General features: G+C 42.2%; 2 protein-coding genes across 3 annotated transcripts; one reads left to right on the top strand and one right to left on the bottom strand.

Annotated features, from left to right (window-relative positions):
* Positions 1-4,268: 4,268 nt before the first annotated feature.
* Positions 4,269-16,564, top strand: LOC121539432 (COMM domain-containing protein 8-like). Its single transcript, XM_041847927.1, has 5 exons — positions 4,269-4,344; positions 8,457-8,612; positions 13,335-13,487; positions 13,810-13,962; positions 15,806-16,564. Exons 1-5 carry the CDS (start codon positions 4,300-4,302, stop codon positions 15,824-15,826), a joined length of 528 nt encoding a protein of 175 aa, XP_041703861.1. The 5' UTR covers positions 4,269-4,299; the 3' UTR covers positions 15,827-16,564.
* A 2,766-nt stretch (positions 16,565-19,330) lies between these two features.
* LOC121539431 (gamma-aminobutyric acid receptor subunit beta-1-like) lies at positions 19,331-62,882 on the bottom strand. Of its 2 annotated transcripts, XM_041847926.2 has the most exons (10): positions 62,209-62,882; positions 61,933-62,018; positions 61,744-61,835; positions 61,536-61,603; positions 41,098-41,318; positions 31,353-31,435; positions 29,425-29,559; positions 29,030-29,182; positions 23,204-23,457; positions 19,331-22,733 (listed from the first exon to the last, which is right to left on the bottom strand). In XM_041847926.2, the coding sequence occupies exons 2-10, from the start codon at positions 62,010-62,012 to the stop codon at positions 22,359-22,361; spliced, it is 1,461 nt and encodes a 486-aa protein (XP_041703860.1). In that variant the 5' UTR covers positions 62,013-62,018; positions 62,209-62,882; the 3' UTR covers positions 19,331-22,358. The 2 variants fall into 2 exon arrangements, with proteins under 2 accessions (XP_041703860.1, XP_041703859.1); XM_041847925.2 differs by having other exon boundaries at positions 61,933-62,882.
* Between the last annotated feature and the right edge of the window lie 4,160 nt (positions 62,883-67,042).

Genomic DNA, 67,042 nt, shown 5'->3' with positions numbered 1-67,042 from the left:
TTCCACCTCCATGTTTGACGGTGGGGATGGTGTTCTTGGGGTCATAGGCAGCATTCCTCCTCCTCCAAATACGGCGAGTTGAGTTGATGCCAAAGAGCTCGATTTTGGTCTCATCTGACCACAACACTTTCCCGCAGTTCTCCTCTGAATCATTCAGATGTTCATTGGCAAACTTCAGACGGGCCTGTATATGTGCTTTCTTGAGCAGGGGGACCTTGCGGGCGCTGCAGGATTTCAGTCCTTCACGGCGTAGTGTGTTACCAATTGTTTTCTTGGTGACTATGGTCCCAGCTGCCTTGAGATCATTGACAAGATCCTCCTGTGTTGTTCTGGGCTGATTCCTCACCGTTCTCATGATCATTGCAACTCCACGAGGTGAGATCTTGCATGGAGCCCCAGGCCGAGGGAGATTGACAGTTATTTTGTGTTTCTTCCATTTGCGAATAATCACACCAACTGTTGTCACCTTAGTATACTGTGGTCCTCTGTAGCTCAGCTGGTAGAGCACGGCGGTTGTAACGCCAAGGTAGTGGGTTCAATCCCCGGGACCACCCATACACAAAAATGTATGCACGCATGACTGTAAGTCGCTTTGGATAAAAGCGTCTGCTAAATGGCATATTATTATTATTATAAGATGCTTGGCGATGGTCTTGTAGCCCATTCCAGCCTTGTGTAGGTCTACAATCTTGTCCCTGACATCCTTGGATAGCTCTTTGGTCTTGGCCATGGTGGAGAGTTTGGAATCTGATTGATTGATTGCTTCTGTGGACAGGTGTCTTTTATACAGGTAACAAACTGAGATTAGGAGCACTCCCTTTAAGAGTGTGCTCCTAATCTCAGCTCGATACCTGTATAAAAGACACCTGGGAGCCAGAAATCTTTCTGATTGACAGGGGGTCAAATACTTATTTCCCTCATTAAAATGCAAATCAATTTATAAAAATGTTTACGTGCGTTTTTGTTGTTGTTATTCTGTCTCTCACTGTTCAAATAAACCTACCATTAAAATTATAGACTGATCATTTCTTTGTCAGTGGGCAAACGTACAAAATCAGCAGGGGATCAAATACTTTTTTCCCTCACTGTATATATATAATATTTGGTCCCAACTGACATTACCCCATTGAGAAATTTAAAATGGATAATGTTAGGGTTAGGGAGGTTAGGGTAAGGGTAGGGGTTAAGAGGTCATGGCTAGAAGGAATCCAGCTTTTGTCGAATTAACGTCAGATTTGACTTTTCGTAGCAGGTTAGGAGAACTTACGCAGCAGGTTAGGATAATTAACGTAGCAGGTTAGGAACATTTGGTTAAGGTTAGGAAAATGGGTTAGCTAAAATGCAAAAAAACTAACGACTTTTGACGTTAATTTGACATCACAAGATAATTAGTGTTGTTCCTGGGTGTAAAAAAGACGAGTTGGAATGCCACTGCCCACCAGAGATGGGTCGTTCATTCAGTTACATTTCATTAAAAAATGTTCAGGCCTGCCTAACGATGTTACTGTAAATAGACATTACTGTGTGAATCACTTTCATTTACAGTAGTTAAGACTTTTATTTTGAAGATTACATTCTTGGAGGAGTGTGGGGCAATGGTGAGGAGTAGGAACAGGGCATTTAGAGTACTGAAAAGGATGCACAACTTCCAACATCTGATTCAGTATAAGCAGGCCCAGGCCATGGTGAGGAAAACTATCCGTCAGGCAAAGTGGTCATGATGGTATCAGTTCTGTGACACCATTGGAACGGCGACACCTGTGGGAGAAGTGTGGGGGATGATTAAGAGGATGAGTGGGTTCAGAAGAGAGTGGCATTATCCAGTGTTGACGAGTGGGGAGGATGTGGCAATAACAGATGAGGAGAAAGCAGAGATGATGGCCAAAGCATTTGTCCAAGTGCATAGCTCCGCAAATCTGTCAGAGGAGGGGCAGAGGGGGAGAGAGAACACGAGAGAGGAGCATCCTGGAGTGCTGGATAGGAGGGAGGATGTAAATGATGCGTTGAATGCACCATTTACTAGGGCAGAGGTGAAAAGAGCAATAGGTAAGGCTGGGTTAACTTCACCTGGAAAAGATGAGGTGTGCTATGTTATGTTGGCCCATCTTAGTGATGAGGCACTGGATAAGGTATTGGTGTTGTACAACAGAGTGTGGGAGGAGGGGAAACTACCAGGCAGTTGGAAGGAGGTAGTAGTGGTACCAATCCGGAGAGGCTAACTTACTTCCTGGAGAGCAGAGGGCTAGTATCGCCACATCAGAGTGGGTTCAGGAAGGGTAGTGGAACTATGGATCCAGTGTTCTGCTTATAAGCAGAGGTCAGGAAGGCTCAGGTGAACAAGGAGACTGTTGTAGCTGTCTTTTTTTTATGTGGAGAAGGCGTATGATATGATGTGGAAGGAGGGGTTGTTAATCAAGCTTGATATTATGGGGGTAGGAGGAGGAACGTACAACTGGATAAAGGATTTCCTGTTTGGAAGGTCTATCCAGGTGAGGGTGGAGAAGTCTTTATCAGGCAGCTACTTGGTGGAGAACGGTACACCACAGGGGAGCGTGATAATTCTCTGTTGTTCTCAATCATGATCAATGATGTTTATTCTCAGGTACAGCCGGATATAGGGAGGTCGTTATTTGCAGATGATGGGGCCTTATGGAAGAGGGGAAGAAATATGCCATACATAGTCAGGAAGGTACAGGAAGCAATTGATGAGGTAGAGCGGCGGGCATTAATGTGGGGAAGCAGGTTCTCTGTAGAGAAAACTCAAACAGTGTTCTTTACAGGAGGAAAGTGGGAGATGTGGTATGCTTGAGGTTATATGGTAGAAACTTGTAGAGGGTGGGGGCCTTCAGGTTCCTTGGGGTATACTTTGACACTAGACTGACCTGGGCAGAACACATTGAGAGAGTGGTGGGAAAGTCTTAGAAGGTGCTAAATGTGATGCGCTGTCTGACGGGGAAGGAGTGGGGGGCTGGGCGTTTCTCATTGAAGACCATGTATGTTGCATTGATCCGATCTGTAATAGACTATGGCAGTATAGCATGTGGTTCGGCAGCCCGGACCTCACTGGAAAGGCTAGATGTCATACAGGGGCAAGGACTCAGAATGTGTTGTGGAGCGTTCCGGACGTCCCCAGTGGCTGCATTACAGGTGGAGACAGATAAACAGATGGGTACTCGGATAAGATTTACTTGGGTCCCATCTCATGTGGGGGTGGAGGGGAACGAGGCAGTAGATGCACAGGCTAAACAAGCACTTAGTAGTGGGGATGTTGATGTTGAAGTTTCAATGAGCAAGACAGAGGTAAAAATACTGATATATACAGTGATGGTGCAGAGATGGCAGGAGCAGTGGAATAGAGATAATAAAGGAAGGCATTTATTTCAAGTACAGAGGAAAGTCGGGGACGGGAGGACGGCAGGAAGGGACAGAAGAGAGGAGGCTATTTTTTACAAGATTAAGGGTGGGACACAGCCAGTTGAATAAGACATTACATGTGATAGGAAAGCATCCAACAGGAAAGTGTGATTATTGTCAGGAAACAGAGACCGTGTAGCATGTATTGCTACAGTGTGGGCGGTATCAGAGGGAAAGAGAGAGGATGAGATCTAGTATGAGGGAGAAGGGGATACAGGAAATTAGTTTAAAGAGTATATTGAGTAGAACGTAATTAGATATAGTATCAGATATTTTGTTATCTTTTTTAAGAGAAACGGGGTTGGCAGGTAGGATTTAGTTCCTCCCCGTCTCTGGCCCACACTCCAGTACAGTAGGTGGCAGTAATGCACCATAACGTTGGATGCCAACCGCCGATAAACCCCACCGAAGAAGAAGAAGACAAAGTAGAAGATTACGTTGTTCCTGGACCAGAAGGTTATATTCAAAATCCCAGTGTTGCGCAAACAACGCTGTCCTGTGCATTACTGCTGGATATGTCATCTAGTTTCATCATAGCACTTCTGTTTTCACTTTAATAATCCTCCAAGAAAGAAGCCGATTTTATAAACACATAATGCAAAGGAAATTACATTTTGTCAGCTGAATATTATTACATGCACTGTGGCTCGTGGGATAATATTATAGAATTTTGCCACACTAAAAAAGTATGTTTAGGAGATTGTTTCAATACGAGCTCAGCGCACTTTTTTATAAAATGTTTTCCATATAGGCCGATTGCTCAAAAATAAATGTACCGGTTTAAACCTCACTGCAAGAGGACAATTGTGAATACGCCCCACACGATTACCACATGATACCACTATCAGCTGATTCGTGACGTTTTACGGAACTCGACAGAAAAACATGGTACATTTACTTGGCAAATTACCTTCTGAAGAATGTCCAAAAGTAAGTATAATTGAACAATGCATTCATTACTGTAATTTCCTTGAATGTTTGATTCATAAATGTGCCGCATTTTGTCACCACAGTCCTGGAGCTAGTCAATGCAATATCAGGAGAACCCGTGCATGCATTCACTTTTTACATAGCAAATACACATTGGAACGGTGATGTGTGAATGCTTCCATAGTACAGCTGTTACACTTTAGCTACTGTAAAGTGTAGCAAGGACTTTTTTCACTAACCTCTTCTTTACGATACACGTTTCCCGAATCAAGAACGAAGAAAGTATCTTATAAATGCCAACAGTGTCCAGTTGCAGGTGGTTCTACAAAAAACATAAATTCAGAAAGGCATTAAATCCATGTTTTGTATGGAGTGAGAAATGCCACTTGCATGTGTGTAGATCAGTGGCGGTCGGTGCCGTTTAAGATGAGGGAGGACGATATATCTATTTTTATGAGCAACGCCTTATTTCTATTACAGCATATTGGATGACTGTCATTCATATTCCATTCACCCAGCTCAATGTAACATCGACAGGTTTAGGCTACATACTACATGAAAATAAAATTTTCCCTATACCCATCATGAGGTTCCTACAACCTAGCCTATGAATGAACGTTTACAACATAGGTGTACAGTTTGAGAGAAGTTTGAGTAATTAAGTTGACAGACATTGACACATTCAATACCACCTTGCACACACTTGCCTGCATCTAGCAGATGTAGTCAGCAAGCAGTTTAGCAGTTACACTGGCCGGCCCTGGTGGCAATACATTAATACAACCAAAAGCTTAGTTTGACTTGGAAGAGTTCCAGTGTTGGAGAGCCAGCTAGCTAACACAACATCCCTCTCTCTTTGAGCCTGGTGTTTGAGTAGGCTAAACTAACTTGCTGCAATCCCTAGCTAAGTAAGTGAAAGTGAAAAAAATATGAAATATAGCTATCTCTCTCTCTTGCTTCTCCTTAATTTTTGAAAAAAGTAATGGCTACACCATGGTTCTACCCTACAGAGTGCTGTTGAGTCTACTGTAGACCTTCATTGCAAAACAGTTTGTTTTAATCAATTATTTGGTGACATGTTAATATATTTCGTATACACTACCAGTCAAAAGTTTTAGAACACCTACTCATTCAAGGGTTTTTCTTTATTTTTACTATTTTCAACATTGTAGAATAATAGTGAAGACATCAAAACTATGAAATAACACATATGGAATCATGTAGTAACCAAAAAAGTGTTAAACAAATCAAAATATATTTTATATTTGAGATTCTTCAAATAGCCACCCTTTGCCTTGATGACAGCTTTGCACACTCTTGGCATTCTCTCAACCAGCCTCACCTGGAATGATTTTCCAACAGCCTTGAAGGAGTTCCCACATATGCTGAGCACTTGTTGGCTGCTTTTCCTTCACTCTGCTGTCCGACTCATCCCGAACCATCTCAATTGGGTTGAGGTCGGGGGATTGTGGAGGCTGGTCATCTGATGCAGCACTCCATCACTCTCCTTCTTGGTAAAATAGCCCTTACACAGCCTGGAGGTGTGTTGGGTCATTGTCCTGTTGAAAAACAAATGATAGTCCCACTAAGACCAAACCAGATGGGATGGCGTATCGCTGCAGCATGCTGTGGGAGCCATGCTGGTTAAGTGTGCCTTGAATTCTAAATAAATCACAGACAGTGTCACCAGCAAAGCACCCCCACACCATAACACCTCCTCCTCCATGCTTTACGGTGGGAAATACACATGCAGAGATAATCCGTTCACCCACACCACGTCTCACAAAGACACGGCGGTTGGAACCAAAAATCTCAAATTTGGACTCCAGACCAAAGGACACGTTTCATCGGTCTAATGTCCATTGCTCGTGTTTCTTGGCCCAAGCAAGTCTCTTCTTCTTATTGGTGTCCTTTAGTAGTGATTTCTTTCCTCTGAACAGTTGATGTTGAGATGTCTGTTACTTGAACTCTGTAAAGCATTTATTTGTGCTGCAATTATCCTCTACAGCAGAGGTATCTCTGGGTCTTCCATTCCTGTGGCGGTCCTCATCAGAGCCAGTTTCATCATAGCGCTTGATGGTTTTTGCGACTGCACTTGAAGAAACTTTATTGACATTTTCCATATTGACTGACCTTCATGTCTTAAAGTAACGATGGACTGTCGTTTCTCTTTGCTTATTTGAGCTGTTCTTGCCATAATACTTTACTTAATAGGGCTATCTTCTGTATACCCTCCCTACCTTGTCACAAAATAAATTCCACAAGTTAACTTTTAAGAAGGCACACCTATTAATTGAAATACATTCCAGGTGACTACCTCATGAAGCTGGTTGAGAGAATGCCAAGAGTGTGCAAAGCTGTCATCAAGGCAAAGGGTGGCTATTTGAAGAATCTCAAATATAAAATATATTTTGATTTGTTTAACACTTTTTTGTTTACTACATGATTCCATATGTGTTATTTCAAAAACCCTTGAATCAGTAGGTGTTCTAAAACTTTTGACCAGTAGTGTAGTTTTATCTAAAAAGGATATAGCTTTTTTAAATGTTTCACTATTTTTATTTGTATGACATTCACTTAGGAGGATGGTCCTCCCCTTCCTCCTCTGAGGAGCCTCCACTGGTGTAGATCTTTGTTTTGGTTGCACTGTGTGACATGCTGTCATATACTTCTACACGTGACCGCGTAGCATAGAAACGACTAGTTCCTGCAAAGATGCTGGGAAATAATCATAATAATAATAATAATGTATTCTACTTATATAGCGCTTTTCAAAGAACCTCAAAGCACTTCAAAGCACAAAAAAGACAACTAATAAAAATATGAGATGGACAGTCATTAGCAGTTGTGTAAAAATACTTAAAAGTATGTAAGTTGTTTTTGGGGGGATCTGTAGGCCTACTTTACTTTACTATTTGTATTTCTTACAACATTTACTGTTACTCCACTACATTTCTAAAGAAAATCATATACTTTTTACTCCATCAATTTTTCCTGACACCCAAAAGTACTTGTTACATTTTCAATGCTTAGCAGGACAGGAAAATTGTCAAATTCATGCACTTATCAATAGAACATCCCTGGTAATCCCTACTGCCTCTGATCTGGCAGACTCAATAAACACAAATGTTTGAGTGTTGGAGTGTGCCCCTGGCTATCCCACATTTTTTAAAAACAAGACAATTGTGCTGTCAGGTTTGCTTAATATAAGGAATTTGAAATTATTTATACTTTTAATTTTGATACCTAAGTATATTTTACCAATTACATTTACTTTTGATACTTAAGTATATTTAAAACAAAATACTTTTACACTTTTACTCAAGTATTATTTTACTGGGTGACTTTCACTTTTACTTGTCATTTTCTATTAAGGTATTTTTACTTATACTCAAATATGACAATTGTGTACTTTTTCCACCACTGGTCATTAGAAAGTTCATGGCTTGAGTGATCATCTGAGGGAGGTAAATGCTAGATGTGTGGCAGCTAACATGGCGAGGAAACTCCTCGCGTGGTACAAAACATGGATTTAATGTCTCTCTGAATGTTCTCTGGTTTTTGTAGAACCACCTGTAACTGGACACAGACAATTATAGGATACACTTTTTTCCCAAATTGAGAATGAGCAAAGTATCACCAAGAACAGGTTAATTGAAACATTTCATGCTACACTTTACAGTAGCTAAGGTGTAACGGCTGTATGGAAGCATTCACATATCACCTTTACAATGTGTAGCTACATAGCAACAGGCCATTGTAGGAGGAAAATGTATTAATTAAATTAATTTTCCGTAGGAGGAAAATTTATTAATTAAATTAACTTTTCCATTAGCTAGCACGCATAAGTGTCGATTTGGCAAAGTGTGTTATTGTTATAAGCCCTTGATGAACCAACAATTGACCAGCAGAGGGAGCATGATGCTTGATTGTAAATCCAAATAATGCAGATATGTCAGTTACTCAAAAACACTATGACTGCCACACAAACATGGGCATGGCATTGTTTACTGACTTGTTTTGGGTGGATAGATTAAATCCCAGCATAGGCTACAAAAGGACCGCAATACATTTCTTTAACATGATGATGATACACACTTTCTCTCCTCCAGCTATTACACAGGGTGGTAGACGGTGTGTGTGGGCGGGAGCCCCCTCGGATGGCAGACTACGGTGATACGTGGACCCTTGTAGAATGGATGGAGCTCCTCGTCTCCTTCTCCTCTCTGTTCCGGCTCACCGTGGGTAAGAAGACCCCAGACGAAGAGGTGAGACCATAGTCAGTGAGTTTGGAGCAGTCTTTTGAGTTTTATCATGCATGTTTGACTTTGAGTCATGTTCCATGTATGACTGACCCTTGACTCAGATGTGAGGGGAGTTGGGTTTCTAAGATGTGCAATGCAGTGGCTCACTGGTTTGTGAGGGTTCTTCTGGCAGTTACATTGTGTTGGGCTCTTCACTGTGTATTAGGTTTGTGTAGGGCCTCTTGACGGCTGCAATGTATTGTGTATGCCGGCAGTGTACTGGGTTTGTAAGGAGTGTAAAGGGTATTGGGTTTGGTCAATATTTCTCAATCCATTCCTGAGGGATGCTCAGGGGGTGTACATTTTGATTGAACCATGTGTTTTATTGCTGGGCTAGAACAAAAGTGGGCAATGGGCACCCCCTGTGTGAGGGCTGCAGTATGTGGTATGTTGTGTTTTGTTATGGCTGCAGAGTAGACAGTGGATTTGGTGTGTCAGGTGTATACAGTATGTTGGTCTCAGGTTTCAGTTTGTTTGCCACTCTGGTGGAAGGCAGGTGTCAGGTTTCAGACTCTCCTGGGATATCTACTAGTGATCTGTTTTCTGTCTCTTGACAGGAGGGGCCATTGAAAGTTCAACCAGGCATCAGACTACTGTGTCCCCCTAGAATGTGTATTTGGCACGGCATAGTAACGTTCAATGCCAACACCCAGGCCTACATTTTCAATTAATAAACGTTACATACAGTGCCAGATCTACACAACCTAATCCACACTTTTAAAGCAGAACATTATTTTTTGAAATTTTCTAAAATGAAGGGGGGAAAAATAAGATATCTTGATTGCATAGATCTACACACCCCTTTGTGGCACATCTAAATAAGTAAAAAAACAAGTATTTTCTTAAAAAAATCACGCAATTACACTGAACAAAAATATAAACGCAACATGCAAACATTTCAAAGATTTTACTGAGTTACAGTTCATATAAGGAAATCAGTCAATTGAAATAAATTCAATAGGCCCTAATCTATGGATTTCACATGACTGGGAATACAGATATACATCTGTTGGTCACAGATATCTTTCAAAAAAGTAGGGGCGTGGATCAGAAAACCAGTCAGTATCTGGTGTGACCACCATTTGCCTCATGCAGCACGACACATCTCCTTCGCATAGAGTTGATCAGGCTGTTGATTGTGGCCTGTGGAATGTTGTCCCACACCTCTTCAATGGCTGTGCGAAGTTGCTGAATATTGGCAGGAACTGGAGCACGCTGTTGTACACGTTGATCCAGAGTATCCCAAACATGCTTAATGGGTGACATGTCTGGTGAGTGTGCAGGCCTTGGAAGAACTGGGATATTTTCAGCTTCCAGGAATTGTGTACACATCCTTGTGACATGGGGCCGTGCATTATCATGTTGAAACATGAGGTGATGGCGGCGGATGAATGGCACGACAATGGGACTCAGGATCTCTTCACAGTATCTCTGTGCATTCAAATTGCCATCGATAAAAAGCAATTGTGTTCGTTGTACGTAGCTTATGCCTGCCTGCCCATACCATAACCCCACCGCCACCATGGGGCACTCTGTTCACAACGTTGACATCAGTAAACTGCTCGCCCACACAACGCCATACAGTTGAAACCGGGATTCATCCGTGACTGCACACTTCTCCGGCATGCCAGTGGCCATCGAAGGTGAGCATTTGCCTACTGAAGACCCTGGTGAGGATGGCGAGCACTCATATGAGCTTCCCTGAGATGGTTTCTGACAGTTTGTGCAGAAATTATTCAGTTGTGCAAACCCACAGTTTCATCAGCTGTCCAGGAGGCTGGTCTCAGACGATCCCGCAGGGGGAAGAAGCCGGATATGGAGGTCCTGGGCTGGCGTGGTTACACGTGGTCTACAGTTGTGAGGCCGGTTGGACGTACTACCACATTTTCTAAAATGAAATTGGAGGCGGTAGAGAAATGAACATTCAATTCTCTGGCAACAGCTCTGGTGGATATTCCTGCTGTCAGCATGTCAATTGCACGCTCCCTCAACTTGAGACATCTGTGGCTTTGTGTTGTGTGACAAAACTTCACATTTTAGAGTGGCCTTTTATTGTTCCCAGCACAAGGTGCACCTGAGTAATGTTCATACGGTTTAATCAACTTCTTGATATGCTACACCTGTCAGGTGGATGGATTATATTGGCAAAGGAGAAATGCTCACCAACATTTCGGGGATCTTTTATTTCTGCTCATGAAACATGGAACCAACACTTTACGTGTTGCATTTATATTTTTGTTCAGTGTAGTTTTGTTTGTGCAGAAGTAATAGTGGCAAAAAGTAATTTGATCATTTTTGAATAACTTCCTCTTTCTCTGTATAATTCAAACAAAGATTTAACCTCAAAGCCAGCAAAGTGCTTAAAATGTGTAGACAGTTACTGAATACCCCTTTGAATATGGACAAGTATGGCAATTAAGCTGTTGCTGGTGTTACATATCAACTGGGTACTGAGAGGATCTGGCAGTCCTTCCTAACAGAGCTATGGGAGAGAATGAGAACTGCTCAGGGATATCACTATAGGGCCAAAGGTGATTTTAAAACAGACACCGAGTTCATTTGCTGAGCTGAGAGAACTGTGGCTGGATCAGCAACATTGCATTCATTCCACATTACTGGCCTGTATGACAGAGTGGAAAGAAGAAAGTGTGTGCTATAAACTCTATTCAAAATCATCCTTCCTGTTTGCAAAAGGGCCATTAAGTAATACTTTTTAAGAGAACATAACAAATAAATACACTTTTTGGCAAAAACTTTCGGTTTAGGGCCAATCCAACCCAACACATCACAGAGTGTCACGAATTCCGCCGAGGCTGCTCCTCCTCCTTGTTCGGGCAGGCTTCGGCGTTCGTCGTCCCCGGAGTACTAGCTGCTACCGTTTTGATGTTCTCTATGATTGTTTGGTTTTGTCTGGTTGGTGCACCTGTTTCATATCATGTATTGATTATGTCAGCTATAAGTTTCCTTTGGTTTTGTTTGTAGTTGTGTGTTGTTGTACGCCTGTCCGTTGGTGTAGGTTTATTGTTTTCTTGTTGTTCGTGCTTTACGCACTTTATGCACTGTACGCACTGTTTGCGTAATCGCTCGCCTCCTGTGTGTTGAGGCCCGTTGTTTTTTGTATTTTGCCTCTGTGACTATTAAAGTCGGATCGACTAAGCTTCTGTGTCCTGCGCCTGACTCCAACACCGCATCCACATCAGCCCGTGACACAGAGTTAACCTTCCATATTTTCAAAAATTGTGGTGGCATCATCATGTTATGGGTATTCTTGTCACCGGCAGGGACTGGGGAGTTTTGTCATGACCAAAATAAATATGAAAGGGGCAAAGCTCAGGTAAAAACTTAGAGGAAACATGCCTTAGTATTCTGAAGACCTTACACTAGGATATATATTTATGTTTCAGGGGAACAAATTATACAGCCCTGATTTAAATCTGTGTGAAAATCAGAGACAATACTTGAATATTGCTGTCCATCAATGATCTACAACCAAATTGACTGAGCTTGATCAATTCTGACAAGAACAATGGATAGATGTTGCCCCAAGGGCTGTGCAAAGTTGGTGGAACCTTTATTCAAAATAATTTCAGCTGTAATTGCTGCCAAAAGTGCTTCCATCAAGTATTAATTCATATCAGTGGTGTGAAGACCTACTCAATCAATAAATCTTCATATATTTTGTCTATTTTTCTTTCACTTTGAAAGTGTGAAGTAGGTTGTCGATCAGTGGGGTAAAATCCCAACTTAATCTATTGTTAGATTTTAATTTAAGAGAGCAAAATGTGACACCTGTGCAAAGGTTGTGTAGACTTTTGCTGGCACTATATGAGTTAATTTAGTAGCAAAATTATTTCAGTAGCGAGTTATTGGCAATACTCATGAAAAATTACAGGGACACAGACTCCTCTGTTTCAGTTGCGAAACTGATTAACAAAATGTTTTATATGTGTAAATAGAATTACAGGCAGACTGAAACAAGACCAGCCGTTTGATATTCATTGCACAATCACCAGGAGCTGTGGCACCAGATGGGAAAGACAAGAGCTGCGGAACATATTTACAAAAGTAATGTTGTATAAATAAATATTGTATGTCCTGTGTCTTCTGTGTTGACAGTTTTTGTGTATCATGTGTGTTGTTTAATGTAGGCCAATGTACAGGTAACTGCCAAAATAAAGGAAACATTATGTCTTAATAGGGCGTTGGTCTACCACGAGCCGCCAGAACAGCTTCAATGCGCCTTGGCATAGATTTGACAAGTGTCTGCAAATCTATTGGAGGGATGCGACACCATTCTTCCACGAGAAATTCTATAATTTGGTGTTTTGTTGATGGTGGTGGAAAATGCTGTCTCAGGCGCCGCTCCAGAATCTCCCATAAGCGATCTGGTCACTTACACACACTCTTTAAACCCCCTATGCTCCTTTTCAAAGTCACTGAGATCTCTTCTTCTAGTCATGTTAGCGAAAAAAATGGGCAACTGGGCATTTTAAAATATGACCCTAAGCATGATGGGATGTTAATTGCTCCACACCTGTGTGGAAGCACCTGCTTTCAATATACTTTGTACCTGTACCATCCCACACAAGTTATTTTGAATTTCAACTGTGTAGTTTGCAGATTAATATTGAATATACAGTATGAATGATTATTACTGCAACTGCCAACCTCTTCTGCTTTGGGCAGGTGCTGGCATCGTTGGCAGACGTGGGCAGTGGGTACGGGGAGGCCGTGCTGACTGTCCTGAGGGCCAGACGAGAGGAGATCCGTCAGGCGCTGGTGGAGAGGACCAATAACGTGTCCAACTCAACCCTCCAGGATTTTGACTGGCAGATAAAGGTGAATTTCCTGCACTACAGTGAGGAGTTAACAATCTCTGTTTGATTGGTAAACTGATTGGTCAGGATATTTTTTTATCTCAATGGGATATCTTGGTTAAATACAGGTCAAATGAAAAAAGTGGTTATGCTTTTTTACAGTCCTGTTTCAGCTGGGTTTTACCTGGTATGCAGAAATTACGTGAGAAATTATGTGGTATCAATTATATCATTTGGGTGAAATGCTGAGGTATGGTTCACTACCTATGCTACTACTGCTACCACAATGATTTCTATACATTTGAATCCTAAGCCTCTTTCTCGCTCTCTCTTTCTCTGTTCAGCTGGCATTGTCCAGCGATAAGATCTCGTCTCTCCAGACCCTACTCAATCTCAGTTTGGACGTGAAGGAGAACGGTGCCCTGAAGCCTCTATCTGTCGAGATGAACAGAGAGGAATTACAAACACTCATCAGCTCATTGGAGGCTGCCAATAAGGTACAACCTTCGGGGACACAAGTGCATGCACTTACACATACATACACACATTATTAGGGTATTGACTTGTGTGGGGCATTGCCGATCGAATGCGTCAGTGTGTTGTTTTGTCCAATGTTTCAGTGGTGCATAGTTATGCAAAGCATGTGTGCTTGTGTGTGTGAGTGCTTGCGTATGTGTATGCATGCGTGTGTGAGTTTGGCCAGCATCAGTGGAGGGTATGATTTGGATGGCTTGAGAACAGTTTTCTTGGCAGTTCCACCAATAGTCTAATATCATTACATCTACTGATGTCAGAGCATAATAGCCGGTGATTTCTGCCAGCTTTTGTGCCCTCATTCACTTATTGTTTTTTCCCAGTCTCTCCATATTCCCTGTCCTAGAATACATTTGTGTGTGTGTGTATTACAGGAGTGATTTTATACAGAAACATATTTGTATCCCAACAGCAGTTCATAGTCTGACTGTACACTTTCCCTCATTAGCACTCCTCCCACAAGTCTCCAGAAAACGTTTGTTTTGGGACCGAGAAGCACATTTTCATTATAACGTTAGAGGAAATACGTTCCTAGCGTGTGAGGAACATGTTTGCTGGCCTCAGAAATGCTAGCCAGCTAGCTAATATTTAGAAAAACATTTTTTTTTTTTGGCTAGAGTCATGCTAACCCGTTTGCAATCCCTTTAGCGTTGCTTGCTAGCTACAGAGGTTAGCTGGCTAGTTAGCTACAATAGTTAGTTAGCTACTGCCATCAGTTGTTGTTGTGTTATCATATTTAGCCTATTCCACCGTTTTTAGAATGCATACTGGCATTTGAATATAGCGCAGGAATAGGGAATCCGGACACACTGTGGACACGGTAGACACATTTAAATGTAGGTGTAGACGCATGACGCATGACGCGTTCGGAATTCCATGAACAGAACTCTATGATCAGAATACTAAAGCTGCATGAACTGTCAAGTCTAGACACGGCCCTAGAGATACTAGAGAGCCCTTCTCTTATCTATACAGTGGTCTTTTCTGTGACAGCATAGGCCTCAAAGGTACTGCCTATCTCCATTTTAAAGTAGTCCATTTGTTATTCTTCTACCTTTGAGTTTATTGGCAGTTCGTAAATAAACAAAAAATGGTCATACCAAAATCTACCGTGCTGGAGTGTGTATAGTCTGAACAGGTATAAAGCCAATGTTGGTGATATACTGCAACCTGCAGTTATGGAATGTTTGCTCAGGAGTGTAATTCATTGGCTGACCCCTCCAGCTGACCTGGATAGAATTCTGTGATCCTTTCTAGAGCCCGACCGATATATATATCAGTTCACTGATATTGGCCTTTTAACGCTATATCGGTATTGGCCGATAACTCCACTGATAACCGATATTCAATAAATAGGAAAAAAAAAGGGAATTTCATGCTGATCTGAACACTTGCTGCCATTCTCATGAGGTGTCATTATTGTTACAATGTATGAAATCAACATTTGAAGCATAGTTATTGGACAATTGCTCTTCTGGATGGCAATTTATGAAAACTCTGTGTGGAAAAATGACACTTTTTCAGTTCCCTGCTGTAAAACAGTATATCGGCAGACATATCGGTAAGTTTTGCCCCCCCAAAAATCGGAATCGGTATCGGACCCAAAAAATCATATCATTCGGGCTCTAATCCTTTCTTAACCCATAGTAAGTCCCACCAAGTTGACGACTTTAAAATGGTGGAAGCCCTCAATGGTGCTGTCTATGCTAAAGCAGGCTTTGTGGCACAAGAGCCCTCTATCTATCTCTATGTGCACACTTTACCTCTGTGTGTGTATCCTGACAGTGTGTGTTTGTGTCCTTACAGGTGGTACTACAGCTGAAGTGATGGCAGCGAGAGACATTTCACTGTGCACTTTTATTTATGGCTCTTATTAAAGGGACGTGTTATGTCATCATAGAGGGACACTGAGCTATGATATAGGGAAACAGTGGTCCGATCCAGAAACAAGTCTTAGCCTTCAACCCACTAGGCACTGATTCCTTACGCTTCGATCACACCTACAGCGTCATTGCGGAAAATGGTACACAGCATCATCTGGATATGTGTGCAACAAAAGTTCAACATTCACCTTCTGCTACCCTTTCTGTCAATCCTTCTACACATATAATTTGATGCATACGTTCGATAAATCCAACATATGCACCACACAGAACGCCCTGCAACTGCCTCTGCAACGCAATGCAGCAAGGCAAGCACAGCGTTCCATTGGAAATGAATGTACTTCTGGTGTACCAAAACGCAATGACGCTGTCTGTGTGATCCAGGCGTTACACTTCAGCTCTAATGGGTACTAGATCACTCCCCTAATTAATTCCAAAGCATTGAATTTGTGTAAGCATGGGATAGTGGGTGTTGCACCATTTTCCTTTTATTCAATTTCTTTTAAATCCATGAGGGGGAGTGAATGAGTGCACATTTTGGGGAGAAGGGTAGAGAATCGTACTGCAGCCTGAGATATATATTCCCAAGACTGCAGCAGTCTTTTTTTGTACTTGTTGTTTTGCTGGTTTTATTTGTAATCCATTCCATTACTGTATCAAAAAATACTAATGTTTGACCTTATTTTGACCTTTTCTTCAATGGAATGTATTTTAGCCTACAGCTCTGTCTCCATACTCTGAAATGGCTTCATCTCTTTGTCTCTTCCTGATCTCTGTTGATTGGCTAGGTTAAAATATTGGCAAGGTCATCCATCCCCAGAGGCAACATTAAATATCAGACCAAATAATACCCCTTCCATGAGGGTTGAACTAACGTTATATATCAGACCAAATAATACCCCTTCCATGAAGGTTGAACTAACGTTATATATCAGACCAAATAATACCCCTTCCATGAGGGTTGAACTAACGTTATATATCAGACCAAATAATACCCCTTCCATGAAGGTTGAAAATGTACTTTTCATCTGTCTATTGAATATTTAATACAGATCACACTGTGCAAAATCTTCCTTTGCGTACGCCTATGATGTTATGCAAGAAAACAGCAGTGGGGGGTAGTGAGTCATGGAGGGCCTAACTTTCCCTTTTTTCTTAAATTCATCACATCTGGACAACAATATGGCAATGCTATAATGCATTAATGAGTTATATAAAAAGAAAGACCACATTGAAAAAAGTCTCTAGTCTTGCATGAGAACCCAGTGTGTGTTCTAGTTGGCCATATACAGGATTTGCGGTTACTGTAGTCATTTCTTATAGAAGTAACCTGGCTTTGCAAGATTGCATCTTGCTTGAACAAATACACAGAGTGCAAATTATACAGTGACATTCTATTGGCTGCACAAAAATGTTTTACATGATGATGAAACAGGTGCCGCGCGTGCATGTTGAGTTTGTCTATCCCCACCAGACGGATCAGGACACGCAGGTTGAAATATCAAAACGCACTCTGAACCAACTATATTCATTTGGGGACAGGTCAAAACGCATATGAAACATTCATGGACATTTACCTAGCTAGCTTGCTGTTGAGCAAATTTGTCCTGGGATATAAACATTGGTCCTTTTTTTTTTTTTTTTTTAATCTAATTTTGAGTCACACAAAATGGTGTGTTCTCTACTCCAACAATTAATCCACAGATAAAAGGGGAAACCTAGTTAGTTTCTAGTAATCTCTCCTCGTTCAGTCTTCTTCTGTGGATTTTATATGGCGGTTGGCAACCAACTTCAAGGTGCATTACCGCAATCAACTGGACTGGAGTGGAGCTCATTCATCTTACAATCACCGACGTGGGTAGATGCTCTTAAAAACCAATGAGGAGATGGGAGAGGCAGGACTTGCAGCGCAGATGCGCACAAGCAGTTTGGATGAAATTATTGAATAACATGTCTGTACATTTTATTTTGCAATGCTCGCACACAAGGCGGGCGGTGTGGTCAGCATGTTATGGGCCTAATAGTAAAGACACATTTTAACTGTAAAAATGTATTACATTTTAATGTGACGTTTTCATCTGATTGTCAAAAAATCACTTAATCACGTTTGTCTCACTTAATCACTCTAAATCCAGCATCCAAACAGTGCCCTATGCACCCGCCATTTGATGAATGGAAAGAGACATCTGTTACAAACACCATAAGTGTAATGACATTCAGCGCTTGTCATTAGGCCTACACAGTGGTGTGTATTCATGGATGCCAAAGGAAGCCATGCTTCCCCCAAAATGTTAATAATAAAACAATTAAACATATGAAATGATTTATTTCTTGTCTCTGTGTTTTTAACAATTTTCCTTCAATTCGCAAGTGGCTGAATGTATCTGATGCTGCCTGGCCAAAAATACATGTCATACTCCTTTTGGCCAGACAGCATCAGATACATTGGCTACATGTACTGAGACAGAGCGGCGCTGTTTCGGTCGCTCGGATCCTTTCTCGGGTGAGATTAATGCATCTTGCTGTCGGCGCTCGTCTCTTCAAATTATCAATATTTAGAGAACCCCTCCCACCCAAAGTTGGACTTTTTGGTGCCTTTAGGGGAACTCATGTCTCATTCTGTAATACACACACACACACACACACACACAGACACACACAGACACAACCAGAAGCATAATACCCTAAAGCTTGTTTAAGAGAAGATGCAAGTGTCCTAACGCCCTGCCAAATGTTGCTTATGATTTGATCATCTCTCAGCTTATCCTGCTCATGTCAGACGGGGGAATGATTTGTCGTCATTGTCCTCATGAGGCTGTCCTAATAGGTCATGGTAACCATTTAAACTGAACTGCACTAATGTTACACAGGCCATAAAAACAATTAAAACATATTTTTTCAATGCAATAATACTTAGGTCATTTTAATACATTTTAATGACAGTGTTACATAGCCTATATGTCCGAAGGCTTCATTTGAAGACCCATCCCACAATTGTCACATGGTTTCCCTCCTTCGCACACACTGCCCACTGTGTGGAATAAAGGCAATTACATCCAAATGAATCTCCATAACTCATCCACACGGATTCCCTCTAACTGTGGACCGTTATCACATGCGTAACCCATGGTGACGTTTGTGTCATAGCCATGCCCCTACAGTAGATTAGATGGCAGCCTGTCTGATTATTAATGAGAGTGGCACTACAGCGCATGGCCCTACTAACTGGTCTAATGGCATTACTCTTTGCTCAGTCGCTTGAGTTTTATCTTCGACCTTAGATCTCTTGAGGAGAATGTAGATTGACTTCTAAAGATGCCAGTACAGAATGGGTGTATACCATTGAAAGTTCAAGTTATTTCTCCCATGCATCATGTTTTAGCACTGAATTGAAGATGCAGTTTAGCAAACAGCACTATATTGGAGACAAACTAAGACCCTTTTGAAGTTAGTATTGTTAAATGAGAGTGAAGCTTTTATTGGGTTGGTGAGATGTCAGTTATTTTATTTGAATTCCTTACAATCTCAAACAAAGGATTTGTATGATTATGTGTTCTCTCTTACACAAACACCCACACACACATTCCCGGTCGCACATGCTTGCTTGTACACGTTACCAAGCAGAAAAACACACATGCTTGCTGACAAACACGCCAGGACACTCAAACTCACACACACACACACACACACACACACACACACACACACACACACACTCCTTTATACATGAGAGCACATATAGAGCACGAGAGAAAAAATTGTACAGTAATTTCACACAATAGAGTTCAGTACATTTCATTATCCCTTGGAAGCTTGAGGGAAGCCAGTTGTTAAGGCTTCCATTTCACTAAAGCCGTCCAAAGAAAACATGTGTCCCATCTGTTATGTGAGAGTCTTTGCTGAGTGGAAAGAAGATTTTATTTTTCACCAGACCATAGAATTCCATTCCACCTGAAAACAATGACAGTAACAGCAACAAAACCAAACTTGCAGGACATTTTCTGCATTGAATTCACAGATTGTCATCATAAATGCTGGAATGTCTGACTACTATCTACTTTGAGTATGTATTTAGAGCGTCATAAAAGTCAGTCTGTGTTGTTGACCGCAGTTTCATTTCTTAATCTTCTCTAAAAAAAGTACAAGTTTATTAGTTTTAAATTCTACACACTAGTTATAAGTTAAGTTAAACCCTGTGAAAATATTGAGATTCTTGTTAAAGGCACAATATTCAGCCATGAGGAGAGAGCACACTGCTACTTATTGTGTCATGTAGAAGCCTATCTGGTTTTGCTTTGTTTTGGTAAGCCCTGATAACACAAGCAGTTCAGATGTCTACTTGGAATCCACCCGCTATTATAATAATAAAGTAGTTACATCAAAGTAGTCACTGGCCATTTTGATAGCTAAGCAAAGCAATAGTCATGAGCAAAACCATTTTAGCCATGGAATTTTATTTTTTTAGATATGTTATTTTAGTTCCAAATGTGAGCAAAATGTCATCATCTGAGGACTGTAGACATGGACTGGCTAGATTTGGATGTGGCGTGGCCTGCCAAACACAGAGCACTGCAGGATGTTATCAGTGTGTCAATAAAAGTTAGAATCACATAGAATGCTACGTCGCAAGTTTAGGTTTTTTTCCCCATCATCCAAATTGTAAGGTTACAAAGGATGTAATACAAAGGAGTCCAACCTACGCTCATTTAATTTAAACCACATAGCCTACTTGTATAAGCTTACTAAATGCACCTATTGTGGCACTAATTGCTGCCCTTTAATGCTACCAAATTACACCTTTACAACTAGGCTATAGCTACGTATCCGATTTGTTTTGTTGAACTAATATAGTAGCCATTCTGGCACAGCTTTTTCTACAATAGCAATGAAACCAGCAATGAAACAAGTGGGAATTACAGGGAAGTGTTCAGGTTCATACAATTGATCATCAGTCTTGAGTATAATAACAGGGAAGTCAAGAAATCCATTGAAATCCAAATAACCCCCGACCATCGCTCCTGTTTTTTTTATGCACCAAAGCAACGAGGTCAATGGATTTTCATGGCAAATCTTATAGGTGTAGAAAACCTATTGTTATTCTATGCCAGTTTTTCTGATGCTGGAACAGTTTTCACAGGGGCCAAGGTGTTTATGAGTGGAATTTAGTATAATGTTAACGTTAGTATATCTACTGCAAGTGTTTGCCATTTAACAAATAACGTTTTGAATAGCTGAGCTGCACTATAGGCTAATATACGGTGTGCAAATATGCTATACAGTACTGTGTAATTGAAAAAATGTTGTATTGGCTGCACTTGGCTCAACCATCTACAGCATGTATTATCAGGGCTTGCATGTTTTGATGTGGTTTCGAAAGCGTGGTGACATCATAAGTCATTCTTTACCTGATTTCTTTTAAAGAAAATTACATTTTACATGCTCACAGACGCTGTGAGAATAGATACAAATTTGAACAAATTTCGTTTTTTGAGATTAGTCTATTTCCAATTCAGTTCTGTCCTGTACTTACGGTAAATGCAATGCTTGTTGTTCAAAAGCACACAGTAGAATGATTATAATACAGGTAGGCTCAACTATGGAGGCTTTGCTAAGCTTTTTATACAAAGGAAAGAAAACAGGCTTTGTTTTACAGTGCAAAAAGCAGGTAAGCGCACATGCACCTAGCATAAACCAACAAAATCATGTCACACATTAAGAACATGCAAGGTAGCATGTTCTTCAACTCGCTGAATACCGCCTTAGTCACAAGGTGGGGACTCAATGAGAACTGCCTTAATCATGGTATGGAGAGTTAATACTTCATTGAGGATGAACTTAGTCATAGCATGGAGTTAAACAAAATGAGGACTACCTTATTCACAGAGCTGGAGTTCAACCAAACAAGGACTTCCTAAACCACAGAATGAAGTTTAAACAAGCAAGGATTTACTTCAATCACAAGATAGGGTTTAACCAAGAGAAAATTGTCTTTGTTATTACCCATGGTTTTTGCACTGGGCTTTTTTTCTCTTTAGAAGCAAATAAAAGTTGTGTTACAGTTCGCATGCAGAGGGTGAGAGGAAATAAGGTGAGAACAGGATTTCCAATAAATAAAATTCCATTGCAGCCTATCAGTAACAATGAAGTCACCAAAGTCTATTTTTGGCATAAAGTTCAGACTTAGAAATGCAGGCTTCACCGAGTCTTTAATTCTGTACTAATTTTCACTATTTCTACTTTTTACGGATGAATACAGCAAAAAGGTGAGAGAATTTATTAAATTATATTTATATTTTTTATATATATATATTTATATAATATATTAAAATGTATTTACATTGAAAAGACATCCGCTTCGCCTCGCATTCCTCAAACAGAAGTCATATAAACAGGGGGCTGAACGCCCCTTTCTTTTACCCTCGCTGTACAAGAACCTAGCTAGCTAAACAAACCTCTAGTGAGAATAGCCACGCCCCCTAGTGGACATAGTACATCCAGTAGACCAGGTTGAAGAAGGTGAAGGCGATGGGGAAGATGACGCGGGACCACTTGTCTATGGCGTTGACGTCCGTCAGGTCGGGGATCTTGACTTTGAGCTGCGACGCCCTCCTCCTCAAACGACTCTTCTTGTGGCCGACGGGCCGGTCGAGGGCCGGTCGACCATACAGATCTCGGCTGGCCATGGGCTTGCGGTACTGTATGCTGGCGCTGTCATAGGAGAACATGGTGGCCCGCGGGTCATTGAGAGCCCCTATCATCTCGGCCCCGGTCATCCCGGCCATGCCACCCATCCCACCCATCTCGTTACGGATCTCTAGATTGGTCAGGAGGATGTTGCCGTGGGCGTCCACCTAGGGAGGGAGATGGCAACAGGAAGCGAGGTCACAATATATTACAGAACACAACAGACCATGAGCTTTGAGCATTTGAAGTTTGGAAAACATTTAAACTCATAACATTTTACATTTTAGTCATTTAGCAGACGCTCTTATCCAGAGCGACTTACAGTTAGTGCATACATATATATTATTTTTCATACTGGCCCCCCGTGGGAATTGAACCCACAACCCTGGCATTGCAAACGCCATGCTCTACCAACTGAGTTACATCCCTGCCGGCCATTCCCTCCCCTACCCTGGACGACGCTGGGCCAATTGTGTGCCGCCCCATGAGTCTCCCGGTCGCGGCCGGCTACGACAGAGCCTGGATTCGAACCAGGATCTCTAGTGGCACAGCCTTACACCACTGCGCCACTCGGGAGGTCGCCAATAATATGCCAGAGACTTTGAATACGACACGCGAGATTACCCCCAACCCCTACCTGCACTTTGTTACTCTCCAGACGGCTCTTGTTTTCGTTATTGGTTTTAGCTGCTTTCTCTGCCACCTTTTTCTGCAAGTGAGGCCCCCGACCGAAGAAGATGTAGTTGACAAACGCGTACTCCAGCAGGGCCAGGAAGACAAACACGAAGCAGCCCATCAGGTAGATGTCAATAGCCTTGACATAGGGGATTTTGGGTAAAGTCTCTCTCAAGTGGGTGTTGATGGTGGTCATGGTCAGCACAGTGGTTATACCTGGGGGAGGAAGGGAAAGGAAGGAAAGGCTCAGGGTCAGGGTTAGTTTACGGGTTCAGATGAGGGCACTTCAACTCCTATACAGCGTGTGCAGGCCTTTGTCTTTCAAGACACATGCCCTAAGTAATGGGAGACTTCTGGGTACCACCATATACAGTGCATTCTGAAAGTATTCAGACCCCTTGACTTTTTCCACATTTTGTTATGTTACAGCCTTATTCTAAAATGGATTCAATAGTTTTTTCCCCCTCATCCATCTACACACAATACCGCATAATGACAAAGCAAAGACAGTTTTATTTTTTGGGGAAATATCACATTTCCATTCAGACCCTTTACTCAGTACTTTGTTGAAGCATCTTTGGCAGCGATTACAGCCTTGACCCTTCTTGGGTATGATGCTACATGCTTAGCACACCTGTATTTGGGGAGTTTCTCCTATTCTTCTCTGCAGATCCTCTCAAGCTCTGTCAAGTTGGATGGGGAGCGTCTCTGCACAGATATTTTCAGGTCTCTCCAGAGATGTTCGATCGGGTTCAAGTCCGGGCTCTGGCTTGGCCACTCAAGGACATTGAGAGACTTGTCCCGAAGCCACTTCTGCATTGTCTTGGCTGTGTGCTTAGGGTCGTTGTCCTGTTGGAAGGTGAACCTTCGCCCCAGTCTGAAGCAGGTTTTCATCAAGGATCTCTCTTTACTTTGCTCGGTTCAGCTTTCCCTCGATCCTGACTAGTCTCCCAGTCCCTGCTGCTGAAAAACATCCCCACAGCATGATGCTGCCAACACCATGTTTCACCGTAGGGATGGTGCCAGGTTTCCTCCAGATGTGACGCTTGGCATTCAGGACAAAGAATTCAATCTTGGTTTCATCAGACCAGAGAATCTTGTTTCTCATGGTCTGAGAGTCTTTAGGTGCTTTTTGGCAAACTCCAAGTGTGCTGTCATGTGCCTTTTACTGAGGAGTGGCTTCCGCCTGGCCACTTTACCATTAGGCCTGATTGGTGGAGTGCTGCAGAGATGGTTGTCTTTCTGGAAGGTTCCCCCATCTACACAGAGGAACTCTAGAGCTCTGTCAGAGTGACCAGTGGGTTCTTGGTCACCTCCCTGACCAAGGCCCTTCTCCCCCGATTGCTCAGTTTGGCCGGGCGGCCAGCTCTAGGAAGAGTCTTGGTGGTTCCAAACTTATTTTATTTATGAATGATGGAGGCCACTGTGTCCTTGGGAACCTTCAATGCTGCAGAAATGTTTTGGTACCCTTCCCCAGATCTGTTCCTTGACACAATCCTGTCTCTGAGCTCTACGGACAATTCCTTCGACCTCATGGCTTGGTTTTTGCTCTGACATGCACTGTCAACTGTGGTACATTATATAGACAGGTGTGTGCCTTTCCAAATCATGTCCAATCAATTGAATTTACCACAGGTGGACTCCAATCAAGTTGTGGAAACATCTCAAGGATGATCAATGGAAAGAGGATGCACCTGAGCTTAATTTCGAGTCTCATAGGAAAGGGTCTGAATACTTATGTAAATAAGGTATATCTGTCCCCAAAAAATATTTTGAAAAATAATCAATTTTAGAATAAGGCTGTAACGTAACAAAATGTGGAAAAAGTAATGGGGTCTGAATACTTTCTGAATGCACTGTAAACAAGCATGGAGAAAGGATGTGGAAATGCCCTCTGCATGACTTGAAGATTCCCTCACACCAATAACGCAACCGAGTCCAAAGCTGCATTCTAAATGCATTGACTTCTGGATGGGGTACAAGGTCAGAATGCTAATAAACCACTCATATTATTGGCTCCGTATTAAACTAAGTTGTGGGAACAAGGGAAAAATTAGGAATTTCTTGGATCTGAAGGTGGTGCATACCAATATGTTACCTACGTTGACCTGATACATACCTTATTTACATTTACCTGTGAAAATGTCAGATGACTGTGGCCATCAGTGCCCGTCACATGCATGACACCTCTGAGCTCCAGGTGAAAACACTGGACAAGCATAGATCCAGAACATCAGAACAGTGTGATATTCTATTCTAGTGAGACAGTCCTCAGAAGAGCAATACACAGAGAGATAGTGCCTTAGTGTGAAGTTGTCACTCAGCCACAACGCTACATTCGCTGTGACACAGAGACTCTTGAGAGCCTGAGTTGACAAGAACAAGCTGACCTAACTCAACATGGCTCAGCACACCGGCAATCCAATCACTCATACACTTCACCTCATATCAGTCAACTGCTCACTTCATACAAAAAGATGGATGCAAAATGGTGCCCTGCATTAGCTAATTGTACTGGGATCACAAGATTCAAGATCACTGTTCGTTTGGGATTTTTTTTTGTCTATACGTACAATGTTTGGTCTACACGAAACTGTTACATTAAAATAACATGAATTTCATGTCATTATCAGTATATAAGTAGTTTTATATACCAAAGTCTTCCAAACCTATGTACACCAATGTAGGCTACATGTATGAACTGTATAAAATGATGTACAGTATATTACTCACTTAGGTGTGAGACTCATAAAGGAAGAGAGACGCTCCTATAATACTCAGCCATGCATAATCAGTTCCACATTAGACACAGTGCCGTGAAAAAGTATTTTCCCCCTTTCTGATTTTCTCTATTTTTGATGAAGGGAACCTGAGTTTACGAATAACAAAAAAATAGTTATACATACTTTATTTATTTAATTAACGAAGTTATGCAACACCCAATTCCCCTGTGTGTAATTGTCCCCTAACACTCAATAACTGGTTGTGCCACCTTTAGCTGCAATGACTGCAACCAAATGCTTTCTGTAGTGGTTGATCAGTCTCTCACAACGCTGTGGAGGAATTTTGGCCCACTCTTGCATACAGAACTGCTTTAACTTAGCGACATTTGTGGGTTTTCAAGCATGAACTGCTCGTTTCAAGTCCTGCCACAACATCTCAATTGGGATTAGGTCTGGATTTTGAATAGGCCATTCCAAAACTTCACATTTGTTGCTTTTGAACCATTTTCATGTAGACTTGATTGTGTGTTTTGGATCATTGTCTTGCTGCATGACCCAGCTGCGCTTCAGCTTCAGATCACAGACGGACGGCCTGACATTCTCCTGTAGAATTCTCTGATACAGAGCAGAATTAATGGTTCCTTCTATTAAGGCATTTCGTCCAGGTCCTGAGGCAGCAAAGCATCCCCAAACTATCACACTACCACACCATGCTTGACCGTTGGTATAAGGTTTTTACTGTGGAATTCAGTGTTTGGTTTTTGCCAGACATAATGGGACCCATCTCGCCCAAGAAATTGACTGACGTTTGCCAAAAAGCACCTGGAAGCACCTGAATGATCATCAAGACTCTTGGAAAAAATGTATATGGACAGAATCAAAATTATAACTTTTTGGACAACATGGGTCCCATTATGCCTGGCGAAAACCAAACACTGCATTCCACAGTAAGAACCTTATACCAACCGTCAAGTATGGTGGCGGTAGTGTGATAGTTTGGGTTCATGCTTGAAAACCCACAAATGTCACTGAGTTAAAGCAGTTCTGCATGGAAGAGTGGGCCAGAATTCCTCCACAGCGACGTGAGAGTCTGATCAACAACTACAGGAAGCGTTTGGTTGGAGTCATTGCAAGTAAAGGTGGCAAAGACATTGAGTGTTGCATAACTTTGTTTATGACATAAGTATGTAATTGTTGTGTTATTTGTTCACTCAGGTTCCGTTTATCTAATATTAGGTTTTGGTTGAAGGTCTGATAACAGTCAGTATCAAAAATATGCAAAAGTAGAGAAAATTAGAAAGGGGGCAAATACTTTTTCACAGCACTGTACTTAGTAGACAAGATTCTACATTTTTGCACATATATCCATACATTTTTATATCCGTCTGGAGTTGAGTTTGCGTCATTGGCTAAAGCACACCCCCAAGCGTGCCATCATCTTGATAACAGTAAGCCTGCCAGACTGCACACTATAAACAGTAGGCATTCAAGCTGACAGAAGAGTGTGAAATACTTGGAAAATGTGACCACATTTCAGGCATTTGACCATTCATTTGACCATTCATTTGACCATTCATTTGACCATTCAAAGCACATGCAGTATCTGTGTATGCCGTATGTGTTTTCTTTAAACCCAGTAGCCTGTGAAAGTGGATACGTCCCAATCAGCAAAATCTAAACAAAACTGGAGCCACAATGTTTGTAAGCAGGAACAAGGACCGGAAGCAGCGTTATGGTATTTAGCCAAAGAATATAGGAGCAGCAGTAGCTCTAGCTAGCTTAATAACTGTGGCATTAAATATTTACACTTTTACAGTTAGTTAGTTAGCAACCGTTTCTTCGCTAGCTACGGTAACGCTCCCTCATAATGCCTCCCAAATTGTTGTTTACTGATTCTCTATTTCTCTGCTTGTTCCAGAGAAGGTCTGATGAGTTTGCTTTTGTACATTTCAGCTCTCACCTTAAACTCAGGTTATATCCCTGATGCACACCAGTGAGTCAGTAGCTAGTCAGGGGTGTTTTTTTGTAAGGGTACAAACTGCCTCTGGGGTAGGACAACCATGAAAGTGAGGACACAAGGACACACTGCTGAGGGCTGTTTGTGTGCACACTCGGGGATGACTGAGAATTTCAGGATTAATCTCTGACCTCCATGTTGTGGGTGTAAGGAAACCCATATTCCCATGGGTCGGTGGATGGGGTAAAATAATCCCTGTGCTTTGGAGGATGAATAGGTAGCCCCAACTGTGCCTTTGGGGCTGTGTGTGTTATTCTATCTTCAGACTGTGTCCGTGCGCATGGATGCATACAGCCTAGGGGGCAGTGTGTAAGTAGAAGTTCTGCCTAGGGGGTGGTGTGTAAGTGTACACTCTGCCTATGGGGGCTGTGTGTGTATAAGTATACACTATGCTACCTAGGGTGCTTTGTGTAAGGGTACACTCTGCCGAGAGGGATGTGTGTAAGTATACACTCTACCTAAGGGGTTATGTGTATGTGTGCAATCTACCTAAGGGGGTAGTGTGCAAGTATACACTGCCGTGGGGACTGTGCGTTGAGAGACACACTATGCTCTGCTGTGTATAAGGGTGCATTCTGCCTGCCTGGGAGGCAGACCAACACATGCCTACACCTGGTAACCCAAAGCTACTAAAGACATATTCAGCCGTGATTCTTTATTGAACCCCCGCCATGGACAACCCATAGAATAAACCAAAGACAATGACCTAAACCCCCCACATGGACAACCCATAGAATAACCCAAAGACAACGACCTAAACCACCCCTACATGGACAACCCATAGAATAACCCAAAGGCACCGACCTAAACCCTCAACATGGACAACCCATAGAATAAACCAAAGACACTAACCTAAAGCCCCCCACATGGACAAACCATAGAATAACCCAAAGACACTAACCTAAAGCCACCCACATGGACAACCCATAGAATAACCCAAAGACACTAACCTAAAGCCCCCCACATGGACAACCCATAGAATAACCCAAAGACACTAACCTAAAGCCCCCCACATGGACAACCCATAGAATAACCCAAAGACACCGACCTAAAGCGACTCTGGCCGCAGACGCGTCATAGTTGATCCAGAAGGAGACCCAGGATAGGATGGTGATCAGGGTGGAGGGCATGTAGGTCTGTAGGATGAAGTAGCCAATGTTCCTCTTCAGCTTAAAACTCAGAGAGAGCCTCGGGTAGGAGCCTGGGAGACCAAACACAGTTTTCACGTCGGAGTAGGATGAAGTTTCCCCCTAGATGCTGAACTAAGGTCAGTTTAGCATTTAGGGGTAAGATTATCCTCTTTGTGCCTGAGAGAACTTCTACCCGGTGCTTATGTGGCAGTTACAGTCTGCCACATTCTCTAATGTTAGACACTCTTAAGTGGAACATCAGAAACTTTAATTAATAATATACTATTGTAAGGGTTAGTAATCAGATTGTTACCTGTAGCAAACACTGCTTTTGTGGATTGGATGTGGTAGTCTATAATAGAGAATTGGGGAAGTTCGATGTTCTCCACCCCAGTCACTGAATTATCACCTTTCCAGTAGAACTCGATGTCATCAGTGGTGTACCCATCTGTGAGAGGGAGAGACTGTTACATCATCTAAAATGGACAGACAGAAGGCTACCTACCGTATGTCACGGGCGGTGTACCCACCTGAGAATCTGACAGAATGGAACGCCATTCAACATGGACAGGCAGAAAGCTGCTGTGTCATTGAGAGTATACTTGTCTGAAGCGGTGGGTCAAGTCTTTTTCTAACACGTTTCTTTGCCTGGTATTAGATGGAACAGGAATGAAACAAGTCAGTTATTGGCCTTTCAGTAATTAGGCAAACTTAATTGGACTGGGTTGGCTTTTTCTCCCCTCAGACTCCTTCGCTTATCTAAAGGGAACCGCAGGATTTCAGGGAATTAGCTGCTTCTCCTTACTGCCTGTACTCAATCAGTGTTTTGTCTTTCTTTCCCATTCCCCATTTAATGTATGTGTGAGAGGGTCTTGGGTTATCAGATCACCCCAGAAGCCATAAGAGTATAGGAGAATAATGTGTAAAGAAATGTGTAGACCAATATGGAGATTGTTTTTTTTAATGAGACTGCGAAGAATAGAACAGCAGAACTGGATGTTTTCCCATGTATCTGTGTCCACAGCTAGAAACTGGACCAGGCTGTCCACAGCTAGAAACTGGACCAGATTGTCCACAGCTAGAAACTGGACCAGATTGTCCACAGCTAGAAACTGGACCAGGCTGTCCACAGCTAGAAACTGTACCAGATTGTCCACAGCTAGAAACTGGACCAGGCTGTCCACAGCTAGAAACTGGACCAGATTGTCCACAGCTAGAAACTGCAAAGTGCAAAGGTTGGACCTGATATTTCCATTAGGGTATAAAATGAAAAAAATTACAAAAAGTGAAATTAAGATAAGAACTTACATTTTAAGGCCTGGCCACATCAGTGCTAGCAGTGTTGGTGCATCAAAGAGTAGTAACCTTACAGTCTTGATTGTTGCTAAAAATTATTATTACGCTAGCTAATTGTATGTCATAATTAAGACAGATGACATGATAGAGGGTTTGAGTAAGGTGTTGCCAAAAGTATTAAATACATCAACCCAGTCAATCCATGAATCCAGCAGCTCCACAAGGCGTTATAGTGATTTCCAGAACCTTGTCAAAATACCCAAAGCCAAGCGTCCACGTCTGTGCAGATTGAGTTAACTATGCACCATCTATTATTTAAATGAAGCACTCCGGCCAAGTTTGATTTAACAAGAAATGCCAGTTTGCATTAGTTGGCGTAAAGTGCTGCAGTTTTCTTCCTGCTTAATGTACGTTATGTCCTCGATGGGGAGATATTTTGCTACGGTTTGGAAGAGAGTAATCACCTTACCTGAGGCACATAGGCCTGTGTAACAGAATAATGTGTGAAAATGAATGGACTGAGAGAAAGTCATCATGAGATGTGTAGATTAACTAAAACAGAGAAAGAATGTTATAATTGTAAAATGTAGCTAGGGCCAGTTTCATTGACCCAGATTATGCCTATTCCTGGACTAAAAAGCATGCTCAATAGGAAATCACCATTGAAAGTGCCTTTTACTACATGAATAGGCTCAATCTGGGTCTGGGAAACTGGCCCTAGCTACATGTCCCTTTTGGGTTTATTCAATAGCACCCATAGAGTCACATAGACCTCAGATCTGTGTGTAGGGACAAGCTTTCGTAAACATGCCCAGTAGTGATAAACGGCACAAATGAAGCTGAGAAGTCTCTACAGTGATGTCACACACACACACACACACACACACACACACACACACACACACACACACACACACACACACACACACACACAGTGTCACTCACAGCTCTCGATCTCCAGGGTGCAGTTCTGCTCGTCCAGAGGGTATCTACGCAAGTCCATCATGCAAGCTGCCGTAGTGGTGATCCTGAGAGGGGAGGGGGGGGGTAAAGAGAGAGAGAGAGAGGGGGTGGGGGATGGTAGACATTCTATATCTTGTATCTAGCGCAGACATTTTAAAATATACCCCCATACCCCATAGGACTAATGTCTCACTAACCCTTACCATGATGTATGTCCTTACAAGTGCAGAGCATACAGTATAAAATCTGTGTGAACACACATACTGTATATCATATACAAAGAGTACAGTATGGCCAGGAACACTTGAGAAAATATGAGACCTACTTAAAATGTAGTTTTTTGGGGTGTGTGTTACATTTCATAACATTTTATATAAACACTTCCAGGTGCACAGTGAAAAAGGTTGACCTAATAACAGAGAGAAATGAAAAACGCATCCTTCTCACACATATTGACTCAGGAAGCACACACAGTACATACTCAGAGTTCTATTGCACAAATCCCTCCATGGTTTCACTGGAAATTGAACTCTCCGTTTCTCACCCATAATTGCCTTCATACTGCTTAAGTCATGACTGTGCCCTCCCTCTTTGAAATGCTCCATGTTCCATCTTAATTAGCACTCTGATTAATTAAGAATTAACACCAAAAAAATCCCGGCAATCGGTGGACTTTAAAATCCGTGACTTCTTCGCTTTGAGGTCTCATTTGAAGGAGCACACTTCAATTTGACGATTTCAGATTGAATTTGTGCTACACTGCTTTCATTCTTTTAGTATTGATTAAACTCAAAATGTTCCCAAACAGTGAGATTGCTGTGCTTATGTATTCATTGCGTTCATTTGGTCTCTGACAGAAAAGGGTCAAGGTTATGGCCCCATGCAGCCATGTTATTACAGGCTGCTTGCCGAGGGGTTGGCTGGTCCTTGGAAGGGAAGGGGTCAGAGTCACATCCATTGTTGTGTTCTCACTGCTCACGAACCATATACGATAAGAATAGGATGTCGATTTAATATTGATTTTAATGTAAACCGCTTATGCTGAGTAAAGGATTACATTTAAAGCATAGTGTGGTGGAGTCACTGTTCATAGCTAATCAAAAGGGAATCATCGCGCTCTCCCAGAAGCTTCGCTGGTGCGTAAAACCCGCAAATTCAGACAAACAAAAAGGTGTAATGGGTCCTCACTCAAAAAGATGTCGCATAAATTACATAAGATGTTCAGAGAATAAGTGTTTATACATCATATGTACATCTTACATGTTTGCACATTGGTTTATCATTGTGAACAGGGAACCATTACTGTAAAGTGTATGTGTACCTTTTCCACTGCATAATCCCTGTGTCAAATGAGAGGAGACGTGAGACAAGAAAAGAGCGTACCGACTCTCTCTTACACACACACACACACACACACACAAACACACACACACACACACAGGCAGTGAGACTGCCAGGATGTGAGTCATAGCCAGCAATGAATTCACCTAACCCAACCTGAGCCCTCTAGCTGTTTGAGACATTTCCAGGGATCCTCTGCAGTTTCCCCATTTTGTCCAGCTTCTCCTGCCGCAAAATGTCATGCATCGCTGAGCACCTAAAACTCACTCAAGCTGCCACTCCTTTGTTTTGGGTGACGAACCCATCGCCAAAACCTAAAAAGCATAGTAGTACATGCTAAATTTGAAAGCCATCCCAAAGCCCCTACTACCTATGCACCTACAGTATGTTGATCTGAAAGCATTGGCTAGTTATCTCTAATATTGCCTATCAGAGGTCAAGGCTGATCTACAGTTGAAGTCGGAAGTTTACATACACTTAGGTTGGAGTCATTAAAACTCGTTTTTCAACCACTCCACAAATGTCTTGTTAACAAACTATAGTTTTGGCAAGTCGGTTAGGACATCTACTTAGTGCATGACACAAATAATTTTTCCAACAATTGTTTACAGACAGATTATTTCACTTATAATTCACTGTATCACAATTCCAGTGGGTCAGAAGTTTACATACACTAAGTTGACTGTGCCTTTAAACAGCTTGGAAAATTCCAGAAAATTATGTCATGGCTTTAGAAGATTCTGATAGGCTAATTGACATCATTTGAGTCAATTGGAGGTGTACCTGTGGATGTATTTCAAGGCCTACCTTCAAACTCAGTGCCTCTTTGCTTGACATCATGGGAAAATCAAAGGAAATCAGCCAAGACCTCAGGAAAAAAAATGGTAGACCTCCACAAGTCTGGTTCATCCTTGGGAGCAATTTCCAAACGCCTGAAGGTACCACGTTCACCTGTACATACAACAGTACGCAAATATAAACACCATGGGACCGCGCAGCCGTCATACCGCTCAGGAAGGAGACGCATTCTGTCTCCTAGAGATGAACGTACTTTGGTGCGAAAAGTGCAAATCAATCCCAGGACAACAGCAAAGGACCTTGTGAAAATGCTGGAGGAAACAGGTAAAAAAGTATCTATATCCACAGTAAAACAAGTTCTATATCGACATAACCTGAAAGGCCGCTCAGCAAGGAAGAAGCCACTGCTCCAAAACCGCCATAAAAAAGCCAGACTACGGTTTGCAACTGCACATGGGGACAAATATTGTACTTTTTGGAGAAATGTCCTCTGGTCTGATGAAACAAAAATAGAACTGTTTGCCCATAATGACCATCGTTATGTTTGGAGAAAAAAGGGGGTACTTGCAAGCCGAAGAACACCATCCCAACCGTGAAGCACGGGGGTGGCAGCATCATGCTGTGGGGGTGCTTTGCTGCAGGAGGGACTGGTGCACTTCACAAAATAGATGGTATCATGAGGAAGGAAAATTATGTGGATATATTGAAGCAACATCTCAAGATATCAGTCAGGAAGTTAATGCTTGGTCGCAAATGGGTCTTCCAAATGGACAATGACCCCAAGCATACTTCCAAAGTTGTGGCAAAATGGCTTAAGGACAACAAAGTCAAGGTATTGGAGTGGCCATCACATCACAAAGCCCTGACCTCAATCCTATAGAACATTTGTGGGCAGAACTGAAAAGGTGTGTGCGAGCAAGGAGGCCTACAAACCTGACTCAGTTACACCAGCTCTGTCAGGAGGAATGGGCCAAAATTCACCCAACGTATTGTGGGAAGCTTGTGGAAGGCTACCCGAAACGTTTGACCCAAGTTAAACAATTGAAAGGCAATGCTATCAAATACTAATTGAGTGTATGTAAACTTCAAACCCACTGGGAATGTGATGAAAGAAATAAAAGCTGAAATAAATCATTCTCTCTACTATTATTCTGACATTTCACATTCTTAAAATAAAGTGGTGATCCTGACTGACCTAAGACAGGGAATATTTACTAGGATTAAATGTCAGGAATTGTGAAAAACTGAGTTTAAATGTATTTGGCTAAGGTGTATGTAAACTTCCGACTTCAACTGTATAACAATACTGTTTAGTATACCAATCCTATACTTTCAGATCCAGATGTAGTCCCAAGGGGCTAGGGATCGATTTGGAATGTGGCATTACAACCATGCAGGTAAAGGGCATTCTAAAAGTCCAGTGGCGGTCTGCTGTGCATTAGTCTTGGTCTTCGTCCAATCCAAGAGCCCTGCCTTGTAAAAATGACTCTCACTGGCCCATAGCCATTCTCCTCACTGAGTGATAGCGAGTGTCCAGTGAGACCAATATCTGTCAATTGCAGCCGCAACGATGTTGAGAACTGAAAAGCCCTGGGCATGAATATTCATCAATTTTCATACACTGCAGCTGAATATTATTTGGCTGTCGACCATGTCTTAAACACACCAAATGCATTAGGGTGGTCTGGATGAATTATAAAGCATCTGCAGAGATGGGGTAAAAATAGAGCATCAGCTCCTCTATACCGTAGGGGTGTCAGTAAGGGTGTACCATACTACACTATTCCCACTCCCAATCTATTACCCCAGTGTGTAACATCCCCTCCCCATCAGATCAATGCAGATCAAACACATATCAGGGAAAGAGGTGGGCTTTGCATCCGTGATGGTAATGAGCGTCACGTTACGTGATAGATGTTACGGGTGTGACTGACTGCAGCATTAGTATTGGTTTGTGTTTTCTGAAATGGCTAATGCAGTTGGTGAGAGTAATGCATTGTTAATGTGAGAGGAATCCTATCTACTGGGATGACTGATATTGGAGAAGTGATGCTCTGAAAATGTCTGCAGTTATACTAGTATAGTGGTTATAAGATTTTCATTTCATTTAGCCAGGATATTCCACTCAGTAACGATTGATAGTGTTTTCCAGGGGAAGATGAAGGTAAAACATGCTCAACTCTATTGTCTTGTTTTAATAATACAACAAACAGGAAAAGGGTGCTAGCTAGAGAGAAGTTGTTCTGTTAAATAATCTGTAAAATTTTACTGCGAATAAAGCTTTTTGTTATTACTGCTATACTTCATAAAATGTTAATCACACATACACTCTCTTTTCCTTCACATGCTGAAGCACCGGGAGTAGAGGTGGCAGTGCTGCCTAAAAATTAGTAATTACCGCAATGAACGTTATGCTAGATTTGATTAAAGGTTGAATTAAAAACATGTTGCCATATTCAATCAATCTTCATTGAGCATAACTAATAGGCCTACTGTTTGATAGCGTGTGCAGTGACCATTCAGACTGGCCATATGCGTATTGATGGATACATTAAAAACGTGAAGGTAGCGTAGCAGCTGACGTGTACACTACAGTAACTGGTGAGGTCATTCCAGGCAGCCTAAATATAGCCGGCTCACTGTAGGCAGCAGGCAGAAGCACACTGGCTGAATAATTGTGTGGTCTGCAGGGAATAATAATTCTGCAGCATTCGAGTGTGAAGACGTCTCCCTGCTCGACGTGAAACTGTGAGAATTGTGTGTGAGGAGTGAAGCAGATGAAAGTGAAAAGTTGTCACAATGACATGCAAGTTATTTCTGGGTGCTCTCGTGAGGGAGGCAGGGAGAGAAGAAGAGAGGAAGACTGAATGGCAGAGTGGTATTCAGATTATACACAGACAGGCACTCACTCACAATGGGCCCAGACATCAGAGGGAGACATCAGAGCAGGGGAGACACTGACACTGACAGATAGCCACATGAATTACATGCTTATGGTGCATTGTAACTGTCTGTTAGTGCAATGAAGAATGACAGTGCTTAAGAACAGCCGTGGTTCAGTATGTTAGTCAATTAATAATGCTTGACTGAGTATCATAAAGATGACGTAGTCATGGTTCATCCTAGCATTACATGACTACGCGTCAAAGAAAATGACAGTCATGGCTTAGGATATTTATGTATAAAGTGCCTTAGGAAATGACATAGCCATACCAAAGATATATTGTTTATTGTTAACAAACAAAAGTATTGCACCAGTGGTCAGGGACATGGGGAGAACTGAAACATCATCAGTTCCTGTAACTCTAAACTGGTACCAACAAGGGATGTATACTACAGTACAGTACCACTGGATAACTGGATGCACTGGGCATCATTTACCTTTAAAGAGACAAGAGATGGGGACTGGAGATGAGATGAGAGGCGAGCGGAGCAGGTTTTCATGGTAGTGCTCCTGGGGAGAGCAGCGTATGGTTGGGGCAGACTGGAGCTGCCAGCACCAGCAGAGTGACTCACCTGACCCTACTGAGAGGCATGGCTATTGCTAATGAATCTCTCCACAGGCCCGTGCCAGCCAGCACCCAGGCGACTGCTGCTCACCCAACAGGCAGACAACTCAACTCAAACCAAGCTAATAATATAATTATATTTATTATATATATTTTAATATATTAATGTGGTTTTCTACAGTAGGCTAGCTTGAAATGTCAATTAAAATGATTTGTTAAAGGTACACTCAGCAATAAGACGGCATCATACACAGCAGGGCTACTTCCTGCTTACAGACGTCAACAACAACAGAATCCAAATCGGCCAAGGCTGCTAGTATGTGGGCATGCCCACACTGGCAAGAGCCATGGCAATCTGTCCTGCTGTGAATGATGATGTCATGTTGCTGAGTCTACCTTTAAATATGCCCTTCAAAGGACTAAGAAAAGCTGAAGGTGAGTTGAGTGTTGGCCTATAGACAGGGTTGGTGTGTGTTGAATTTCAATTCAGTCAATTCATGGGGTAAATTCAATGTGTAAACAAAGCGGTTGCATAAACATTGCTATGGCAGGTTTCAATCCGGCCCTAAATGTTACCATGATAATCATGTCTTTATTGGCACACGTGTTCATGCCAATAAGGAGCATGCTGTTCAGCCACCTGGTACACAAAACCAAATCCTTTGGCGTCAACCAAAACAACAAAATGGTGATACATTTGCCTTTCCACTGGGCAAAAATTGATTGAATCAACGTTGTTTCCACACAATTTCAACAAAAACATTCAATGTGATGAAGTTAAATCAACATGGAAAACTGATTGGATTTGCAAAAAGTCATCAATGTAAGAGAATTTTGTATTTTTTTCACCCAACTTTTAACCTAAATCCAATAACATGGTGACATTTTGATTTCACGTTGAAATCATGTTAGTTGACAACTCAACCAAATGTAAATCAAAACTAGACATTGAAATGACGTCTGCGCCCAGTGGATTCCACCAAATGATACTACAGACACTACTCCTATGCACCAAAAATAACCCCTCAGATTTATAATGGCCACAGACAATATGATTTATGTAGCCTAAACCAATACTTAATCAAATCACACATCTAAGACCTTCCACCCCAGCACCACACCAGGTTAGCCACACGCTCGACTCCGTCTCAGCCCTAATTAACCTAACAAGCCACATAGATGTGTATAAAACACTGCAGCGTCTTCACAACGATATGAACCACACAAACTGCCTTTAATCTAGACATTGAGCTCAATCACAACTCATGCTAATGTAGCTAATGGGATTGATTGCCTGGTTGTTGTTAGCTTCCACCATGATGTAATCTAGCCCGAGACCTGAAGACAGATGTTAGCGCCATATGTTAGCTTTCAGAGCTAATGGCTAGATCAGAGACATAACAATGTCCTCTTTGTGATGGGCGTGTCTTGCTGTCAACACAGGTTTGATTCCAGTCAACGGTCACATTGGTTCTGTGACTCAGATCACACACAGAGTGTCTTGTCAGCAGCTGAGGTCACTCTGGAGGAGTTGAAAAGGTTAAAGGGGAGATGTATCTGAGTCAGATTACTGGGTTTAACTGTGGTGTTGTCATCTTGCCTGAATCTTCAAGACAGATGTTATCTCCCAGAACTACCAGCTAGCCTTTAACTCAGCCAGTTAATGAGCTACAGCATGGGGTGACTAACTCTTGTCCTTGAGGGCCTCAGTGTCCGCTGGGTTTCCTTTGCTCCCTCACACTTAATTGATAAATTAATGTCAGTGATTGGCTAGAGCAGGATTTTCTTTAATTCGACGATGATGGTCCCGGCAACTGCTGGATAACGAAAACGAAACAACACAAATAATGCCTTCCCAGACAAACTATACTTTTTGGCTAGAACAAACTCATTCAAAAGAGCACTATTGACAAAATCCACATCCACGGGCATGGTTACAAAATATGCCACCCGACTGAAGTAATAAACATGTATTGGATCTTCCCTACAAACCCTAGAGATCTGCCTCGTAGCTCAAAAAAAGGATATCTAACTAGAAAAACTGTCAAGTCATCATTCCCCCCCACCAAAGCGCTGAATCCCTCTGATCTCCACTGCATTATTGACAGTGGCTGCCCTTCAGTTCCCTTCGTTAGCTCGGCGCGGCTCAGCACTGCAGAGGCGAGGAGGGGAGCATGTTTGCCTGACGACTCAAACTGAATTCCTCCGCTGCCATCATTGAAGTCGTTTGTGGTGACGTCAAAATGTATGAAAAAAGTAATCAGCGATTGGATCATCTCTAACCAATCAGAGTATCGAAGCCAATTTTCAAACAACGTTTTACCCACGTGTTCTGGCTCTGGCCCAACCCATCGGTTTCTGGTACCAATCAGACGTCTAGAATAGATTTCCATTCTAGAAATCGTCAGGGAGGTGCTCAGATCCAGACTCATTGCGGAGAAGAAATGAACATGAGTGGGTGTGGCCTAGCGTTTGGCGGGAGCCTGGGTAGCCAGGCAAGGAGCATGTAGCCTACGAGGCTACGCTGTTGCCGTGCTCCGGACTGCAGGGGAGTACGGCTCCATAAATGATTCACCACCTGGGTCTTCCTCTCACTCTCCAGAGGCAGAGGAGAAAGAGCAATGGTGGTTGTTTGAGAGGGCTTTCCTTGCCTATGTGCAGTTTTTCCAGTACAGTTGAAGCACACACACACCAAAAGATGATGTGCAGGAGCTATGGTTGCATGCTCTTTCAACCAACCACCAGTCTGCAGAAAATGGAGGGTGGCTCTCATTCTCACTCATAAGCTCACACAAACTCACACACAGACACTAAGACATAGACACGCATGCACACAAGCATACACACACACACACACACACACACACACACACACACACACACACACACACACAAGGAGTTAAATTGGACCGGATCCTCCTACAGTATGATCCAAATGAGAGCCAGGCGGAGCTGAAACCCAGTACCTTTGGTTATTGGAATTATCTAATGAAAAATTGTTGTCCACATTTAACTTTCCACAGCCAACAACACGAGTAAGCAACAGCTAAATCAGACAAACCCATAGTAGAATAGTTTACAGTTCAGCCTGTCGCATTCTATGCAAGAAAATTATATTCCTCTCGAGGCACATTCAAATTGAGAGAGCCACACGGAGAGAAATATGCATGCCCAGTCATTGTACAACATTCTTAATGCAGTCTCAGGAAAACACACCTTTGAAAGCAGTTTTGATGCCCACTGTTAAAAGAGAAGGATCACAGAGCTTTCTAGTGTTACTAGGCTACACTTATTTCTTAAATCCAATAAATTAGTAAAATGCACCATTTGAGACCCTGAGTTTTTAGCAGCGGCATGGTTTATGCGCGTTAGTCCTCGCCAATGGCGTTGAATGCATAGACACGATCAGGTGTAACAGGTAGGCATACATTCCCAGTACATGATCCTTAGTTGGCTGAGTGCCAGTGGAACGTTTTTATGACATTCAAGTCATCAATATGTTGCTAACTAGTGTTTGTGTTCTAGCTAATATTTGGGCCCAATGGGGTGAATGCAGATGGGCAACCCTCAGCCTATTTCTTTATAGCCACCATACTGCATCAGGTGGAGTACATCAGGTGATAAATAGCACACCTGCCTGATAATATGGACCAATATGTTATTGAGCTCATTTCTGGAGAGGGAAATTATATTTGAGATGTCAGCATCTTTCTATTTTGGAGTAGAATGTCCTTTTACATAGTCACCAGAACTGACCTTCTCACACCCTCCAGGACCTACTGTGGTATGTGCTTTTGTCAGTATATATTGTTTAGGCTAGTAAATTAACCCCCCTGGCACCCCCCCCAATTTAACCAGTGCACGCGCACACACAAACAATAATATATGCCATTTAGCAGGCACTTACCCAAAGTGACTTACAGTTATGCGTGTATACATATTTTACGTATGGGAGGTCCCGGGAATCAAACCCACTATCCTGGTGTTGCAAGAGCCATGCTCTACCAACTGAGCTACAGAGGACCACGCTGACATCACAGGAGCCCATGAACACATAACACTGATACGCACACACTCACCTGAGGCCGTAGAGTACAGTTCCGTCAGGATGCAGTCGGATCATTCTGTTCTTCACTGTGACCCCGTGCACAAAGGATTTCTTATCATTGATGAAGTAGGTGTCAGGGACCCAGAGCGAGTCTGCCACCCTGTTGTCCAGCGTCAGGTTGAGGGGAATCCCTGTGTAGGACAAGCGCTTGTCCCTCCAGGACTGCTGGAAGTACATGGTGATGGTGTAATCCTAGGGGGGTGGAAGAGGAAGAAGGGTTGGGATGGTTAAGCACACAAAAGGAAAGTACATGGTGTATTTTGTTTGTGGGAGGGATTGGCTCTGTTCTTGGATGGTTTACTGTGTGCCTATTTGTGTGTGGCACTGTGTGTGGGCCAGAGCCAGAACACACGTGGGTAAACGTCCTTTGTCTGTGGGTTTGAGTGGGTGTCTGGTTGGGTTGTCTGTGTGTGTAGCTAAGTGTGTGACTGACTACATGCATGAGTGTATGACTTAGAGCAGTGGTTCCTGACCAGGGGTACTAAGACTCCTGGGGGTACTTGGCCTATCAACAGGGGGTAAGTGAGAAGACTCATGAGACCATTGACCTACTGGTAAAATGCACGAGGGGGTACTTCAGGAGTACTCCGGGAGGAGCAAAATTCAGTTGGTGGTACAGTAACAGAAAAAGGTTGGGAACCACTGACTTAAAGTATGACTAAGTGTGTATGTGTTACCAATTATTCAGACGGAGTCTCTGCTGTCAGTCTGTGTTGCACTGCAGTCTCCCACACAGTGCACACCTTACATTTTACATTTTAGTCATTTAACTTACAGTTAGTGAGTGCATACATTTTTTCATACTGGTCCCCCGTGGGAATCGAACCCACAACCCTGGCGTTGCAAGCGCCATGCTCTACCAACTGAGCTACACGGGACCTTCTTTTTAAAAATAACTTGCCACAACCACAGACTCTGCAATAAGGCCACATACTGCTGAGGTGGATGATGTTGTGTAACGTTAGTTCTTATTAAGCGCAGCAACAGGCAACTCTCATGCTCGCTCCATTTGGCCCCTCTGCTCCTTGGAGAGGCTGAGCATCTACAGTCCTCTACCTCCATCACCTGCCCCACGGTCACTCCTGTCACCCCATCCGTCCAGTCCTCAAACTCTCCCCTTTCTCTATACCCCTGCGTCAGCACCCCAAACGTCAATCTAACTTCACTTTGAACTCTTGCCCGTTTCACCCGTTTACTCTGTTGTTCTCTAGGTTTACACTTACAGTGCCTATCATAAGTATTCACCCCTCTTGGATTTCTTCACATTTGAATTGTCACAAAGTGAGATTAAAATGTATTTAATTGCAATTTTTTGTCAATGAGCCGCACAAAATACTATGTCGAAGTGGAAGAAAAATTCTAAAACATTTTTTAAAATTAATACAAAATACAACATGAATATATCTTGATTAGATACTGTAAGTATTCACCCCCCTGAGTCAATACATGTTAGAAACACCTTTGGCAGCAATTACAACTTTAAGTCTTTTGGGGTAAATCTCTAAGAGCTTTGCACAACTGGATTGTGCTATATTTGTCCATTATTAGTTTCAGAATTCTTCAAGCTTGGTCAAGTTGGTTGTTGACAGCCAATTTCAAGTCTTGCCATAGATTTTCAAGCAGATTTAAGTCAAAACTGTAACCAGGCCACTCAGGAACATTCACTGTATTTCTGGTAAACAACTCCAGTGTAGATTTGGCCTTGTGTTTTAGGTTATTGTCTTGCTGGAAGGTGAATTAGTCTCCCAGTGTCTGGTGGAAAGTCGATTGAACCAGGTTTTCCTCTAGGATTCCGTTTCTTTTTATCCTGAAAAACTCCCCAGTCCTTGCCGATCACAAGCATACCCATAACATGATGCAGCCACCACCATGCTTGAAAATATGTAGAGTGGTACTCAGTGACGTGTGGAGGTCTACATTTTTTTTCCTGAGGTCTTGGCTGATTTCTTTTGATTTTCCCATGATGTCAAGCAAAGAGGCACTGAGTTTGAAGGTATGCCTTGAAATACATCCACAGGTACACCTCCAATTGACTCAAATGATGTCAATTAGCCTACCAGAAGCTTCTAAAGCCATGACATAATTTTCTGGAATTTACCAAGCTGTTTAAAGGCACAGTCAACTTAGTGTATGTAAACTTCTGACCCACTAGAATTGTGATACAGTGAATTATAAGTGAAATAATCTGTCTGTAAACAATTGTTGGAAAAATATACTTGTGTCATGCACAAAGTAGATGTCCTAACCGACTTGCCAAAACTATAGTTTGTTAACAATACATTTGTGGAGTGGTTGATAAACGAGTTTTAATGACTCCGACCTAAGTGTATGTAAACTTCCGACTTCAACTGTACATCACAGAAGACTGAAATATAACGAAACCATTTGACATAAAAACACTGGATTTTCTGCGTAAAAAAATAATAATGTTTATTAATTATGAAATTATGAAAAATATTAATAATATTCCACCCATGAGGCCTCTAGAGGGCACTTTGGTCATTTGACTGCATCTATTTCAATCCCACTTTGTAACTCAACAAAATGTGAAAAAATCCAAGGGGGTGAATACTTATGATAGGCACTGTATACTTGAGGGATGCATAAAGGCTTTATAAAAGCTACATGCACGGTCATGATAAGCTTGATGCCGACATGAGCTATTGTTGTGACTATCAATGGCTAAGCTGGAAGGTTAAGTCTGGTTTTGAGCTAGTTTAGATAAGTCAGTGAGAGAGAAGAAGGATGATGTGTCAATGAACCTGAGGTTCAATGCAAAGGGATAATATTTTGGCTCTGCCATAAACACACTGTCCGATATCAGAGGGTAACTTCCCTTGCATATCAATTGGTGTGCATCACAGTGTGTGAGAGAGAGAGGAGGGTGTGGAATAACAATAACAGAACTGATCATTAGGTGACAGAGACAGTTGCCAAGGTGCACAAGGTCCTCAAGATCACTCAAGGTCTTTGAGAAAAAGATGTGCCAGCAACAGCAAAACATCTGAATGAGAACGATCTCAACTGTGTTTGTTGTAATTTGGTACTGTGTTAATATTGAAAATGATGTGCCAGATTTATCCAGCGTTTGCACCAGTGTGAAATTACAGAGGGAATGACATATAAATAGAGGAACAAAAAGTAAAACATACTGTGGGAAAGAGATGAGAAAACTAACATGACGGTACATTTTAAGCCCCATGTCTCATTTCAAAGTTCTTTGTTATATACAGTATACATTAAATGCCATTGCCTTTGAAGATAATAATTGTAACGGTTTAAACGGTTGAATACTTTATCTATATGTTCAATTAGCTCTCTATTTAGATTTGTTATCGAAGGTCAAGTGAGGTGTTCCCCAGGGCTCTGTTCCGGGGCCGTCTTAAAATCTGCTCTTTTTGATCCACTGCTGTGGTCGATCCAAGTGACAGCACTGCGGCATCTTTTCCCAATCTGAAGACTTGTGGTTGAGGGGACAGCAGGAAATGGGAAAAACAAAACCAAATGATTAAAAATGAATGGAGATCATTTATATCAGCCATCCAAAAAGCCTTGCAGGGATTTTGATGAAACACACTTCAAAATGCTTCACTTAACTGCTGGTAACCTTCTCTGAGGGCTGGCAGGGGAGAGTTGCATCTCTCCGGTTTCTATCAGTCTAATCTCGGTTGCAAAGCTGCAGTTAAGATTCCACTCACAGCGTTCAAGCTTTCCAGCATTAGTTGCAGTTTGCAAAAATGCTTATGCAGGCATTTCAGAACATGCTTCAGGGAAATAAACTTTCGGGAAAAAAATGCTTATTGGAGGTACATTTCCACATTTTTCTTCCTTATTCACAGATGAAGGAACAATAAGCTGGTTATCCAAGGACAAACTTAAAGTTTTAAAATGTGAACACACTAAATAATTTGTCTACTTTAAAGCATGTCTACTGCTTTGGCTTAGACTGGTAATTAAAAAGAGTTGCTTCAGAACGTTGAAGGAGACAACATGATAAATGCAATACGAGATTGATGTGTATGATCAAGGCCAAGAGATCTGTACCTGTCAACCCTCTGCCATACGTCAGAGATAACTGCTTCTAGAATGCAGATGTAACAGTAATTACTTTCACTATTACCTAAAAGATGGAACCATCACGTAACTGAGGTGGTCCTCAGTCCATATAACCATATAATAAATTAAATACAGGCTATCATACTCAAATGTGCACGAATAAGATATGATTTCCAGATTAATGACTATATTGGAGAACCTGCGAATTGTATAAAAAACATGATAGATTTAGAAGGCTAACCAGTAAAGTACAGATACAAGCCAATTACTGTACATGTAAAACAATAAATAACAGATAGGGGAATTACAAATCCACAGGAACTGTTAATGAGCAACAGAAACCTGGGATGACATAGCTTTAAGTGAGAACTGCTGCCTCATAATGCTGGGAACAGAGAAAAGGAGGAGAGAAAGGGGGACGTTGCAGCTCTGTCCCTCATTGGGGATGAACATTTTCCTTGGATTCTATTATTAGAAACAGCTGTTCCCCTAGACGCCCGCTTTTCCATCATCACTCTGGCACCTCAGTGTTTCCACAGCAGAAAGTCCTAAACGTGAACGGAATACCGTTATGCATATGAGCGTGCTAAAGCAGAGCGCCCGCTGCTGCACTGCACACACACACTCACATACACACTCACATACACACTCACTCTCACACACACAGGAAGGGAAACAGGGGCAGGCGTTGCCCTTGGCATGTTTCCTCTCCCTCCCATTTCCTTTGTTGATGTATTATATGCACTCTTTAAGTGAGCGCGCCCCTACTCCTCTCCATATTTCACCGCACCGTGTACAACAACATGGGCTCTCTCCTACGCACGTCGGTACCGCGCTATCCCCTCTGCAGTGTGCTTCTTCGTGACCTAATTCCTCCCAATCCATGCCCATCTACGGGTGCAGACTGTAATACATCACAGGATAGAGGGAGAGGAAGAGAGGGTGGGAGGAGAGGGGTAGAGATGGCAGTGCAGTCCTCCCTTCCAGCCTAGTTACTGTAAAACTTATGCAGCTGTTGGCAATAATAATGAAAAAAGTTGCTGGCAACTGGGTCTGCAGATATTCATTGGATGAATAGTGCTCATTGCATGGGAGCAGATTGTTTCAGATTTTGCTGGGCATCATTGCAGTATTCACTCATGCATTCATGCATGGACGCACACATGCAAGTAAGCAAACGCACACACAAACACCAGATTTCACTATGGCGTACAGCTCCCTCAAAAGACTACAAAGCGTCTGCATCTATTCCTCTATTCTTCTCTAGTATAATCTTCTGATCGTTTCATATGCTTGTGTCTTGTGTGGAAATGTTGCATAGGACTTTTCCTGCTGTAATTTGCCAACAATTCGCTGTCTAACTGTCCCATTGTTGAGCTCTTTCATGCGATATATTTAGGTGACATAAGAGGATTTCAATGTAGGAATTCCTACATCTTGTCTAACACTTTCCAAACAGGGTTGGATCCCTGACAAAAACAGACATGATACACAATTCAGTCCCACTGAGGAAAGTTTTTGACAAAGGTCTCTGCAGCTTCTTCTGCTGTCGGACGTGCCAATGAAGAAAAGTCAAGGACACAACCCAAGACTCTCACCTGTCAATCAAATTTGAAGATCCCACCAAATGGTTCTCACAAGTCAGAGGAATCACCAGCCTGCTTAGTGTAACAGAAAAATTTCAGCTCTGCTTGCAGTTAAAAACCTGTATAATGTTGTGTTGTTGTGTTTCAAAGTCATACAAGACTTCTCTTCATTAATTTACTGTCAATTAGTTATTAAGCAAGATTCGAGTCAAGTCAATGTCCTTTCGAGACATGAGTGCAACTTGGGTGTACAGCATACAGTTGAAGTCGGAAGTTTACATACACCTTAGCCAAATACATTTAAACTCAGTTTTTTACAATTCCTGACATTTAATCCTAGTAAAAATTCCCTGTCTTAGGTCAGTTAGGATCACCACTTTATTTTAAGAATGTGAAATGTTTGGTGAATTTTGGCCCATTCCTCCTGACAGAGCTGGTGTAACTGAGTCAGGTTTGTAGGCCTCCTTGCTCGCACACTCTTTTTCAGTTCTGCCCACAAATGTTCTATAGGATTGAGGTCAGGGATTTGTGATGGCCACTCCAATACCTTGACTTTGTTGTCCTTAAGCCATTTTGCCACAACTTTGGAAGTATGCTTGGGGTCATTGTCCATTTGGAAGACCCATTTGCGACCAAGCTTTAACTTCCTGACTGATGTCTTGAGATGTTGTTTCAATATATCCACATAATTTTCCTTCCTCATGATGCCATCTATTTTGTGAAGTGCACCAGTCCCTCCTGCAGCAAAGCACCCCCACAGCATGATGCTGCTACCCCGTGCTTCACGATTGGGATGGTGTTCTTCGGCTTGCAAGCACCCCCTTTTTCCTCCAAACATAACGATGGTCATTATGGCCAAACAGTTCTATTTCTGTTTCATCAGACCAGAGGACATTTCTCCAAAAAGTACGATCTTTGTCCCCATGTGCAGTTGCAAACCGTAGTCTGGCTTTTTTATGGCGGTTTTGGAGCAGTGGCTTTTTCCTTGCTGAGCGGCCTTTCAGGTTATGTCGATATAGTACTTGTTTTACTGTGGATATAGATACTTTTGTACCTGTTTCCTCCAGCATCTTCACAAGTTCCTTTGCTGTTGTTCTGGGATTGATTTGCACTTTTAGCACCATAGTACGTTCATCTCTAGGAGACAGAACGCGTCTCCTTCCTGAGCGGTATGACAGCTGCGTGGTCCCATGGTGTTTATACTTGCGTACTATTATTTGTACAGATGAACGTGGTACCTTCAGGCATTTGGAAATTGCTCCAAACGATGAACCAGACTTGTGGAGGTCTACAATTTGTTTTCTGAGGTCTTGGCTGATTTCTTTTGATTTTCCCATGATGTCAAGCAAAGAGGCACTGAATTTGAAGGTATGTGTTGAAATACATGCACAGGTACACCTCCAATTGACTCAAATGATGTCAATTAGCCTATCAGAAGCTTCTAAAGCCATGACATCATTTTCTGGGATTTTCCAAGCTGTTTAAAGGCACAGTCAACTTAGTGTATGTAAACTTCTGACCCACTGAAATTGTGATACAGTGAATTATAAATGAAATAATCTGTCTGTAAACAATTGCTGGACAAATTACTTGTGTTATGCACAAAGTAGATGTCCTAACTGACTTGCCAAAACTATAGTTTGTTAACCAGAAATGTGTGGAGTGGTTGAAAAAACGAGTTTTAATGACTCCAACCTAAGTGTATCTAAACTTCCGACTTCAACTGTAACTAAGAACTCATCAGATTTTGTAACTATGTGTTACTGCAGGTGACTAACTATATTGCAGTTTGAGTGGACTGAAGCTTTTGTTATAAGTCCTTGGATAGGGGGAGGGTTGTGATTGGTTTAAGGGACAGGATGTACAGTGCCTTCGGAAAGTATTCATACCCCTTGACCTTTTCCACATTTTGTTACGTTACAGCCTTATTCTAAAATGGATTAAATTGTTTTTTTTCTCTCCTCATCAATCTACACACAATACCCCATAATGACATCGCAAAAACAGGTTTTTATAATTTTTTGCTATTTGAAATATGATATTTACATAAGTACTCAGACCCTTTACTCAGTACTTTGTTGAAGCAAATTTGGCAGCGATTACAGCATTGAGTCTTCTTGGGTATGACGCCACAAGCTTGGCACACCTGTATTTGGGAAGTTTCTCCCATTCTTCTCTGCAGATCCTCTCAAGCTCTGTCAGGTTGGATGGGGAGCTTTACTGCAGTTATTGTCAGGTCTCTCCAGAGATGTTCGATCAGGTTCAAGTCCGGGCTCTGGCTGGGCCACTCAAGAACATTCAGAGACTTGTCCCGAAGTCACTCCTGTGTTGTCTTGGCTGTGTGCTTTGGGTTGTTGTCCTGTTGGACGGTAAACCTTTGCGGTCTGAGCAGGTTTTCATCAAGGATCTCTGTGTACTTTGCTCTGTTCATCTGTGCCTCGATCCTGACTAGTCTCCCAGTCCCTGCTGCTGAAAAACATCCCCACAGCATGATGCTGCCACCACCATGCTTCACTGTAGGGATGGTGCCAGGTTTCCTCCAGACATGACACTTGGCATTCAGGCCAAAGAGTTCAATCTTGGTTTCATCAGACCAGAGAATCTTGTTTCTCATGGTCTGAGAGTCTTTAGGTGCCTTTTGGCAAACTCCAAGCGGGCTGTCATGTGCCTTTTACTGAGGAGTGGCTTCTGTCTAGCCACTCTACAATAAAGGCCTGATTGGTGGAGTGCTGCAGAGATGGTTGGCCTTTTGGAAGGTTCTCCCATATTCACAGAGGAACTCTAGAGCTCTGTCAGAGTGACCATCGGGTTCTTGGTCACCTCCCTGACCAAGGCCCTTTTCCCCCGATTGCTCAGATTGGCCGGGCGGCCAGCTCTAGGAAGAGTCTTGGTGGTTCCAAACTTCTTCCATTTAAGAATGATGGAGGCCACTGTGTTCTTGGGGACCTTCAATGCTGCAGAAATGTTTTGGTACCCTTCCTCAGATCTGTGCCTTGACACAATCCTGTCTCGGAACTCTACGGACAATTCCTTCGACCTCATGGCTTGGTTTTTGCTCTGACATGCACTGTCAACTGTGGGACCTTATATAGACAGGTGTGTGCCTTTCCAAATCATGTCCAATCAATTGAATTTACCAAAGGTGGACTCCAATCAAGTTGTAGAAACATCAAGGATGATCAATGGAAACTGGATGCACCTGAGCTCAATTTCGAATCTCATAGCAAAGGGTCTGAATACGGTATTTCTGTTTTTAATTTTTTATAAATTTGCAAAAATGTCTAAAACCTGTTTTCGCTTTGTCATTATGGGGTATTGTGTGTAAATTGCTGAGGAAATTGTTTCTTTAATCAATTTTAGAATAAGGCTGTAACGTAACAAAATGTGGAAAAGGTCAAGGGGTCTGAATACTTTCCGAAGGCACTGTACATCGAATGTACAGACACAGGTCTTGCATGGAATTTATATGTATGCATACCAGAGATGGGGTCAAATGAATCTAAATTCCAATCAATTTACTAAATGAATTGGACATGGAGTCGGCTGGAATTCAAATGAATTTAACCCGAACTCAGGGGTGTATACATCTATTGCACACCTCCATATCCCCAACTCCCCGCCACCCATCCACCCACCCACCCATGACCGCCTCTTCCTATCCCTTAAACAAATCACCACCCTCCCCCTTGTTTCCATGCCAACACCTCCACATAAAGTCATACACATGTAAGAAAGTGACAATTAAATAAAACTTATTGAGATTCTCTTGGTGGTGAGGAGAGCAGAAAAATACTTTCTCAGACTTTCTTTCCCTCGTGACTTTCTATCTTTCAGATTTCCAGAGAGGCTTAGGTCAGGGGAGAATGATTACATTAAGCATTAACCCTGAGTGCCCTCTGTCGCTCCACACTGTCGGCAGCCTCATGTTTTATCCCACGCTCCCACTGGCTGGGCAGTGTCCGTGATGTTCCTTATAGGAAATGCTGCTCGACATCTAATCAGATGGGGAACCATTAACCTCCAGTCTAATGGGTCTGGGATTCTGAGAGAGTGTATGAAGTTACACTAGAACGTACTCTCTGTGTGATTAAATCTTAGCTCTCAATCTTATTTAGAAAATGGATCCATGAAATGCTAGATCTCTCATTTTCTCCAAAGTGCTTTCTAATATGCATTGTTGACTAAAAAGGCTTGGGAATGCTGTTTGATTTTACAATGGTTGACTAAAAAGGCTTGGGAATGCTGTCTGATTTTACATTGGTTGACTAAAAAGGCTTACAAATAAGCAGCAAGACGCCCCCAAAGTTTCTTCACTCTAACATTTTGCAAATTCATAGGCTGCAGAACAAGATGGTAAACAGTATGCACTCTCACTGCTTCATAAAAAGGACCAGTGTACTGTACTACAGATAGACAGCACTGTATGGTACCTTACCAGTACAGTGCAGTACAGACAGAACCGAAGTGACAGATTAGATTAAACGCAAAATTCACCCATCTGCTCTGTATCAGGCTCACCAAGGGGTTAAAGAAAATGAAGTAACTCGCTTTAAATTCATCTCACAGAGCTCTTAGCACAAGAATGTCTCCACTCATCTCCTCATCTGCATTATTTCCAGGCCTGAATGGCGAGCGAGCACAAAGAAAGAGAGCAGTTCCACTGCAGCAGTCCGCATGGCATGGGGGAAATGTCACCTATTACTCTGCATACATATCACTGAGCAACCCAACTTTAATGTGGCAAAAAGATGGAGAAACAGACACTCTGACACCATCTTTGTGTCGTCATCTCAGTTTAAAGTGCCACTGACTCCCTACTGCCTCGCTATTTTCATCAGAGAGATGAAATCTATAGAGTACAAGGACCCAACCAGACACCCCATGACTCTCTCATACTGTAGCTACTGCAGTAATATAAATGTTGTACCAGAGACTATAGGGAAATCGCCATAAGATTTATTGAAGTGAATTTGGGAGGGGCACTGGGACTCAAAACTCTGCACCTACACTGTGCACCTACACTGTCCTCTCTAGGTTTCTTCCTAGGTTCCTGCCTTTCTAGGGAGTCTTTCCTAGCCACCATGCTTCTACATCTGCATGGCTTGCTGTTTGGGGTTTTAGGCTGGGTTTCTGTATAGCACTTTGTGACATCTGCTGATGTAAAAAGGGCTTTATAAATACATTTGATTGATTGATTGATTGTGCAGTGCAGTGCCTTGGTTGCTCTTTTCCAGGGGTAAATAAAATAACTGTCAATCAAACCCAGGTGGGCTCCTGAGTCCTCAGTGCTTGGACTCCTGATCATGGCATAGCATACAGTAGCATGGGCAACAGATTTTGAGTTGAGATGAAGTTGTTTGAACAGAGAACCCACCCCTGACACCTTGATCTTTCCCACTGGTGAGATGAAGTGCTATCGGCAGAGCATCACATAAATCCTCATCCTAAGAAGGCGGCGGACACATCAATCTCCCAAACAGATCAATAACTCCTGACCACAAGCCGCTATGAGGGCTTCATAAGGTGCTCAATACAGGAGCTGATGTGGAGATACATAAGTTGCCATGACAGGAGGAGTAGTGGGGGTTCGTAAGCTTCCTCATACTACAACTGGGCCCTCTATGGGGAGTTCTCATTTAGCATAATCACATTTCTTGGCTAACCAGCGCAACATAGGACACATGTCGACAAGAGCGAGGGTGTTACCTACATTTTCATTAACAACCCAATAAAGCGATTATTGCCTGCATGTGCTGTTGATTGATTTTGGCACAAGTGGGCTTCCATGGGGCCTGGGAGAGAGTTCTACAGTATATTGAGTGTGGCTGTCACTTTATGAGAGTCATGGCTGTACTAACCGTGCACGTGCGACAGCACTCCTACTGCTCTAACCTTGAGAAACAGCGATGCCGCTTTCAAATCTTCCCAAAAATCTGAAAAGAAAGGACTGTGACACAGAGTCAAAGCAATTCCACGGTGGTTGCCATCATAACAAAACAGCTTTTGCAGATCGCTAACAAACACAACTTTTATTTGTCGTCAGTCAAGCTTGTAAAAGTGAGGCCCTCACATGTCAAACAAACAAACCACTAAAATCTAGGCACGGTCCGCAATATGAAAAACCTGAGCACATAGTTAAAGGAAGAAAGCCCAAAGAGAAAGGAAATGGAGTGTGGGTGTTAGAAAGGAGTAGAGAGAGCGAGAGGAGAGAGAGAGAAAGATAAAGAGACAGCCCAGCACCAATTCATTACAGTATCTTACACCAGCCACAAGGGGAGAATGACCTGCTATTTCTTAAAGTCTTAAGTAGAGCAAAGAGTGCTCAAATCTCTCTGACGCTACAATCCTGCAGAAATCAGACCATTAAATAATCTGAAAACAAGACATCCATTATATCAAGTCTCAAACACATGCTAACTTAATCAAATACTCCTTTAATCTCTAGAAATACTTATTCTTGACTGATCAGAAATCCTGCCGCCTTTACTACTTCTACTGTAGTACACTGCCCCATGGGGAAGCACTACATTCATGTAGGCCGTGTGACATCCTGGCGACAAGCAGCAATGTAGGCTATCCAAGACCTGAACACATGCAGCAGCCCTTTTCCAATGAATGTTCGAGGTTGCTCAGGCAGAAATGTTGCCACAGGCAATCACTCAACTCAGGAAGAGGAAGAATACGAGTCCGACCCTTGTGACCTCACAGCAAATCTCCTACAGCTCATGTCGCATCAATGTCATCTCATTCACTAGCCGGTTGCCTTTGACAGCACAGCATGTCTGATGACTAAGGTCGGTAAGAGTGAGACAATGACCTGAAATATCCTTGTATAATCCTTTAGGTACTGCCACGTTTTGCTGCTAAATCAGCATACAGCCCGGCCCGCCTCAGACTAATATAAATGCCACTGCAAGGGTGTATTATTTGTTAAAAAGTAAGGACCAAGTGGGTTACACTCTGTGATTTGGTAAAAATACAAATAAAGCCTTTATACAATGCTTTTGTCTGGAATTGTCATGCTTAGGATAGCATTACATCTCTATGATGAATCTCTCTGTAGCAAATTAACAGTACTAGCATTATAAGCAAATAATACAGTACCACTGTTAGCATTAGCGGAGTCTCTGAACTCAAAGCAACATAAGTTGTTTGCACTTATCTAGTCTATGTAGGCGAGGCTGGGTGCTTTTAAGAAGGATGTTCAAGACATATCTATTTTCTATTTTCGCTCGTACTGGGTAATTGTGATGCATTTTGGCCCATTTTCTCACATACTACAGTACACATGCTGAGCAACTTTCTAGGGTTACATAGTAAGCAGCTGATTGACCTTGAATAATAAAATCAACACATTTACTGTCTCATAACGATGTCCCAATGACCCAATTCAACATATTTCATATATTGAACGTGTAAACTGCTCTTCCAAACCATGATTAGCTAACATACTATCTAATTTTATCTGTAACATGACTTGGCTGTTAATTGGCTACTAAGCAAGCTATAGCCCCTCGTGCCTTCTTAGCTAAATCTGTGAGTCGCTTGCATTTGCGCATCACATTTTCTAAAGAATGTAATTTCTAGTTCAAAATGGAGTCTTTCCTAAAGACTGTTGATTTTCCATTTGAAAGTGTCTTGCACTTCTCCTTGTTTGCTCCTCTATATCTTTCCTTTGCTAATCTATCACAAATGTATTTCACTTTGGGTTAGACCAAAGAAGTACGTTGGCATCTGTCAGGGATAGTCAAGAGGCTTTAGCTGAGGAGCTTTAACAAAAAGCTAATGGGGTGTGAAGTCTGCAGAGAATTTGACAAAAGTGGGAGAAAAGGAGAGTTTCATTAAGTGGGACATCCTCTATGACTGAGTGACGTTCATTTTCATTACAACAACAAACAAAAAACTGTTCTTACCCCTTCAAGCATCAAACGCTTAAAAGGTTACACCCGAACACTACATTATAAAAAGCTGGGACCTGTTTCTTAAAAAAATACAAAAGCAAGAACAAAGAGTTTGATGATCAGATTCATGAATTCGACTGGACTGCAATGCAGTCGTTGCAGAAGGGAGGGAACCACAGAGCAGGGATAGCACATGAGGACCATCTTGAACAGAATGCAGAACCTCAGACACAATTCATTGCATTGAAACCCCTGGAGAAAGCTGTAGTCTATATGCACTGCTCTTGATAAAGACTAGAGCTTGAAATGGAAGGTTAGCTGTGCTGTCTGCCAATATACTTACTGGAATGTAATAAAGACATAGTTTTAGTGGCACTTGATATAAAGTGGGACCAATAACCTTGACTGTCTGGAGTGAAAAGTATGCTGTCATTTATGCATAGAATAGTAGTAGTATGATGTGCATACCTGACGGTGGAACGTTGGTGCAAAGAACCTTCAGTATGATAGTCGAGTGATAGTCAGGTATTTATTCACAACCTTTATTTAACCAGGTAAGTTAGATATGACCTGGCGGGGTTGGGGTGTTTTGGTGGGAGAAAGAGACAGATCCTGCCATCAGATGGTAAAGAAAAGGTTAAAAAAAACACAGATGATCACACAGCTCTTAGCTTAACCCAGAAGAGCTGTAATTTGAAGCCACAATCGAAAGTGCTGCCCCTGCATTTGTTTGTAAACTTTGCAACTGGTACTTGTTCAAATGTAACTGCCACTCAGTTATTCCATAGTAAGCACCCCCAAACCAAAAACTAGGGTGTGGTTTTGTGATGTGTGATGTAGAAGGCACATGGTTGTACAACCCTTTCTAAATGCCAACATCCAGTATAGTCCAAATCTCTATATCAAGTAGCTTGTCATAAAAACTGCAGCACTTACCCCCAAAAAGTATCCTGGGTGACAGTGATGTTGCAGGGTGTAAAGTGCATGCAATGAAATAGAAATAGGCGTACTATAGTATATAATCAATTTATATTGATATCGTGAACAGTATGACAAATGTTTCAGTGTGGCCTTTCTCAAGGAGAGCCGGTGCCAAATGTCTCCATCAGACAGAGCATAAAACCCCCTCCAGCCTCCCAGTCTCATACATATTGAAATACAAAACCTGGGAGAGGCCACAGAGGCACAATCAATGACCCGTCCAGGCTGTTAGGCTATCCAATCAGAAGTCCTCTGGACCCGGCTCAGAGAAAACAGCACCTTCCATTTTCACAGAGGAGATTTTGTCAGTAGGAATCCAACCTAATAAACAATTCATAACCTTGGCTCACGATGACAGCTCATTATTGACTCCGCAAACTCTGTCTATATTTACTTGGCAAATTCAGTATCTCATGTGGAAATGACTTATGTATGAATGCTATGAATGTAAATAATGGAAAAGGCTTTGTTCAAGTGCAAGCCTGTGACTTACACTTTATAATTCAATGAAGCCTTTTAACAATAAGAGGTCATTTCAGAAGGGAAGCTCACCTGTGTAAAGCTCCTGTGTGCACTCTACTATCGGATGTCACAAATAACTCACGGGTAGTAACAGGATCCATTCTTTGGATTAATGGGTTTCAGACAATCAAAGAAAATTGAAATTAGAAAAAACATACAAATGTGAAATGTACGGAGGCATTGTCATTGATACTCAATGGCCAGTTGAATGACCGGAAACACAGACACTAAGGGTCTATTCAATCAGATCCGCTTTAGCCGACATCCGCATAGCTGATGTTTTGACCGTGTCGGAGGTGGAACTGCGTTAGAGCTGTCAAATCCACAAGCAGCTCCTGGCATTATACCTAAAGCGGACATTGCCATTGGCTGCACCGAGTTGCATTAAGAGAAATCCTATGCAGCCTTGTTTACAAGTTCGAACACTGGAACGTGTGAGACATAATCTTCAGCTCAATTAGGCTGATAGAAATCGGCATTATTTTGTTTAATAATTCTCAATTTGAGCGTCATTATTATAATATATTTTTCTTTTGTAATTTTAACCCCTTTTTCTCCCCAATTTCGTGATATCCAATTGCGATCCAATTACGATCTTGTATCATCGCTGAAACTCCCCAACGGGCTCAGGAGAGGTGAAGGTTGAGTCATGCGTCCTCCGAAACATGACCCGCCAAGCCGCACTTCTTAACACCTGCTTGCTTAACCCGGAAGCCAGCCGTACCAATGTGTCGGAGGAAACATCATTCAACTGACGACCTGAAGTCAGCTTGCAGGCGCCAGGCCCACCACATTTAACGCGAGTGGGAAGGGTGTGGCTTTGTGACAATGATCAAGAGCAGCTGCTCACAGATTTGACAGGTCCAACCTCCAACATTGGCAAAACATCAGCTATGCAGGTGTTGGCTTTCGCTGGTTAACGCGTAATCTGTTTGAATCTAAGCCTAAATTATAATAATTTTGTGCAAATAGTCTGTTCTTCATATGTGCTCAATGGTGTTGAAACGAGATATAATGATCCATTATAGATATATTACTATGTTATTATAGCTATTACTTTGGTATTATCATTATTAAACTAAAAAGGTTCACCAATCAAAAACATGCTTCACTATGGGTATTTGAGAGGCAATTTTGAATTTCATTTGTGTGTTTGAAAGAACTATAGAGATGAGAAGCTTCAGGACCTTACCAATGATGAACATTGGACATGAGTTACTGTAATGCTATTGGCTAACCAGATTTTCCTACATGCATGATTTACAGACTGTTTGTGTGTACTGAAGGTTATGACTCAGTCCTGCTGGTAGAATACTGCTAGCCAGTGTCATGTACACAGTTCTGCCAAGTCTGACCAGGAGGAAGCTTTGCTGATCAGCCACTGTGACTGACTGACTAGCTGGCAGTGCATGGCAATCCCACCCTGTTACTGTCACAGTGTGTATAGCATACAACAGTACATGCATGTACTGTATGTAACAAGTGCAGGCTACACACACATACGTCCTATTCAGAGCTACAGTAAAGCCATACCGTGAGAAGATTTGCAGTATATCATTTCAACTGTGATAAAAAACAAACATAATGGGCATTCGGAAAGAATTCAGACCCCTTGAATTTTTCCACATTTTGTTACGTTACAGCCTTATTCTAAAATTGATTCAATTGTTTTTTTCCTCATCAATACCCCATAATGACAAAGCAAAAAATACGTATTTACATAAGTATTCAGACCCTTTGCTATGAGATTCTAAATGTGAAGTATCACATTTACATAAGCATTCATTTTACATTTTTACATTTTAGTCATTTAGCAGACGCTCTTATCCAGAGCGACTTACAGTTAGTGAATACATATATATATATTTTTTTATACTTGCCCCCCGTGGGAATCAAACCCACAACCCTGGCATTGCAAACGCCATGCTCTATCAACTGAGCTACATCCCTGCCGGCCATTCCCTCCCCTACCCTGGACGACGCTGGGCCAATTGTGCGCCGCCCATGAGTCTCCCGGTCGCGGCCGGCTGCGACAGAGCCTGGATTCGAACCAGGATCTCTAGTGGCACAGTTAGCACTGCCTTAGACCACTGCGCCACTCAGGAATACAATACATTCAAACCCTTTACTCAGTACTTTGTTGAAGCACCTTTGGCAGCGATTACAGCCTCAAGTCTTCTTGGGTATGAGCTACTAGCTTGGCACACCTGTATTTGAGGAGTTTCTCCCATTCTTCACTGCAGATCCTCTCAAGCTCTGTCAGGTTGGATGGGGAGCGTCGCTGCACAGCTATTTTACGGTCTCTTCAGAGATGTTCAAAAAGGTTCAAGTCCGGGCTCTGACTGGGCCACTCAAGAACATTCAGAGACTTGTCCCGGAGCCACTCCTGCGTTGTCTTGGCTGTGTGCTTAGGGTCATTGTCCTGTTGGAAGGTAAACCTTCGCCCCAGTCTGAGGTCCTGAGCGCTCTGGAGCAGGTTTTCATAAAGGATCTCTCTGTATTTTGCTCCATTCATCTTCCCTCAATCCTGACTAGTCTCCCAGTCCCTGCCGCTTAAAAACATCCCTACAGCATGATGCTGCCAACACCATGCTTTACCGTAGGGATGGTGCCAGTTTTCCTCCAGACATGACGCTTGGCATTCAGGCCAAAGAGTTCAACCTTGGTTTCATCAGACCAGAGAATCTTGTTTCTCATGGTCTGAGAGTCATTTAGGTGCCTTTTGGCAAACTCCAAGCGGGCTGTCATGTGCCTTTTACTGAGGAGTGGCTTCCGTCTGGACACTCTACCATAAAGGCCTGATTGGTGGAGTGCTGCAGAAATGGTTGTCCTTCTGGAAGGTTCTCCCATCTCCAGAGGAACTCTGGAGCTCTGTCAGAGTGACCATCGGGTTCTTGGTCACCTCCCTGACCAAGGGCCTTTTCCCCTGATTGCTCAGTTTGGCCTGGCGGCCAGCTCTAGGAAGAGTCTTGCTGGTTCCAAACTTCTTCCATTTAAGAATGATGGAGGCAACTATGTTCTTGGGGACCTTCAATGCTGCAGAAATGTTTTGGTACCCCTCCTCAGATCTGTGCCTTGACACAATACTGTCTCAGAACTCTACGGACAATTCCTTCAACCTCATGGCTTGGTTTTTGCTCTGACATGCACTGTCAACTGTGGGACATTATATAGACAGATGTGTGCCTTTCCAAACCATGTCCAATCAATTGAATTTACCACAGGTGGACTCCAATCAAGTTGTAGAAACATCTCAAGGATGATCAATGGAAACAGGATTCACCTGAGCTCAATTTCGAGTCTCATAGCAAAGGGTCTGAATACTTATGTAAATAAGGTATTTCATTTTTATTTTATTTTTTCATTTTTGAAAAACCTGTTTTCGCTTTGTCATTATGGGGTGTTGTGTGTAGATTTATTAGCAAAACATTTAATTTAATCAATTTTAGAATAAGGCTGAAAAAGTCAAGGGGTCTGAATACTTTCCGAATGCGCTACATATATGCATGCATGTCACATATATACACTGCGTGTACAAAACATTAAGGACACCTGCTCTTTCCATGACATAGACTGACCAGGTGAATCCAGGTGAAAGCTATGATCCCTTATTGATGTCACTTGTTTAATCCACTTCAATCAGTGTAGATAAAGAGGAGGAGACAGGTTAAAGAAGGACTTTTAAGCCTTGAGACAATTGAGACTTGGATTGTGTATGTGTGCCATTCAGATGGTGAATTGGTAAGACAAATTATTTAAGTGCCTTTGAACAGGGTATGGTAGTAGGTGCCAGGCGTACCGGTTTGTCTCAAGAACTATAACGCTGCTGGGTTTTTCATGCTCAACAGTTTCCCATGTGTATCAAGTATGGTCCACCACCCAAAACACATCCAGCCAACTTGACACAACTGTGGGAGTCAACATGGGCCACCATCCCTGTGGAACGCTTTCGACACCTTGTAGAGTCCATGCCCTGACAAATTGAGGGGGGGTTGTACACTCAGTGTATGTATGTCACATGTCCTAACTGTCTTTGGATAAGAAGTGGGCAAAATAACATTCTCTGTTAAGCTGTGTGTGTGTGTGTGTGTGTGTGTGTGTGTGATGTGGTGGGGACTTCTACATTTGTTGCCATAGCAGCATACACAAAGTTTTCAATACTCCTTATTCTTGTAACATTGTAAATATATATTTTTTATCTGCTATCCCTTAGCTATGGCTGCCTTACACACACTGAGACACATGTTGGTTTTGTGAAACACTCAGCCAGACACCTTCCAACATTTAATCACTCTATCCAGTTGTCATGCAACTTTCCAGCAGTTTTAAGACACTCTGAGCCATTTTAAGAATATTCCCATGACATTCCCAGAACATTGTTGCAGACATATCTTTGCAGACCACAGTTTGACCATCAAAACGGGAATGCCAAAGCTCCCAGAGCAATATGACTGTAAAGACTGCAGTTTTCTGTAGCATCATGAAAACCTTTAAATTTACCCGACATTCCATAAACACTCAGTGTTTGCTCGGAAGCTGAGCAGAAACAAATATTTTCTGCCTTTCCATGCACGCACACACACACACACTTTACAGTCATGCCTGCTGTTACAATTTTTTTTACATATGTAATACCAGTTGAACCAAGCATGAATTCATTTGTATCTATCACTGGCACCCTGACAATGCTGCTGCATTCATATGCACACACTAAGTGCCCAAATTCAGCATCACAACTTGTCTCTACTGGGCCTCCTTGTTGAGTCACTGACAACGTTATGTAATTACTGCATTGAGGCCAAACTAGCAAACATGCACAATATTTCAGTCTCCTCCTAGTCACTTCATCCTGTGTCAGAGCCTGTACTGTTTAGATGACACCTCACAATTATGTAGGTACACACGTGTGTAGAATAGCTAAATTGGTCAAATCCATGTGCAGCACCAATGTTCTCTCTCACTCTCTCTCTTTATATATATATATATATATATATATATATATATATATATATATATATATCGGTAATTCTCTGTCTTTACTGGTTCTGACACCACAGGGAAGTTGATGCATATGGATTGGATTTGACACATTGCGGTAGCTCTCCTTGCTGCTGAAATGCAGTGAACAATTTTGGTCAACGTGAAAACGTTAGGCCTATACTAGTAGCCAAACAAGGGCAAAGACAAAAATACAAGGATTTATCATTTCATCGAGAGGACAGTGGCATGAAAGACACACATTTGCAGACATTACAAAATTACAGAAGCGGTTATCATGTGTTCAGCGTTCTCATACTAACATCTGTTGCACGAGGCACATCTCTCCCTTACAAAAAAAAAATAAAATTAGGTAGGCTACTTACCATGTTGACTTCAGAAACCATGTCGATACTTGCGATATCTATGCTCATTCCAACGTCCACAGGGGCACCTTTAAATCGCACGTAAAACACAGGTATCAGTGGCATTTTAATCAGCCAGCTCGCTGGCACGACAAATGAATCTGCATGCGACTTGTTATTAGTTATTAGCCAACATTCGGTAGACTTCACCCCGACAAAAGGAGTTTACCTCCAAAATCAGGCCTCAGACGAATGTCATACCCCTTTAGCAGTTTGTCCACGGTCGCTTTCACAAATGACATGTTGCTAGGCTCGTTGGCGCTAAAGGGAAAATATATGGTATTGATTCAGAATCTTAATCAAAAACTGCAGAGTAAGGGACAGGCAGAAACAAGACATCACACCCGTGGGATCTCACCTTTGAGCGCCGCAGACCATGGCGACCATTAGGAAAATACAAAAAATCCCCCAGCGTCCGCGGTCCAAAGCCGTACACATCACTAACTTTGATCAGAGAGATAGATGACTTTGAGCGAAGATTTGAGGAATGCAACTTTGTCACAGGCTGCACAATTATTCCAAGACCAACGCATGCGCGTCGTTTTACCAACATTCAAACTGTACTTGCACAAAAAACATGCTATTTCGTTAAAAATTCGGCGACTATGATAGAAAAACGGTATTCGCGCTTCACCTGAGCTGTCGATGCTGGCACAAGAAGAGGTCGCCGGGATGCATGCAGTAGCTGAACCGTATCAATATGCTAGGCAGATCCCATCACCTCCGGCTAATTCGAGCATTTCAGCAGACACAGCAGTGTCCGGAGCACATTTGCATCATGCAGGTATCCCTGTGTTGGTCGGCTGAAGATCTTAAAATAATAAGCAATGAACGCGGCTCTCCGTTCACCTTTAGTCAGCCCTATGTGGGGCATCGTGCAAAACAAGCACGTCTGAGGAGCTGCGCATTTTCTGAGGTGTACCTGTACGCCCGAGCTCCCTCGTAGCGGATTCCATTCGCCACTCGTCACGGGCTAGAGCCCAAGTTAAAAAAATAAATTAAAACCCAGAAAACGCATTAAGAATCGCAACGCACCAATAATTAATTAATGAGAGAAGGATGCGCTATTGGAGCTGCAATGGCCCTTGCAGCTGCATGACATGCTATAGGCCTATGCTACAGGATGTATAAGAATAAATGTTCTTCTATTTCTAGTGATGATATTGACAGACTTCTGACTAATTTGCCAAATTAAACTAATGTGCATTTTATCTGGTCACAATGTGCTAGACCACATGATTATGTCAAGTTAAATCATTGGTGTAGTGAGAATGGGTGATTTGGCCAGCATCAAATGACAAAACGGTCATATTTATAATGGCAAAATATTAGATTAGTGTGTGAGTGTGAGTGTGTGAGTGTGAGTGTGAGAGAGAGAGAGAGAGAGAGAGAGAGAGAGAGAGAGAGAGAGAGAGAGAGAGAGAGAGAGAGAGAGAGAGAGAGAGAGAGAGAGAGAGAGAGAGAGAGAGAGAGAGAGAGAGAGCAAGTACCAGTTCTGTGAATCAATTGGTGGAAAAATGCATTTGACTTATCCTTGGTCTTCATACTGGTTTAGCTCTCAGGTTGTCTCAAAGGACCAATACATGGCTATGCAGTATGGGTATGTTGATGCATCACAGGACAGAACTGTTTAAAGATTCATGACTTCTGTTGGGTAAAATGGTACAGCATCAGTTGAAGCCTACTTGCTAGGGAGTGAAAGCAGTGGTGGATTGGCCATCTGGCAAATGCCAGATGGGCTGGACCATTTTTTAAGTGGGTGGGCCAGCTGAAAGGAAAAAATACATATATTTATTTGGGGGGGAAAAAGAGAGTGATGCAGCCCATGGGCCTGTTAAAATGTTTTTACCTGTGTGGTACAGCAGTAGTGGGCCGGTGTGGCTGAATTGCCAGAGCCTAATTTTGTTCCCAGTCCGCCACTGGTGACAAGCTATATCCAGTTTTGAAAAGTCAAGAACCACTTTCTAATTCCCTAGACATGTGATAATGAGTAATAACCATAAGTGTGAACAGTCTCATGCCTGCAAACCAGGGTTGTCAATTCCTCTTATTGATCACCAACTGGATCCCCTCTGAAGGTAGATCCCTGAAGCCTGTGTGTTTCATTCTTTGTGTGGCTCTCAAATTAAAATGAACTGAAATAAGAACTTAGATGATAATTCTTCATGATGTAGACTGCGCCAGACCTGGCAAGTACGGTATGGGCGTCTAGAGTGGAAAGTAATGGATTTGGTTTGATGTTTCGAACAATAAATGTACAACACAATTACACAAGGTTAGACTGATGGTGGTGCTGGGTACTCCAATAGGCTTTAAAAGATCAATGTAGTTACCTGTGTTTAGGGCGAAACTTCAACTTGCTAGTTAATGTTCATAGTTACTCTTCATTGCCTGCTTAGGAGCTGTCTATGGTTCTGAAAACCTTCCTTTCAGTGGTGCTGAAAAGACAGCCAATCGGGGACACACCTTCACACACATCTACTGCTCCTGACAAATTTCTGTTCATCTGCACAGGAGGAAGACTGGTTAGGAGTTGTCCATAGTGCTGATCCTGAAAAGTTTATGGCCCCTAGTGGCACTGAAAGGACAGCTACCATGGTCACACTCCTTCCCCCACAGCTAGTGCTCTAGATTGTTTGCTGTTCATGTGCACTGAATGAAGCCTGGTTAGGAGCTGTAGGAGCTGTCTGTGGTGCTGACAAGCTTATTATATGATCCCTAGTGGTGATGAAAGTACAGCTACCATGCTGTGAGTAATGGGCCACACACCATCAAATCAAAGTTTATTTGTCGTGTACACAGATTAGCAGATGTTAACGCAGGTGCAGAGAAATGTTTGCGTTCACCTTCACCTAGTGCTACTGGCTAATTGCTGTTCATCTTCACTGAATGAAGCCTGGTTAGGAGCTGTCCATAGTGCTGATAAATGTATGGCCCCTTCTGGGACTGAAAGGACAGCAACCATGCTGCATGTGTGTTATGGGCCACACACCTTCACCAACACCCAGTGCTTTAGACTACAGCTAATTTCAATGGAATCATTTGATATTGTTTCAGTTCATGTTTGTTTTCAAAGCTTGAGATTTGGTTGGTAGGTCAACTAGGTGCTCCTAGACATTTTGTAATAGTCATGTTCCATTTACTTAATTATGTCTGCTTATGATAAAAGTAAACGTTGCACCATGCAAGCTTATATTTGTAACAGTTGCCTTGCAATGTACCTCTACAATAATGTGATAGTCAACAAGAAACAAAATAGAAAAAAGCAAGGTGGTATTATGTTCCTTTATTGTTCTGTTCTTCTAAAGTCATGGATCTGTTCTGTGAGTCACCTTCATGTTTTTACCATTGTAGTCAATACACAAAGGGTACAGAAGAGCAATCAGGGGAAACAACAATGCTGTACATTCAACCCTAGTGCTGCTATTATGTTGCCATGTCTAGCTTTCCTTCCCTTCTACTGCTACTGTAGTCTACCTGGCTCCATTCCCCTCCTAGGCAGGCAGAGGTGTTGCCCATGTGACTTCTGGCACCAGCTGCCTCTTTTCCCACTTTGACCCCCCATCCTCCTCTTCCTCCTCCCCTCTTTCTGCCCCCCCATCTCAACCCCCAGAAGCAGGGCATCTGCTCTCCCCTGCCCTTGGTGGTGCATTAGATAACAACTGGGAAGAATGTCAGTAACTGTTCATGTCACACTGAAAATGGACCAAAACAAGTGTATAATGGACATGATGTTCATATCTAGTTTCAAGTTCTTCATGTCACGTGTACAAGTACAGTGAAATGCCTTTCTTGCTTGCTCTTTCCCAACTACGCATTACTCAATATCAGTAGTACTATATAAAAAACAAATACAAGTAAAATAGAACACACACGAGAAATGGAAATAAGAATACGAGAACGTAAGTGAGATATATACACGGTCAGTTCCAGAGTCAGTGCCAATACCATATTTACAATGTGCATGGATATTGGAGTGGGAAGGTTAGATATGTATAGGTGTAACGAATAAATAAAGACTAAGCTAAGACTGTCTACAAGCCGCCGTTACATCTTTATGTCCTTGGGTTGTGCCTCTGTGTCCTTTCACCATGTCAAATTAGAATGAAAACTGACTGAAAATACAAATGTTTTTTCATTGTTGTTTTTCCATTACAGCTCTAATGGGAAGCGCCACATGTCTCCAGTTGTAACATAAGATGCAGTAACTTAGAAGCAATTTACATCTTCAGACTAATCAATTTTTCTAGAATGGATGTGTACAAGATTAATAATCTTCAGTGAATAAATGGATAAAGCAGTGCACCGTTTGCTAGCTTTCTGTAATTGATGCTATATTTTCTCTGGGATGCGCCGATGATGTACATTATTTGCTCAGCTAGGTTTAATCTCTGTGGTAAGTGTCATCACAACAGCTGCAGAAAAGACCAATGTGCACATTGTTGATAGGGCTCATTCATAATGGCTGTTGTCAGTGCCACGTAGCTCACTTCTATCCTTTCACAAAGTATACTCTGCAGAGAGAGACACCATAAAATTAATTATCTTGTTCCTGTGTTTGTCAGATCACTCTCAAACTTCAAAACAGACATACATTAATGGTGATATGCAGTGACATATACTGAATGTACAATACATGCTGATATATTTTCTCTGTCATGGTGATACATATGTAACTGCTGTTTCCAATGACTAAATACCTTTGGGCCATTGCAGCCAGTGTGACTGTGTGAGTTTCTCACCAAGTTGTCAAAAAACAACAACACTGAATATGAATTACTATAAATCTGAATCAGAATCTGCTCTGATGTGCTTTCAGTGTGTATACTGTATGGGAACTAACCAATGCAAAGACTTATCCACCCTAGGCATATTGAGTTAAACACTTATAATGCAACCATTCATATGTGACAAAAGTGCTGCACAAGTGAATGCATGCAGTATAATGAATGAATGCATCATGAGTCATACAAGGTCACATGTTCACAATGTCTAATTACTGTAGTTAAGTACATTTTACATTTTAGTCATTTAGCCAGAGCGACTTACAGTTAGTGAGTGCATACATTTTTCATAAGTAACATATGCTATCAATTAGTGAGCTCGTCGTTGAAACATACACTACGACCAAAAGTATGTGGACACCTGCTCATCGAACATCTCATTCCAAAATCATGAATGGACTTGCTTCCATTCAGCCATAAGAGCATTAGTGAGGTCGGGCACTGATGTTGGGCGATTAGGCCTGGCTCACAGTCGGCGTTCCAATTCATCCCAAAGGTGTTTGATGAGGTTGAGGTCAGGGCTCTGTGCAGGCCAGTCAAGTTCTTCCACACCGATCTCGTCATACCATTTCTGTATGGACCTTGCTGAAACAGGTAAAGGTCTTCCCCAAACTGTTGCCACTAAATTGGAAGCACAGAATCGTCTAGAATGTCATTGTATGCTCTAGAGTTAAGATTTCCCTT

This window comes from Coregonus clupeaformis, chromosome 25 (assembly GCF_020615455.1).
Source record: "Coregonus clupeaformis isolate EN_2021a chromosome 25, ASM2061545v1, whole genome shotgun sequence".
NCBI classification, from domain to species: domain Eukaryota; kingdom Metazoa; phylum Chordata; class Actinopteri; order Salmoniformes; family Salmonidae; genus Coregonus; species Coregonus clupeaformis.
The sequence above is the reverse complement of the archived record's forward strand: the minus strand, read 5'-3'. Positions and strand labels throughout refer to the sequence as shown.

Bases quoted from the DNA above. Each gene is read 5' to 3' on its own strand.
- LOC121539431 (XM_041847925.2), bottom strand. From the start codon at position 62,012: ATGTGTACGGCTTTGGACCGCGGACGCTGGGGGATTTTTTGTATTTTC. The intron at 41,319-61,535 runs GTAAGTAGCCTA...CCACCCCCCTAG, and splicing joins TGGTTTCTGAAGTCAACATG to GATTACACCATCACCATGTA. The intron at 29,183-29,424 runs GTAACAATCTGA...TTGGTCTCCCAG, and splicing joins AAAAGCAGTGTTTGCTACAG to GCTCCTACCCGAGGCTCTCT.
- LOC121539432 (XM_041847927.1), top strand. From the start codon at position 4,300: ATGGTACATTTACTTGGCAAATTACCTTCTGAAGAATGTCCAAAA. The intron at 8,613-13,334 runs GTGAGACCATAG...TGCTTTGGGCAG, and splicing joins AGAAGACCCCAGACGAAGAG to GTGCTGGCATCGTTGGCAGA. The intron at 13,488-13,809 runs GTGAATTTCCTG...TTCTCTGTTCAG, and splicing joins ATTTTGACTGGCAGATAAAG to CTGGCATTGTCCAGCGATAA.